A 72,089-nucleotide genomic window follows, 5' to 3' on the forward strand; every position below is an offset into this window, starting at 1 on the left:
TCATTTCCAAGCAATCCAAGCGATCAATTTGAAGAAATCAGAGAGGTGACTACAACACTAGTAGCAAGACAGGAAAACATCCAAGAGTCCACAGAAAATTCTTCATTCCCATGGTTAGAACAAAGTCTATTGAAGAAGAGGAGGGTAGAAAAGCTAGTGGTACCTGAATTTAGTAGCATATCTGATCTTTTTGAAAGAGCTGAAAAACCGAAGAAACTCAAAGTATCCTCAAGAATAAAGACTGATCCAAATTCAAGGAATATGTGCTTAGAGATTGCTCAACCCATATCTGAGAAGGATACAAATGAGGCCACCTCCGCGGACTTTGTTGTGACAAAGATTGTTATGGGACCTTCTTCTCATGAGTCTGATATTCAGAACTTCAATGTGATGGCAGCCCGAATGGTGGAGAGAAGTGAAAAGGATAAGCAATCCAAGGATCAATTGAAACAACAAGTGCACACTTTGTCTTCTTACTTGAGATCCGTAGTTGATACCTCCACTATGCCACTAAGTGTAGATCGCCAGCCAATTATATTTACACCAGAAGGAGTAATTGAAAAGAATGTTATGGATAATCTTCAAAAGTACCAAGCCTATGGAAAGGTAACTGAAGGATGGGTAGAAAAGGTCAAAACTCTCGCATGCGAATTCCTAGTCCAAGCAAAATCTATCCATGACGAGGCCTTAATAAAGAAAAATACTATTGAGAAAGACTTGAGGAATGTCAAGAAAGAGGAGGCAGCCTGGAAAGAAATTGTGAATGATTTTAAACAAATGATAGAAATTGGAATGGACACCCTTGCAACCGAGAAAATTTTGCCTAGTAATGAAAAAGATTATCCAGAGATATGGATAGAAAGCATTAACTGGAAACTAGTGATCATAGATCAAGTTTCATCAGAGTTAGAAAAGCTCATGCTTTCATGTGATCAAGTGTGTACCAAACTCCAAGGACAACTCACTACTCTTCTCCCAGATGTGACATTGATGGAAGATTTGCAGGTGTTACAGAATAGCTTCCAGAACATGGTAGATCAGCAGCTTTTTAACAAGACAAACTTCAGTGAAAATACCATCGAAAGGTTGATTGATATTTACTCTTCCTTGAGAATTTCTATGCCTCAGACACTTAGCATGGTGACAGAACTAAGTGGCATTTATAGAAACTTGAAGACATGGAAAATGAGGATAGCTAACATCCTAATTCCCAAAGGAAAATCCGTCACTTCAGCCATCAGACTTTTCAGAATCTTCAAAGACAAAGGACCTGGACAACATAATGTGCCTACAGAAGTGACAACCTCATCGGCAGCGCAAGGAGTTAGCTTAGAATAAGTGCAGAGTTGCATTTTGTATAGCCCTTATTTTTGTTGTGTTACTCGCATCATGTTTTCGTCTTTCTTGTAAATAACTCTCATGATCGAGTTTCCTTTTCTCTCATCTCTATTTCTGTATTGTAATAAAGGATAATCTTAGCTCTTTTCATATGAGGTAGTTATCCTAAGTTCTCATTTTGGGTAGTTATTCTAAGTAGTTATTTCTCCCAAAATTGAAGTAGTTATTTCAAGTAGTTGAGGAAGTTATAAAGTAGTTATAAAGGTGGTTAGGGTAGTTACCTCAGGTGGTTACCACTTCACCTATATATACCTCATTATTATTCAATGTAAAGGGGATTCCACTTTTTCACAAGCTTTGTATAAGAGACTTGGATAGTATTATTCAAGCAATTAAGCAATAGAGATCAATTTGGATGTGTGTTCAACTTATTCTCATGGGTTATTATCAATGTTCTTATGTTTGATTGATGATTACCTAATGCTTTCCCTTTAACATTGAATGTGAAGAAGTTTATTTCAAGTTGTGGTATCTCAAACTTGATTATATGGAATTTATTTTAATCTAGATTCATACCTTATATGGCATTCAATCTTTCTTTATTGTTCGTTCTTTAAATTTTTGAAAAATCCAAATACCCCCATTATACGAGGGAGCTGCCCCTCTCAAACGCAGAGAAGAATTACCATTCTTTTGTTTTTTTTGTGATTCTTCAACTGTTGTGAACGCTTTGTTGCTAATTACAGGGCAAAACAGAGTTTTTCAAGAAATTTTCTTAAAGCAACAAATCTGTTTACCAACAGATCTACGAATCTTTTAATTTTGTTGTAAGCATTGTTTGTATCGTGGACTATAATCCAACATGTGGCATATGTAATTCTTCAGATTGTAGTAAGAATTGTTCATATTGTTTACCGATTGTTCTTTCTACTATTTCTAGTATTCTTTTACCGGTTACCAGTATATTTTGCATGGTGTGTGTGTTAAGCTGCAAGTATGGGATGTCCTTCATTGGATCTCCCTACCTTGACTGCATCAAATGACATCAAAGTTGGTTTGTGAACCTGTTGTTGGAGGAATACCCGATTATGCATTGGTTGGTTGGAAAGGAAGTTGAGGCAACTTGTTAAATTGTTCAGATCATCGAACATGAGGCAGAGCAAGGTTTGCAAGTAGACCATCGATCCTAGAGCTTGAGTTTTAGACAGTTAGTGCGTGAAGACTTGAATAGATCGTTGATTGAGGCAGGCTGCAGGATGGACCAATAGATCGTCGAGGAAAGGCAACCAAAAGTTGTAGTCAAATCGCCAAACCCCCTGAGGCAGTTCCAAGTACCTACTCACAGATAGCCGAACCAGATCAAGTGATGGGACTCACTTTTCAATTAACCCCGAGAGTCTGATGTAGAAGTGGTGTAGTTCTTACCGGTTGAGGAAGTTTTTAGTGGAATTGCTTGAGATCATGGCATTTCTTCTTGTTTGAGTCTTTAGCATTGTGGTTTTGGGTTTATTCCCTTGTGTTTGTCGTGTTCAAGTTTCATGGCATTTTGATTTAATCCCGGTGAGTTATCGATTTCAGTATTGGTGCGGTTGATATGTTCTTACCGGTTAGTCTTACAGTGTGTTGAGCGAAGTTGGATCGGGTTGCAGTTGATTCCTGTGACTTGCGGATCATTGATTTATGTTTCTTGTGTCTTTTTCGATGTTCTTGGAGAATCACGTGATTTTTTGTGCACTGGAAGTTATTATTAATGGTTTGAGCTGACTTGTTATTGTTTGCACGTTTCATTATGAACCGGTTGGTCTTCGGGCCGACTTGATCAAGTTATTATTATTTGCGGATGGTATAAAGAGGAGTTTTGCGAATCATTTTGAGGGACAGAAGACATAAGATAGAGGACAAAAGTTCAAGATCAAGCAAAGATGTAGATCCGGTGAGATTCCGGTCTGGTAGGACTGGGACCGGAAGGGCTGAGGTTTGGATTAGGGTAGAATTGTCAGATTGTTTCCGGAGGCCAATTTGATATGTGGATGATCCATGGATCTTTTTATTGCATTGTAAGCATCATTTGTATCCTGGACTGCGATCCAACATATGGCATATGTAATTCTTTAGACTGTAATAAGAATTGTTCATATAGTTTACCGGTTATGTATTTTGTGTTGTTATCGGTTGTTCTTTCTGCTATTTCTGGCATTGTTTTACCGATTACTGGTATAGTTTGCATGGTATTTGTGTTAGGCTGCAAGGATGGGATTTCCTTCATTGGATCTCCCTACCTTGACTGCATCACAAGTCTATTCAAATACATACATGTCTCTAAAATATGAAAATCTACTCAGGTGTAGATATGAAAAAAAATCCATCTAGAAACATGATGTGAAATGCATTATGATTAAATTAGTATTCAATTTTACTAGACTAAGACTAAAATTGAGTTACAAATTTCATTGATGGAACCTGACTACAATGAGCAAAAATATTGAATATTGTAGTCCTTTAAGGTTCAAGGAAACAACTTTTCTTTAAGATGCCCTCATCATATGAAAATTCAATGTATACCATTATGAGATTGACTGTTAATGCTTAGATATCCTATTTTGTTATATATTTCAAAAAGGATATCCAAAAATCCTATATAGATTAAAAAAATATATATTTATCTCAAACGATAAATATTTGCAATCTAGATGATTATATGTAATAGTATCATTACTTTATCCTTGATTATTTTTTAGATTGCATAATTCTTGAACTAGTGTATCCAAGGTGCTAGTGGAAACAAGAGCATCATTAAGGAGAATGAGAAATGGTAGAGAGGGTAAATTTGTGTTTTCTCATCTCACAATAGCCACTAGAATGGATGAGATTTAGCCATATTTGAAAATTGAATGGTTGTATCTATTGATGCATGATGTAATAAATGGTCTTTTTATGGAGGTGTAGAAACCTATAAGTTGTAAATAAATATATGGGAATAAGTGAAGGTTAAGAGAATGGCCAACCTTTACAAAAAAAAAAAATGTGTCATTTTTTATATCTAAATATGTTAAGTCATTGGCTCAAAATAAACACCAAAGTAAATAAGAAACAACACATATTCAAAATTCAATATTACACTTATTTCAAAAATACATTATTGATTCCCTCTTTCTTATTCTTATATCCTCAATCTTTATAATTTAAAAATATTTTAAATTTCCGTCCTAATCATTTATCCTTTACTTCCAACCATCTATCATTATTTGTACCTATCCTAATGGACATCTTGATAATAAATGATTTAAAAAAGATACAAAATTTTGATAGAAACTAAATAATATAGTTTAAAAAAATAATCCAGTTCAATCACATTTGTAATTAAGAAATAATAAAAATTGTAGATTAATTAGTGAGAATGATTGTATTTTTCTTATCATTCCTTATGATGTCAGAGCCTTGCAATCCAAGACTTGATCCCTAGTGGGCTCATTTAGTACCACTCAACTTCACCAGTAGACCAAAGACCCATTGACATCCTAAATATATTTGACGAAACAAATATCTGTTAATCCTTGACTCAACATAAACTCGTGCTCTCATATTGAACTTCTCATAATATAATATCCTCCAAATTCAAATATAAATTCTTCAGTCTACCGTAGTTTGTTGACTGAGAAAACACTTTGATCCAATCCTTGTCCCCCTGGCCTGTTCAAATTCGGAGAGAACTTTCTTACTTGCGTGGACAAGAGTGTATTGCTGATAAATTGGTTACAGTAAGAATATATTCATATAGAAGATTCTATATATTGTACATGGGTTGGTGAAATTAGATTGGAGACAGCAAAGTTTTGAACAATGCAGAGAGTAGAATTATAAGAATCAGTTAGCTGTCGTCAATGAATGAGTGGTCAAATGTTTGAGCATGCTGTGAAAGAGGCCGCCATTAAATTATCAATGCAGTTCAATATACCCATTCCTTGCCATCATTCATGACATCAATAAGTATCGAAAACTCACGATTCATTTTTTATAATATATTAGAATGTACATAATGTATTGGTTTCATACATTTTGATATCAATAAGTATTTGATGCATATATTGTATTGATTTGTAAGATATGAGTGTATCTTGTAAATTTTCAACAACACATTCTAGATCATAATTAAATTATATTAAACGGTGTATCTTCTTTTAAAAAGATAGCTAGTGGTGCATGGTAGGAGGATGTATGGAAGATGTATCATTAGCCTTAGTAAATATCATAATAGTATGTTCATGTGAAAATTATTCATGTTGAAAATGTTCATCCTTAATTTTGTGTGTATCATGTACCTCAACATCATTTCGGTGATTTACACTAGATTTGTGTATATTTGTAATCAATCTATTGGACCTTTTAGTGTTATTAACTCCTTCATCTTTAACTATCTCGTTGTCAATGAGATCTTGTAACTTGTTTTTAATATCTATGCATGATTATGTATAATGACCCTCAACTTCATGAAAATTACAAGATTGGTGGTCATTGAATGTTCTAGGAAGTGGTTTATCAGGAGCTAATGAGCAAATGCAAGGGATAGTGACCAAGTTAGTTGACTCAACAAGACTTGAAGAACATTATCCATGTATTATTGAAGCATGGTAAACTTTTTAGAAGCATTTATATTGAATGAAGTAAATGAACAAGTAATATAAACTCGATTCATGTTTTCCTTGATTTCATCACTCTTCAAAAATTTATTTGGATTTTGAAACTTTGAGGTTTAGAAAGATCAAGCTGACGAATTTCATTATTTGATGTCAAAATATTATTTAAGATTATATTCAATAACATATATATGTGTCTAAAATGTAGTAAGCTACTTAGATGCACATTATTTTTTATGAACAAAAGTAATCCATAAAAAAAACATGATATGCAATTCATCATGATTAAATTAATATTGATTTTACTAGACTAAGACTAAAATTGAGTTACATAATCATTATAGAGCCTAACTATAATGATAAAATATTGAATATCATAGTTCTTTAAGGTTTGTGGAAGTAGTTGTGCTTTAAGATGTCCTCATATGAAAATTTAATGTATGCCAATGTGAGATTGATTGTTAATGTAATAGTCAATGTGATATTGAATATCAATTGACTATTACACTTATTTAAAAAATATATTATTGATTCTCTCTTTTTATTTTTATATCCACAATCAATATAATTTCAAAATATTTTAAATTTCCCTCCTAATCATTTTTCTTTAATTTCTTACCATGTATCATTATTGGTTCCCAATCCTCATAGACATCTTGATAATAAATGATAAAAAAAAATGCAAAATTTCAATAGAAATTAAATATATATAATTTTTTTTAAATAATCTAGGTTAATCATATTTGTAATTAAGAAATAATAAAAATTATAAATTAATTAACGAAGATGATAATATATTTCTTGAATGTTAAATATAACTAAATTAAATCATATTAAAAAATAAACAATTAATCTGAAAACTATTTACTTTACAAATTTATAATCTAATTCTATCAATTAATACAATTTATATTATTAAAATACATATAAAAAGTTGTCATGTAACTGATTAAATACAACTAGTAAAAGTGATGATATTTTTTTAATTGCATTATTTGCCAAAAATATAATAAATAAAAGATAAGACTGAAATGATACCCTTAAAAATAAGGAACAATTCATTGAAGATAGTAAACTGATTCTTAAATTGCGGTCTTTGCACCTTTAAACTTTTCTTTACTGTGACGAACTCAACTTCACCAACTCTGTCCAGTTTCCCTTAAAAAATCAGTTATAAAATTATATTATATTAATTCTTTAGATTCTCTTTCTAGAAGGGCATATTGGGACCTCAATCACTCTCTCCTTTCTCTAAACTTCAACTTATAAAACATAACCATGAATTTTAGAGATATAATTGACATTTCAAAACAGTCAATTATTCAATTGATTGAGCATAGTTGGTAAGAGTGATGGCACGTTCTTTGATTCAGATTAGAATCTTTGTAAATATGATATAAGAGACCAGGTCAACATCGTAGACCAGGTCAACATCATGTCTGAGATGATTTTGGTAGAATAGATACTTTCCACCATAACACTTTAATTAACTTTGACAAAATGAATTGATGGTACGATCTTTGATTTAGTCGTCCAATAAGATTTAAATCTTTGTAGATATGATATAAGAGACCAGATTAACCTAGTGTCTGTATCTCTGATAATTTTAGTAAAATAGATACCTTCCAGGATAACATCTTAAATAACTTTGACAAAATGATTGCTGCTCACATAAATTAATACTCTCCCAAACAATAACAAAATAAAATCATGAATAATATAAAATCCTCCCATCCGGAGAAAATTAAAATCCTAAATTACTCCAGTCTACTATTGTTTGTTGACTAAGCAAACGCTTTGATTAAATACTTCTTCTTCCGACCTGTTCAAACTCAGAGGAATTTATTTGCTGATAAATTGTTTACTCTTCTAGAAAAGATGGAGTCGTGATTTTTTTGCATTGAACATGTGTTGAAATTGGATTGGAGACAGCAAATCAGTTAGCTGTCGTCAATGAATGAGTAGTCAAATGATTTCAGTATTCTGTGAAAGAGCCGGCCATTAAATTATTAATACGGTAGCATTCTTTTAATTGGATCTTAAACTTTTCAATGTTAAGATTGTTCTATAAACAGATTTAATATTGTTAAGATTAGACTGTAAACATAGATTGTGTTATTTAATAAATATTTGTAAATTTTTAAATGATTGTGTATTATCTTTAAATTCAATTTGGTCAAAAAATATATCTAATAGAGATAAGATTTGATGGCTTATTTTCATTGATCTTAAAAAAAATGAGAGTGACTATCAAAGTTTGATCATGATTCTAATTCTCTTATAATTGGACATTAATCAGCTACCTAATTTGTTTTTCAAGGAGATTCATTATACATGATGTATTTAGTAGTATTGATGTTGGCTTATTTTCGTATAGAAGTTGAAAAATGACTTTCTCCCAGCCTTAAACAATGTCCATACATTTGAAGAGATTGGACTTTCCTACTATATACATCATTTTCCACCTTGTTTTAGATCTACAAACTTGCGAAATTGACTAGAGTCAATTCTACACACACATATATGAGTACTAAACTTTAAATTCAATTTTCTCAACTTTGACCCACATTTCCTTCATTTATTTGTTACAACTTGAATTAAAGTATAAATTATTTAAATTGCAAGTGTGGGTGACGTATTTAAAGATAAACCCTAATTCATTTGAATCATGTAATAAACATGCAAAATAATCGAACGCAAAAATATGTATTGTATTTTGGGATCATTTTGCATAGTTATTTCTTATTTTCAATCCGTGTGCACTATCTTTGAACAAACACACCTAAGGTATTGACCATGGGAGAATAAATCAAGTTATCTAAAAAATCCCCAAACAATGTTTATAGACACAAAGTTCTAATCCATGCATCAAGTTCACTTCTATGGGTGTATAATTCCTATAAGCATGATCCACGGGAGCTTCACTATCTAGGCAATATTATATCATCTACATTCATATTGGGGGGCTTAATATCCCAAAAATGAGGGTACAATATATTGCCTATATCAGTGAAAATAAGGGGCTTTTTAATTTGGGCTATGAAAAAAAACAATATCTGGTGAAAATAGGGGGCTTTTCACTCAGGCTGTGTATTAGGAGGGGATGACAAAAAAAGAGTTTAGGGCAATATTTTATGAAAATAGGGGGATTCTTTAGTATACCATGAATGCACGTGCTATAACTCAAGTTCACTAAGTGAAGCCCCCGTGACATGACCTTGAATCTAGGAATCAATAGAAAAATCTATCATTTTAGCTCATTATCTATGAGTACAATAACAAATTAGTTTGTGACATCTAGAATAGCTCATTATCATTTTATTAAGCTATACCATCAATTATAAAATTTATTGTATATGTTATTGTAGTTTGAGCTCTAGATCCAAGGATATTATTATTGTTTACTTAATTTTCCTAGGATATTTATGTGAGTTGTTATTTTTTTTAATTTTATGGTAAATTTTACATTCCTACATGACCCATAGTTTATCCTTCTTTCATTAAATTTTTATGCATAAGACAAATCCAAGGTAACTAATGATTTTATTAATAATTTTTAAAATACACAAGATAACATATCTCTCTTTTGGAGTTGGCATGCAAATCACCTTTATATAAGGATATCATGTGACTAGATTTAGAAAATATTTCATTTTTTTTTTCACTATTTTACAAGTAGTGACTTGTTTGATAAAATCTATTGGGACTTAATTTTATGATGATGCAAAAAAATGCTTGAGTCCCAACCCTCTTGTGTATTAGGCCTTATTTTTTAATCAATTATGATTATTTAAGAAATATTTGAAGGGGTGTTCCTTGGTCAAATTTTCCTTAACATTGTTCCTCAACATCTCCCATGTTTCTTTTAGATGTTGAAAATTGTAAAAATATAAGTTTGGGAAGGTTTTGGTTAAATTTTACTCATTTTTTGAGGAGTTGCAAAGTTTCAATGCACTAAAAAACTTCTTTCATTGGCCAACCTCCTATCTTGACCACTAATATTGCATGGAAATTTTGTTAGCCCTATTAGTTGTTGGATATTAGAGTTGTTGGAATGTGTTGTTGTCATTGATGTCAACATATTCCTGTGTTGAGAATTAGTTGTTTCATAGAGTTGATTTGAGTGATCTATTGTAGATGCAGTGATGCGGATTAATGGGTTTTGAGATACTTATCTTTAGTTGCTTCAGTATGAGTTTCGGTGTTTCAAAAAGTTATTTGATCGAGTTATGTGATCCGGTGTGATGGTTGGTTTTTCTGTTGGTTCTATATTGCAGAATTGTGATTCCTGGACTATATTGCTCCAGAATGATCATATCTTGAGTTGTAGATTTTAGAGTGTTTGGGGCATTCACGTGTATGCTCAGATCGGGTGGTTCATGACTTGGAACTTTGCAAGCATATCTTTCAGTTTGTCAGTTAGTGTTCTTGAGCTTCGGTTATGTAATAATGATGATTCTTGTTATCCGAGGTTTTGTGGTTATTGTGGTGGAATTCACATTGCTTGTCGATGTTCTATGATCGTGTTCTATGTGTTTTAGTGGTCCGCATTGATTGTGGTGTGTGTTATTGAATATTTTATTGGTTCGGTGGTATCCTTCATGTTATGCGACATATTCGGTTGTCTAGCATGTTGCAAATGATCTTGGTGAATTATTTGGTGTTGTTGCATGTTCGAGGATTTGATTTGGGTCCATGTTATGTCCTCCTCGACATTGTATTGGTTTGATTATGGATTTATGTATCGTATGATGTAATTTTATAATTAGGTCTTATGTGTTGAGTCGACCTTAAGGTTAAGGTTCATGAATTGTATAAATAAGTGTTGCAATCATGTAAGTTGTGTATCTCCGGTTGGATCTATGATTTGTGAGAATATTGTATGTGTGAATGAGAAAATTTATTTTTCGGTAGTGGAGAAGAGCAAAGAAGTGTCTTTGTGTAGACAGCGTGCTTAACCAGAATTGTGATCAGGCATTTGGAGATGTTATTCTTTCAATTCATGTAATCTAGATTGTTGTCTGATCTTTGTAAGACAATGATCCTTCTTAGGGTTGTTTCCCTTTGTTGTATTTAAGCAGTGAGCTCTAGGCAATGTGCCTAAATGCATGTGCATTCCCCATTGTAACATTTACACATACTACTACATAGTATCATCTTATTGTGGGTAGGTTCCCACCATGGTTTTTCCCTTGACCGGGTTTTCCACGTCAAAAATCAATGTGTTATGTGTGGTGTTGATGTGGTATTTATCTTTGTTATTGTTGTTCCTGATCAGATCTAAATTTGATCTTAATCTGTTTGAGTTTGGTGAAAACTGATTCACCCCCCCCTTAGTTTTCCTTCATTATTGTTGCCCTGCTACCAACAATTGGTATCAGAGCTAGATCCTCTGGAAGGAGCTTGACCAATTGGGGAGATCCAGGATGCCCGTTGTTGTTTTCAAGAAGAGTCTGAGATTTGATGGAACTAATTACTCTATATGGAAGAACCAGATGGAAGTTCACTTGAATTATCTTGGAGAAGATTATTGGAAGATTACAAATAATGCATACATTGTTCCTGCGAATTGTCCTGTTACTATAGCTGTGATCAAGGATGGATGTTGAACATAACTTAAGAGCTAAAGAAGAATTTTTGAGTGCCCTAATTGATGCAAATATGACTAACGTGATGGGATTGCATACTACTTATGATATTTGGGAGAAGCTAGAAACCCTGTATGAAGGAGATAAACATGTGAAAGTTGTTAAATTGCAGAGCTTGAAAGGAAAGTATGAGTTGCTGAGAATGGGAGAAGATGAGAATATTTCATCCTTTATTTCTAAAATGAATGATCTTGTGCTAAACATCAGGTGTGTCAGTGGATTCCTTGAAGAAGATGAGATTGTGGCTAAAGTGTTAAGATATTTGCCTCGTGCTTATAAACATAAAGTTGCTTCTATTGATGAGATCCAGACTGTGACAAGAGATATGCTGGTTGGTAAGCTTGCTTCTTCGAACTTGGTGAGTCACAGGGTAGGACTGAGACTACATTTAAAGCTACTGTATTCAGGAAGTAGAAGTATGATCCGAAAGAAATTTCAACTTAGGTTTCCAAATATGAAAGGGAAATGAGAGAGATGAAAGAATAGGAAAAAGAATTGGAAGAGCTTGAAGCACTTATTGTTAGAAGATTACCTAAGGGAGATGGTAAGTATGAAGGGAAGTGTTGGCATTATAACAGACAGGAAGAAGGTTGGCATTCCAATTACAATGAGAGATTGTTGGCATTTCAATAAGGATATTGAGAAGGTTGTTGATGACTATGGATATAACTGATTAAGGATGATTACTGTCTTAATATTATTATTTTGTCATTGATGTCAAGAAATTGATTTTATAATTCAGTATGATGTTGCCATATCTTAAGAAGTATGATTTGATGAGTATAAAGATATCGGTAAAAGACACAGAAGGAATATGATGAATGAGGGGATAAGTTATTCAATGGGCAACTATTACCGAGTCAGACAATGATGAGATCATGATGTTTAGATTGTTTTGATATCCTACATATGATATTGTTTGAAAGGTTAATACTATACTATGTTACCGAGTAAAGAACCTAGTCGGTAAACCCTAAGGTTATCGCTATCGGTTAATGAAGGCAAAATGTCTACCGAGTGAAGTTTAGTATTTACTGAGTTACAACCGAGCTATAACAGAATGCATTAAATGTTTACATGTGATATTTAATGAAGGAAGCTGATGAGCTAGACCGAATTAAATGATTGGTAAGTCGTGTATGAAGATTGTTAAAGAATCTAAGGTAAAAAAAGATCGGTAGGAAGATCTACAGCTCAGATTGAACCGCAATACCCTAACACAAGTTCCAAGGTGAATATGCAAGTTCCAAGGCGGGGTAAAATGTTTTCAGATCGAAGGATACATTGAACCTGGACAAGATTGAAGATCTGATGGCTATGATTGATCATGGAAAATGTGATCAAGGAGATTAAGCGGTTAGAAGATTGTTTATAAATAGGAAACTGTTGATAAACAATGCATGCAGGCAAGTGTATGCACAGGGATGCTACATAGTGATTGCCGAGCACAGAAGCTTGAAGACTTGTTAGAATAACAGAGTATAGATGCCCAGTAGATAGACAAGATTAGTTCTATGTCTAAATTGTATTGAACAAATAGGAATCTGCTTTAGCATTTTTAGATGTGAAGTTGCACACATATTTTTATTATTGTTATTTTGAGAAGTAGCAGAAAATCTCTTAACAGAGTGGACTTAACAGTCTTATATGTAAATCCTCTAGCAAGGTGACTTTCTTATTGAGTGTTTGAAATTCTTTGACAAGGTCACTTCTAACAAGGTGAAGATCCTAACAGATCTGAGGGAAATCCCTTAACCGGGTCACATCTAGCAATGTGTTTGTAATCTTTAACAAGATTTGCTTTTAACCGCGCATACTCTAGAAGAGTATATTTCTTAGTGGGTCCGAAATCCCACAGTGGTTTTTCCCTATTTGGGTTTCCACGTTAAATCTGGTGTTATGAGGTTTATATTGTTCATATTCTTTTAAGTTTGCATGTTTGACAGTTTTGGTTATATGACTGATATATGTTACCGAGGTTGAATCTGATGTTTTTATGGATGATTAAGTTTGTATGATTCACCCCCCCCCACTCTCATCTTGTTGGCTATTGGATCTGTACTTACATTAAGTATCAGAACTATCAATTGGTATCAGAGCTTTGGACTCCGAAAGGAAAGTTTAAAGGAACTTGAGTTAAAGATCCAAAGATGTATAAGAGGGATGCACCGAAGCTAAATAAGTCAAGTTTCTCTACATTGCAGAAAAGGATGAAGTTGCATCTATCTGGAATTGGAGAATATGTTGTCTATTATCTGGAGAATGATTTCATCACACCGAGCACCTATCCATTAACTATGGAAGAGATAAAGGCGAAGCAAGAACATATTCAAGCAATGATTGAAATAACATTTGCATTGACCGACTCAAAGTTTAATGATCTAGAAGGCTGCAATGATGCAAAGGTAATGTGGACTAAGCTCATATCTGTATATGGAGTAGATGAACATGTTCAAAGAGAAAAAGTGGATATTCTAAGAGGACAACTTGAATCTATGAGGATGAATGAAGGTGAGAACATAACCCAGTATAGTCCAAGACTAAAGGAGATTGTAAATCAAATCAAAGGAGCAGGAGGAACTATTGAAGAAAAGGATGTAACAAGTAAGTTGTTAAGAACCCTTCTACCTTCCTATGCAATCTGAGTCTCTGCAATCAATGAATTGAGGTTTGTACCCAATATGCCAGTTTCTTTGGATGCTACTATTGGTAAGCTAGATGCATTTGAGTTAAGTAACTTTGATAACAGTGGGTCATCGGTAAATAAAGTTGAATCTGCATTCAGTTCTTTTCATATTGATGAAACTAATGATTACAATGATAGAAAATATAAGCACTTTGAAGGGAATCACAGTAGAGCAAGTGAAAGATTTCGCAAAAACATGGAGGAGGTACACAAATTGTATGAGGAAATCAGAAAGCAAGAAGAGTTTGAAGCACTATTAGCCAGAAGGCTACCGAGAGGAAAAGGTAAGTATAAAGGAAAGCTACCTTTAAAATGTTTCAATTGTGATAAGATAGGACATATGGCTTCTAATTGTCCTAACAAAGAATCTAGTGAAAAGAGAGATTACCAAGATGACAGACAGAAAGATAATCATTACAGAGGACACCGAGACTTCAGGAGAAGAGATAAAAGGACATGCCTAATAGCTGATGAGGAATATAATGATGATAAATTAGATGAAACTGATATAGAGGACGTTGTTTATGTGGCTATTAAAGATGGATCAGATGAAGAAAGGTATGAAGAAAAAGATTTAATATCTCATATAAATACTAATGATTCTTGGATCATAGATAGTGGTTGCTCACATCACATGACAGGTGATAAACACAAGTTTATTAAATTAGATGATTATGATGGAGGCTATGTAAGATTTGGTAATGATGCACCATGTTCGGTAAGAGGTAAAGGATCCATAACACTTCTTGACAATGCTAAATGTAATGATGTGTATTGGGTTGAAGGTTTGAAATACAATTTGTTGAGTGTAGCATAGCTAAACAACACAGGTTACCGAATAAAATTTGAAAAAGGAATTGTCAAAGTTCATGACAAGCATGGAAAGTTAGCTGCTACTAGGACACAAACAAGAGGTAATGCATTTCATCTTGACTCAACTCAGAATAAATGTCTATATGCAAGGATAGATGATACCTGGTTATGGCATAAAAGGTTTTGTCATGTTAATTTTGATAATCTGATCAAAATAAGTAAGAAGCACCGAGTAAGAGGTCTACCGAGTCTTGAAAAACTTGAGAATGCTATGTGCCGAGGATGCTAGATGGGTAAGATGACAAGATCAAGCTTTACAAGTAAGTCCACTTCTAAGGGAATTTTAGATCTTGTGCATACTGATCTTTGTGGTCTTATGAAAGTCCAGATTTATCATGGTGATAAATATTTCATAATATTTGTGGATGATTACTCAAGGATGATGTCAATTATGTTTTTAAAAGAAAAATCAGAAGCTTTTCAAAGGTTTAAATGGTACAAGGCTAGAGTTGAAAATGAAACAGGAAGACAACTGAAATGTCTCAGATCAGATAGAGGAGGAGAGTTTACATCTGATGAGTTCAACTTATTTTGCAATGATCATGGTATAAAAAGATAAGTCTCTGCACCAAGAACTCCACAACAGAATTGGATAGCTGAGAGAAGGAACAGATCTATTGTGGATTGTGCCAGAACCTTGATGATTGAAAAGAAAGTTCCACAAACATTTTGGAGAGAAGCAATAAGCACAACTGTTTACACCTTGAACCGAGTTCAATTGAAGAAAGGTACTTTGAAGACACCTTATGAAATCTAGTATGACAAGAAACCTAATGTAAGTTATTTTAAAATCTTTGGGAGTAGATGCTATGTTCATAAAGATGATAGAAATGGCAAGTTTGATCAGAAAAGTGAAGAAGGAATGTTTCTAGGTTATTCTTCTAGAAGCAAAGCATTTAAATGTCTGATCAAATCATCTAACAAAATAATAGAAAGTGCAAATGTAAAAATTGATGAATTTGCAGAAAGAAATGATGAAGGAAACTCCAAAGAACCAGAAGATTATGAAGGATTTGTCTATGTGCAACCAAGAAGTCCTATTGAGATAACTGTTGAAGAAAATACCCAGTTACCGAGTGATGAAGAAGATCATACATAGCCTACCGAGCCTGTATTAGCCAAGTATGTCAGAAGACATCATGCACCAAGTCAGATTATAGGAGATAAGGATGATCCAGTGATGACAAGGAACAAACTGAGATAGAACACATGTTTGATATCTGAATTTGAACCAAGAATAGTGAAAGAGGCATTTAACAGTGAAGATTGGATAAATGCTATGACAGAAGAGATTGATCAAATCAAGAAGAATGACACATGGACAATGGTCCCAAGACCGAAGGACAAAAATGTAATTGGTACAAAGTGGATCTTCAGAAACAAGCTAAATGAAAAAGGTGAGGTCATCGGAATAAAGCAAGACTAGTTTGCAAAGGTTATGCCCAAGAAGAAGGAATTGATTATGGTGAGACTTTTGCACCTGTGGCAAGACTTGAAGGAGTAAGAACATTGTTGGCATATGCTTCTTACAAGAATTTCAAGGTATATCAAATGGATGTCAAATTTGCATTTCTGAATGGTATATTAGAAGAAAAAGTTTTCATTGAACAACCTGAAGGATTTGTTGAAGGAGAAAATAATGATCAGGTATGTAAATTGAACAAAGCTTTATATGGTCTGAAACAAGCACCTAGAGCATGGTATGAGAGATTGCACTCTTATTTGATTAAGATTGGTTTTATAAGAACAAGTGAAAACAACAATATGTACATGAAGAATGATAAAAATGGAATACTGATCTCAGCCATATTTGTTGATGATATTATCTTTAGCGGAAATGACTCTCTATGCAAGAAGTTTGGAAATGAAATGAGTAAAGAATTTGAGATGTCATTAATCGGTGAGATAAAATATTTCATAGGTCTGCAGATATTGCAAATGAAAGATGAGATTTTCATTACCCAATCCAAGTGCATAAAGGAAATCTTGAAGAAATTTGGAATGGAGGATTCAAAACCAGTAAGTACTCCTATGACTACCAACTGTAAACTATCAAAGAATGATGAATTTGCATATGTTGATGAGACACTTTACAAATCTATGATTAGAAAGTTGCAATATGTTGTTCACGGCAGGCTAGATATAGCACATGCAGTAGGTATTGTTGCAAGATTTTCTGCAGATCCTAAGGAAACACACATGACGGCTATCAAAAGAATTTTCAGATACTTAAAAGGCACTGAAGATTATGGCTTAGTATATCAGAAAGGAAATGAGTTTGATTTAAAAGTTTATACTGATGCTGATTGGGTAGGCAACATTGATGATAGGAAAAGCACAAGTGGAGGAGCTTTCGTTTTAGGAGAAAGACTAGTAAGTTGGCTTAGCAAGAAACAAGGATGTGTTTCTCAGTCAACAGTAGAAGCTGAATATGTTGTTGCGGCACTGAATTGCACCAATATAGCATGGATCAAACAACTATTGGAAGGTATAAATGAGCAAGTTACCGAGCCAGTAACTATATTCTATGATAACACTAGTGCCATTAACATTTCAAAGAATCCTGTTATGCACTCTAAGACAAAGCACATCTCTATCAAATATCATTATCTTAGAGAAGAAGTTCAAGAGAAGAAAGTGGTGTTGGAATATGTTAGTACAAAGGAGCAAATAGCAAATATCTTCACCAAGCCACTGCCAAAGGACACTTTTGAATATCTCAGAAGTTAGTTAGGGGTCCTACCCCTATCTTCCATTCACTGACCGAGTTTGGTGAAAGCATCAATTCGATGACTCTATAGAATATCTTTTAGGAGTTGATGCTGATTTACACACTTTAGGAGGTTTTCTAAAGGTGTGCAGGAAACAATAAATAGGGATCAAGAATTGAAGACAAATGCTCTGACCGAGACTCAGTTGATACACAACAGCAGGAAATAACTTCTTACAAGAACAAATTATGTTTTAGTTCTTTTCTTTTTGGCATTGTTGTCAAAGGGGGAGAATTCATAAGAAGAGCAGACTACAAATCGGAAAGAAAACTAAGAAAATAGGAAAAGTCTAATGTATGGGCGAGAGCATTTCAGCATTTCAGAATCATAGCAATCCAAATCTATTAAGGTCAAATCAATTGGTTTTGCCATCAATGCCAAAGGGGGAGATTGTTGGCATTATAACAGATAGGAAGAAGGTTGGCATTCCAATTACAATGAAAGATTGTTGCCATTTCAATAAGGATATTGAGAAGGTTGTTGATGACTATGGATATAACTGATTAAGGATGATTATTGTCTTAATATTATTATTTTGTCATTGATGTCAAGAAATTGATTTTATAATTCAGTATGATGTTGCCATATCTTAAGAAGTATGATTTGATGAGTATAAAGATGTCGGTAAAAGACACAGAAGGAATATAATGAATGAGGAGATAAGTTAATCAATGGGCAACTATTACCGAGTCAGACAATGATGAGATCATGATGTTTAGATTGTTTTGATATCCTACATATGCTATTGTTTGAAAGGTTAATACTATACTATGTTACCGAGTAAAGAACCTAGTCGGTAAACCCTAAGGTTATCGCTATCAGTTAATGAAGGCAGAATGTCTACCGAGTGAAGTTTAGTATTTACCGAGTTACAACCGAGCTATAACAGAATGCATTAAATGTTTAAATGTGATATTTAATGAAGGAAGCTAATGAGCTGGAGCAAATTAAATGACTGGTAAGCCGTGTATGAAGATTGTTAAAGAATCTATGGTAAAGAAAGATCAGCAAGAAGATCTACAGCTCAGATTGAACCGCAATACCCTAACACAAGTTCCAAGGTGAATATGCAAGTTCCAAGGTGGGGTAAAACATTTTTAGATCAAAGGATACATTGAACCTGGACAAGATTGAAGATCTGATGGCTATGATTGATCATGGGAAATGTGATCAAGGAGATTAAGCGGTTAGAAGATTGTTTATAAATAGGAAACTGTTAATAAACAATGCATGTGGGCAAGTGTATGCACAGGGATGCTACATAGTGATTATCGAGCACAGAAGCTTGAAGACTTGTTAGAATAACAGAGTATAGATGCCCAGCAGATAGACAAGATTAGTTCTATGTCTAAATTGTATTGAACAAATAGGAATCTGCTTTAGCATTTTTAGATGTGAAGTTGCACACATATTTTTATTATTGTTATTTTGAGAAGTAGCAGAAAATCTCTTAACCGAGTGGACTTAACAGTCTTATATGTAAATCCTCTAGCAAGGTGACATTCTTATTGAGTGTTTGAAATCCTTTGACAAGGTCACTTCTAACAAGGTGAAGATCCTAACAGATCTGAGGGAAATCCCTTAACCGGGTCACATCTAGCAATGTGTTTGTAATCTTTAACAGGATTTGCTTTTAACCGAGCATACTCTAGAAGAGTATATTTCTTAGTGGGTCTGAAATACCACAGTGGTTTTTCCCTATTTGGGTTTCCACGTTAAATCTGGTGTTATGAGGTTTATATTGTTCATATGCTTTTAAGTTTGCATGTTTGACAGTTTTGGTTATATGACTGATATATGTTACCGAGGTTGAATCTGATGTTTTTATGGATGATTAAGTTTGTAAGATTCACGCCCCCCCCCCCCCTCTCATCTTGTTGGCTATTGGATCTATACTTACATTAAGTATCAGAACTATCAGGAAGTTATCTTTGAAATGTTTTTTATGGAATAAGATTGGTCATTTTTCTTCTAGGTGTCTTGAAAGAGCTGAAAGAGTTTCAAAGTATGATAAGCCTTACAAGCCTAACTGGAAGTATAGATATCAGAAGAAGTGTTATTATGTTGTTGATGAAGGTGTGACAGATGATGAGTCTAAGAAAGGGAATTTGGAAGATGAATTTGTGTTTATTTCTATCAAGGAAGATGATCCAGTATCTGTTGATTCTACAAGCTGTATTGTTGAAGAGAAAGTTTTAGCTACTAAGATTGAAGGGAAAGATGAATGGGTGATTGGCAGTGGTTATTCACATCATATGATAGGTGATAAAGGTAAATTTGTGAATATGGAGAAGTGTGATGGAAATGTAGTGAGATTTGGAGACAACAAAACTTGTGTAGTCCGTAGTAGAGGTTCTATTTCTCTTAATGGTAAGCATAATACTGATGATGTTTTATATGTTGAATGTTTGAAGCATAATCATTTGAGTGTTGGACAAATGGTTGATAAGGGATATGATTTACAAGTCAAGAATGGGAAGTGTAAGATCATGAATAGCTCCAGTATAGAGATTGCATCAGGAATTAAAACTAAAGGTAATATCTTTATCTGAATGCTGGTGAGAAAAGTTGCTTGATTGCTCATATTGATGAGAGTTGGTTGTGCCATAGAAGGATGTTTCATGTTAATTTTGTCTACATGATTGAGATAATTTCTACTCAAGTTGTTAGAGATCTGCCTAAGATAGTGAAGCCTACTAATCCGATGTGTAAACAATGTCAATTGGGAAAGCACACAGGAATTTCATTCAAGAGAAAACAATATTCATCTAATGGGTTATTAGATCTTGTGCATACTGATTTATGTGGACCTTCTAGGGTGAGAAGCTTGCAGGGAGATATATACTTTATGTTGCTAATTGATGACTATTCTAGGATAATGTGGGTCACTTTTCTAAGGGAGAAATGTGAAGCACTGGAGAAACTCAAAATATTCAAAGCTAGAGTGGAGACAAAGACACGATTAAAGATGATGTGTCTGAGGTCTAACAGAGGTGGAAAATTCACCTTCGGTGAGTTTAATTCCTTTTCTGAAGAGCATGGAATTGGGAGACAATTATCTTCTCTGAGAACCCCTCAGTAGAATGGACTTGTTGAAAGGAAGAATAAAATTGTTATGGATGTTGCTAGAACTATAATTATTGAAGGAAATGTTTCACATATCTATTAGAGAGAAGTTGCTAGCACTGTTGTATACACATTCAACCAAGTGCGGGGTAAGTGCACCAAGATGGTGAACAAAAAGGGGGGTATAAGTGGCCACTTTTTTTCTTAAAATAAGTAAGCTTGAACTTCAAAGAGATATTTGAAGGTCATGCACTCAAAACTAGGACTTGATCAAAGAATAAGAATTGTAGTACTCTGAATCTAGTTTCTAAACTACTAAAGTTTTTTTTAAATTGGATAAGATTAAGAGGGTCAAACCTCTCGCGCACAAAAAATTGTTCCTTATTTTTTCATAAAAACATAACATAGTTGTTTTCATGCGCTGTACAAAATATATAGTTATATATAGTATTTTGCAAAACCCTTTGGTAGGATGATACGTAAGAGTGAGATCTAGAAGTTGTTTATATTTTTTTGTTTTTCATTCAGTATTTTTTTTTTTTTTTTTGAAGTGACCGCATCCTGAAAATTTGGTACTTGTTCGTACACTCAGCATAACTTGCATCAAAATAATCGAAAATGCAAACTTCTTATTTTAAAAGTGTATAGAATCTAGTGTAGAACAAAAATATGTAATCCAACCAATAGTTTGACTAGGGGGTATTTTCTTAATGTAATTCAATAGATTACCCAAAGGTGTTCCTAAAGACTACTAGTCCACTTGCATATTTTGTTGGTGTGAATAAGGTATTTTACCTAACTAATTCACTAGTAGGTCCTATTCACATGTTAAGTTTACTTAGGTCTTAGGAATGATTTTAGAAAATCTTAAATTGTCAATTATATCTTAAATCTTATCTTTTGGCATTTTTGTCTTGTCCTAGGTCTTTTAATATCTATCATGTTAGTTGTCCCATTGTGTAGGATAAGACACATATCACAATCTTGTCTAATCCTACCTATCAACCTTACCTATATAAGCAAGGCATCATCTAGTATCTAATATCAATCTAATCCATTGTGCTCATTGTAGACACCTAAAATTGTCTAGTCTGATTAAATAAATTTATTTATTTATTTAATTATTTTAGCTTAATTCTTCTATTAATTAAATAAATCTTTATTTATTTAATTAATTCATTTATCCTCTTCTAGCCTTATTTCTCATTTAAATAAATACATTTATTTATTTAAATTGTCCTTTTCCTAAATTACATAAATATTTTTATTTATTTAATTGATCCCACTTCTTCTATTAATTAATTAATTTTTTATTTATTTAATTAATTCATTAACCTTTTCTACCTATGACACGTGTCATCCATATCTTAATTCCTACACTACCTACCCTCTCATTATTTTCTTATTTTCTCTACCTACCCTCTAATCATAGCCAACCATTTATCTTTTACACCTCTCAATCTTATCCCTCCATTTCCTACAATGTCTTCTATATAAGAGGATACTTCTCTCATTATCAACCCTAATAAGCTAATAGATACTAATCAATCATTTTATTCAACTAATCATCTATTCAACCCCAACTACTCTAGCATTCAAACTTTCATATGTGATCAAAGTCTACTTGCAACCACATTTCCGTTCTTTGTTGAGCTCTTGTGCACAAATAAAATCTGAGAGCAAATATATCATGCAAGATCAATGGAGATAGGAAGAATGGAGATCCAAACCCTATTGGACCTATGATGGTATAATCTTTGTGATTTCATTTGATTTGCATTATCTTAGGTAATCTTCATATGTTATGGTGGGTCTTTGTTGTTGTTAGGCTAGGGTTTTGTGGTTGAATCTATTTAGTCTTTCAATATTGTTGTTTCCATTTTCACCATAAACATTTTCGCACGCCCCATGGAACATGGATTTTTGTTAGATTTGTGTTTTTTGCAAGTTTTTCTAACCCTATATTGTTGTTTTAGGACAGTATCAAGAGCTCGCAATCCAAAATTTAGATTTTTTGGAGCATATTTGAATTTTCATAAAAAAATAATTTTGAGAGCAAATGAGCAAATTTTTCGGATTTTCTTATATTTTTTGAAAGCTCTTTGATTTATACACAGGATCTGTGCTTTGTGATTTTAATTTTGGTGCAAATTATTTCCTCAAAAATTGGATCTTTAAAAATTAGGGTTTCTCATTATTTTGATCCGATCTCACAAACAGTTTTGAATTTTGGCATAAAAACAATTTTGCAGGTCAAGAATATTATCAGAGGTTCTCAGTCAAAAATTCATATTTTTTGGAGCATATTTGAATTTTTTATAAATTGTTTATGAATTTTCATAAAAAATTAATTTTGAGAGCAAATGAGCGAATTTTTTGGATTTTCTTATATTTTTGGAAAGCTCTTTGATTTATACATAGGCTCTGTTCTTTGTAATTTTAATTTTTATGCAAATTATTTCCTCAAAAATTGAATCTTTGAAAATGAGGGTTTTGCATTATTTTGTTCATATCTCACAAACTGCTTGGATGTTTTGCAGAAAGTTTTTTATGCAGGTTTGGAAGACCATCAGGAGTGTCCAGAAAAAAATTCATATTTTTTGGATCAATTTTGCATTTTATATGAATTGTTTATTATTTTTCATAAAAAATTAAATTTTGGAGCAAATTAGCAATTTTTTTGGATTTTCTTACTTTTCTGGAAATTTCTTGAAATGTTACAGGTGTTCTTTTTTTATGATGAATCGGATATTTCAATTGGTCAAAAAAAATGCGTTGTTGAAGGCCCTTATTTCACAAAGTCTTTTGGATCTAAAATTTACCTAACTTGTGTGCTTGCACGAGGGGTATAATTGTAAAACTACTAACAAATCTTTGTTGCAGAATTTTGGCAAGGGTTTTTTATCTTTATTGTGTGCCTTATTTTCATATATTATCAAACACTTCAATTGGTGCACTAAAATTGAACCAGTGTCTTTTGTGTCTTGGGCAATAGGCTCTTTTTGTTTCATCTCTAAAGGGCCTATCAACTCGTGTGGTCATTAGGACTACTAGTGAAGAGAGAACAACCCAAGTGGTAGCGAGGAAAAGCCATCCTCTTTCAAACCACTATAAACAATTGTATCCATGGTGAAAGCCATGGGTAACGTGTGCTGATTAGTTCATACCGACACTATGTCTCCTCATAAACCCGTTTGATCAAATTTATTTGATCAGTTGTAGGGAGTAACCCCTACCGGTTGGGAGCCTTCTGTATTTACAGAGCTGAAAGTGCCGCATGTATGGCCACATGAGCGGATTCCCTTACTAGCACCTTTTTGTTTTAGAAAGCCAAAATCCTTCTAGTTGTTGGGTCAGGAGGTCGGACCTCTAGAGCGACCCACACACATATAGTTCTTAGTAGAGATACAAAGTTTGCCATGGGGAGTTTTCATGGGGACTGATGCTTGGCTGCCTCAGAGAAGTGAGTGTCGAGGGTGGATCCAGTGGGGTCAAGCATCTAAGTATCTGCTCTGAATAGCATAGCCTCGAGGGAAACCCCATGTGGGATCAACAACTATTGTCTTGGCCAGCCATAAGAATTGTGCTTGTCTTATTTTGAACAATCAAACATTCAAGATCAAACATCAAAACATTGTGTCTTTTGTGTCTTCAAGTGTATGCAAAACATTTTTACATCAAACAACCCACTTTTCTTTGAGTCATTTTGAGTCTAAACACTTGCAAACATTGAGTCCTCGTCAACATTATGTTCTCTTGTCACCAAAAATAGTCAAAAATTCAGATTTGGTCACAACAAACAACTTCACAAATTGGAAAAATTTACAGTCCAACAAACAAGAGCAATCAATTTCAGAATTCTTGAGCTTCCTAGGTTATTTCTCTAGGTTTTCATCTAGCATTCAACCTATCTTTGGGTCTCACAAAGTCCATCATTGCTTTACATCTTGCATTACATTCACATTTGTCTAAACTTGAGTCAAAAGGTCACTTGCTTGTCCTCATCATACTTTGTCAACACACTACATACAACAACAATTTGCTAAGTGGTCCCTCATCAAGGTCTATCACCTTTGTGTCTCATTTGGTCTTACTTAGAGTCAAGGTCAACTTACCTCATCAAGAGAAACTATCATCTCTTTGGAAGCCACACCTACTCTACTACATACATACTTAAGGGTCTTACACTTTGGACATTACAAGTACACTTTAGATTCATTTACATTCCATCCAACTCTTGGTCTTTCATACTCTTTTAATCTTCATCTAGTCTCACACATCTTGGTCAAGACCTAGTTCATGCTTGAAACCCGTTCCCAAAAATCTAGGAGAGAAGCTAAAGAGGCTCAAGAGTCTGCAAACATGAGTGCCTATGAGTATGACAATGACATCTTCTTCAATTCTGATCATACTACATTACCTGACATGGACATCTATAGAAACACTCAAAATGTTGAGAACATGGACACTATAAACAACAATGATACACACAATGACAATATTGACAACTTTTTCATACATTCAGCAAAAGTGGAAGACTCCATTATGAATCCTCATTTCAATCAATTGGTTGAGGAAATAATTAGGATAGATAGACAATATTTCTTACAAGTGATGGCACAAAGTGGAGCCAAGATCCCTCGTGACTTTGACATGTCTCAAATAATGGAAAATCAACCTTTGCAACAACCTCACCTCAACATGGATCAAAGAAGGCCTAATAGTGGAGGCAATAGAGGACCACATCTTGTGCCTAAATCACCATCATCTTTGTTTCAAAAATCTGAGGTCCCACATACACATGGTCAAGAATATGATACTCACCTTCGCAGACCATTATGGAAGTCTTATGCAGAAAAATATGCTCAATCACATTCTAATGTTAAGGACCAACCACCAAAGCAATTGGATATCCAAAGGCATGTTCAAAATTTGGACACAAGGAAACCCCATGTCAAATTTGGGGGCAACACATTAGAACAAACTCATGACATGCTTGTAGAGTATGGTATACATGGACAAAACAGATATTTCATTCCTCGTCATGACTCTATACCGAGTGGTCCTTATACGCAGCATCATTATAGACCTCCTCCATATGAACATGTGTATGATCAATACCATCCATATATGCAACATGATCCTCCTCTACATGGTGGCTCAGGCATGGGATATGGTCTAAGAAGTCGATCTCCACCTAAGAACAATTTGGAATAGCAAATTAAGGACTTACAAAAGAAAATGGAGGACATAAATACACTGAAGCCAACTTACACAATGAGAGACCTATGTCGCTATCCATTTGACAAAAAAATTCCAATGCCTCCATTTCCTACACACTTTGTGACACCAAAGTTTGATGAGTATAGAGGCAAAGGATATTTAAGGCACATATAAGACAATTTTTTATAGCTTGCATTGAGGTAGCAGTAGAAGAGACATATTTGATGAGATTATTCCCACAAAGCTTAGGTGATCAAGCTATGGAATGGTTCTCCCAACTTCCACCTGGAATTAAGTCATGGGGTGACTTAGCAGAGGCATTTATCCAACATTTCTTATACAACATAGAGATAGACATATCAGTCACTACTTTGTGCAACACCAAGCAAAAGGATGGAGAATCTTTTTCATCATTTTTACAGAGATGGAGAAATATAGCTAGCAGCTGCTCTTGTGAAATTCCACAAAAACAAATGGTATAGATGTTCACCCAGAATGTTAACAAAGATATTGATTATGATCTAAGAAAATCTTGTTTGTCCACCTTCAAGGACGTCATTGAAAAAGTCTTAGCAACAAAGAAGGTCCTAATTGAGCAAGGCATCATCAAAATATTCAAAGAAAACAAATATGACTTTAAAGGAAAAGACAAGTCAAGATTTTGGAATAAAAACAAGAACACAGTCAATTATGGTGTTGTTGATGCCAATACAGTATGACCCAAAATCATTTTTTCAGGATCAAGCTCTACAAACAATCAAGTGAATACTCAAACAACTTCCAAATCATGAAGGAAATACACCCCATTGGGAGAACCACTTGAGTAAGCTTTCAAGAAGCTAGTAGCAAACAAGATAATCACAATTCCATATTTGCCTCCATATGAGCCAAAGGTCAAATCAAGTTGGTGGAACGACGATGAATACTGTGAATATCACAAGAGCAAGGGTCTTAAAATAGGAAATTGTCATCGGCTGAAGAACATTATACAAGATCTTATTGATAGAGGTGACATTGAGATTGAGGGACACTCATCTAACCAAGAACATGAGATATTTAAGGAACCATTCCATAAACATGACAAGGGAAATGCCAAAGCCACAGATGAGCAGGACAACTATACTACAACATCTTATAACTATGATTCAACTATTAATCACATTTCGATGGAAAATTATGTCTCTACCATTATCATCAAGGACAAAAAGCCAGAAAATTCTACCCAAAGACCCAAAGTTGTCCTAAAAAGCATTAGACCTTCTTCTGAATCTACCTCCGAATGTAATGTAACAACTCGTCGAGGTAAGGTCACTTTGCAAGGTGCTCCAGCTAAAACCACTACTTCCTTAGCAACCAAACCTGAATACAATCTGGTAGAGCAGTTAAGAAGGACGCCCACCCTTATCTCAATCCTTGAGCTTTTATGCATATTCCCTACACATAAAGCCATTCTTGACAAAACTTTGAGAGACACTTCCATCCCCACTGATCTGAATGTGGACCATTTTCAAGCCATGGTGGGATACCTTTCCATTCTACACTCCCTTACATTTACATAAGTTGACGATGCCTCTATGAGCCAACCACATAATGCACCTTTACACATTGAATCCTTCCTACACAAAATTTGAATAAAACAATCCCTGATAGATGGAGGAGCTGGTCTTAACATATGTACTTTGAACACAATAATAGAACTGGGATATTTAGATAAAGTTGTGAATGCTACAAACAAAATTACCATCAAGGCATATGATGATGAAGAGCGTTCATCCAAGGGAACAGTCATCTTGCCCCTCAAAGTTGGGCCAGTTACAAAGGATTTGGTTTGTCAAGTCCTAGACCTCAATCTCACGTACAACATATTGCTAGGACGTCCATGGATTCATGAGATGGGAGCAGTCCCATCAACATATCATCGATGTATCAATTTCCCACACAATGGAGTTGAAGTGACCATCAAAGCTGACCCCAACCCATTCATATATTACAACAATCTACGATATAGATTAGAAATAACAATCCCAGTCAATCGAGAAGTTGTTCCATCTTCAGCATATGTGGATCCAGAATCATTAAAAGCTTCTACATCCAAACAAATAGAGCTAAAAGAAAAAATCAAGATTAAAGACATGGGATGTGGTGAGTATATCTTTCATTTTGATCAACTCCCACTATCTCCTAAGACATTTAGTCGACAGGAACAACCTAAAAATAATTTTCAATGCCAAGGAATTGGGTGTGAACCACCTAGTGTTGTGGCTACTAAGTCTGAATGCAAATCTCCTCTAGTGGTGCAAGCATCTCTTGATATCAATAGTCCTAAGAGTGGTTCCAGCGAAGAATCTATTGAGGATATCGCCAGCCCTCTTGAGAACTCACATAGCCTTACCATTTCATCCACTCATTCCATCTTCACTCCTCTTCTAGACTTGGATCAACAAGAATCACAAAAGCCCTTACTAATTAGGGATCAAAAATCAATATTTGAAAAGAAAAATCTAAAAGTCAAAGCTAAAGAAAAGTCCTTTAGGCCAAATCAAAATCAAAAGCTATTGGACTCTACAAAAATCAAAGTCAAGGATAAAAATCCTATGAACAAAAAAGAACAAGAGTTGATCTCCCCTAATATCAAAATAACTGGGGGCAAAAGTTCTACAATTTTAAGTCAAAAAACATACTTGTTGATCCTAAGTCTCCATCATGCTATCCTACTTTCACTTCTTTTCGCAATGACAAGCCTTCATCACTCATCCACTTGTTCCACACATCCTTTCCCTTCTGGTGATACATCATGGACCTTTAATGGAGCTTACTCAAAGGACTTTGTTGTCAAGGATGCCCAAACTTCTTTAGGTGACACGCATATGGGACTATGTAGTCCACACACTAGTAATTCTATCTCAGTTCCTTTATCAAGGAAGACAGTCACTCGAGCTACACATCATTCAATCAAGGAACAATGCAGTTACAATCATAAAGTGAAGCCTCATACATTTGAGGTAGGTGACTTAGTTCTCAAAGAAAATCCTAAGAATCAGCAAGACAAAGAGAAGAAGGGAAAGTTCGAACCAAATTGGCTCGGTTCTTACATCATTATAGCAACCTATGGATCCGGTGCATATCAACTCTCAACCCTAGATTGCGAACCTTTGGAGGATCCTATCAACAGCATGCACCTTCATAGGTTTTACACATGATCTTTAGAGTATCCTAATTCAAAAATACAAAAAAATCAAAAAAATTCAAAACTACCAAAAAAATCATTACTTGGTGAAAACCTGGCAAACAGGCGCCTTGTGACACAAAAAAATTTGAAAAAAAAAAAAAAGTAAAGAAAAATATTTCGTCCAATGGTGAAAACCACTTCGGTGGTGCCCTAGGCAAGTACCATGGTGAAAACCGGGTCACCAGCGCCATGCGTAGAGACATTGCTCCTCCCTCCTTCAAGATTCACTTTCATCCTTTCACTTTTTGCACACACTCACAACTTATTCATCCATAATAAACTTACCCATTCCATCGTGGCTTGTTATTGATCTACCTAAGATTGGTTAGCCATTCATAATAAACATTCATTTTCACCCCTTTCCATCCATAATAAATCAGCTCCTATCTGTGGCTAAGGCAAATCCTACATCTAGTGATGGGTGTGGAACTAAGAGAATCACATGTTCTGAGGAGTACAGTTTCTTCCAGTTTTCTTCAGTCTATCCGCACACAATCTACAATAAAGAAACACTTGCATCGCCAGTCCACAATAAAGTTTTGTCTTCTCTGCAATAAAGTATCAATTTCATGGATTCAGTCAGTTTCAGATGAGACACAACAACAACAATGGGCTTCAACAAATCAAATCTTTCAACAGACTCAGACAACATTATGGTTCAATGCGATCTATCCTTTTGTGAAAGTAAACATTGTGACCACAATCAAATAGACTTATACAAGTGACAAGAGACACTAAAGTTGAGGACTACAGTGGGTGTTGGTGTGGAGTCTTGTTTTTCTTTTGATTTTGTCTTTTGTTGACATGTCTTTTAGCTTTTATGGGATGTCTTTGACTAGAGATTCTATCTCCAGGATGTCTTTGACTAGAAAGGCGAGGATGGGGTATCGTCGCCTATTTTTCTTTTGATGTCTGTGGATTGTCTTTTAGTAGTGCTATGACTTGTCCAAGGATATGAGGACACTATGGGTCTAGTATGAACTGGCGCATTCCTTGTTTGCAACTATCTTATCTCCATGCAAATAGGTACAATGACTTTCTGGGTCAAACATATGCCTCGATTGTCATAACCTATTTGCCATAACAAATGCTCAATGATGATAATGAACAAGAAGCTCTTTCACTTCCATATCTTTTATCTTCCATCCCCCTTTCTTGATTGACTTCCATCGTCCTTCCTGAGTCCGTGTAGCCTGCTATCACATGACTGAGTATAATGACAAACCAAAAAAAAAAATGTTTGCATTCCATGTAGTTGCACCTGCATTCCCACATATTAGCATTTCATACATATAGATATCATAATTGCATCACATCCTGCACACAACACATGTTAGCACATTCTACATTCTCATCATATCCATTTGCCTTTCATACATACACAATTGCATATGCATAACATATCAAACATAAAAAAACAAAAAATATTGCATTTCATCATGTACATATTTGCATCCATATCATAAGAATCACATAGAAACATAAGCATCACATAGGTACACATGCATATAGCTACCGCAAGGATGAATCTCATATATATATATATATATATATAATCATAAGTGTCATAATACAATGATGTCAAAAATCATATGGCTACAATCACCCAAAGGTGTCATCATACAAAATGGTACAAAAATGATACATAGGGAGCCCTTTAGGCTATGATGAACTCCCTCCCTCGGAGCCGGTTGGCCTCGACCAAGTCTAAGCCATGGAAGGACCCACCCTAGGATCATCTCTCATGTCCCCTCTATCTGGTGGTGGTGGAGTACCCATGACCCCATCGCTAGACGTCTGTCTCCTATCTCTCCCTCCAGTGGTCATCGCAGTCCGCAATGGTCTACGGAAGCTCCTAGCCCACTGCTCTGGTGACACCGCTCTATAGTATAGGTCTCTCCAGTAGCCTATCTCCTCCTCGGCCCATAGAACATAAGTGTATCCAACTCTTGTGTCCTCATCTTCTTGCCTCCTTTCCCTCAATGTTGTCTCAACCTTTGTATAGCGTTGGATAGCTCGATCCCTCTCTCGCTCAATATCCCTCAGTTGTCTCCTGAGCCTCGTTGTCTCTTGCTCTAGATCCTGGATCTCATCTGTTTGTCCCTCACAGATCTCCCTTAAAGCCAGTAACTTATCCTCCTCCTCTCCCCCCTCACCCTGTCCCTGTACCTATGGTTGCTCCTGTGGCTGCCCCTATTCCTATCCCTGTCCCTGTACCTGTTTGGGAACCTGTGTTACTGGCACCTGTAAAGGCAATCCACCTCTGCCCCTCACTATGTGAGCTTTCCGAGCCTACCTCTCCTCTCCACCCTCTCTCCTTGGAGCCACTCTCCTCTCTCCTACTGCACCTCACCTCCTCCATCGGCCTCTACCTCTGCCATCTCCATCATCATCTCCATCACCTTCGCCATCTCCATCTATCGGCTCCCCTAGATCCGTCAGCCATTGAAACAGATGCTCTGCCCAATATGCAGTATACTCTACATCCACCCCTGCATCCTCTATGTCTGGCCACATATCCTAAGGCAAGGGAATCATCTCTACCAGCTACGTCACTGCCTGATCATAAGACAATAATGGCCCGAAGTGCGCTTGATCTCTCATTGTCCACGCATACATCTCGGAACCCCATGGAATCTGATGTATCCTGCCAAACCACCTACCCATCCTATCCACCAACTACCTCTCAAGAACATATGGTGTCCATCCAATCAGATATCTACTCCTAAACACATATGACAGCTCCACAACGTAATCCTCGTGTTGCCCTATTCGGACAAAGGAACCCACTGATCACTCCTGCCAACACTATTGGTAGTGCTAATCCTATTTGTGTCATGGTATCCCAAGCCACGTGTCCAGCCCTCATCTCCAATTCCGGATCCTGGAACACTCATCTCAGTGAATCCTTGTCTCTATCTCAATTGTAAGCAACTAACTCGCCATCGATCGATATCCGTAGTATCCTGTATACATCCTCCAAGGTGACTATCATCTCACCCATAGCCAAATGAAAAGTACAAGTCTTTGAGTGCCATCTCTCAGCCAGCGCAGTCAGCAATCCCATGTTCGCCTGAAACTCAGGCACATACAAAATATGTCGCAGGCCCATAGCCTGAACTGTGGCTCTCTCCTCAACTGTCAGCTTTGCTCGCAAACTCTGAGTCAACGGGAATATCTCTCGTGACTCCAGCATAGGTAGGTCCTCCTGTAGTCAAGCAAATCAACTATGTCAGTTAAAGTGGCATTCCCTGTTCATCACAAAGTGCTGCTTCTTATCATAAGTGCTTATGGCACTCTATCCTAGCAATACTCCATGTTCATCACAAAGTGTTTCTTCCTATCCTAGTGGTACTCCCTGTTCATCACAAAGTACTACGTTTTTGCACTCCTTGTTCATCACAAAGTGTTGCTTTATTTTAGTACTCCATGTTCATGACAAAGTACTATGTCTTGGTACTCCCTGTTCATCACAAAGTGCCTCAATTTATCCTATCCTAGGGTCTCTACTCGAGTGTATCCTCTTGAGTAGTGTCCTGATTGACAACGTATGTTCTATCATAGAATTGTCAATCCTAGCCCTATCTGCTATTCTAGTCTTCCCTAGAGGACCTTCTTGAGTGTATTCTCTCAGCACCTTGTCCAATTGACAACGTATGTTCATCACAGAACTGTCGATTTGGCCTAGAAGACACAAACGCACTTTTATGACATAAACATGCTTGCAAACTACATAAATGCACTTATACAACACAGACGCACCTGCACAACACAGACACGCTCGTATCTAACATAGACGTTGCTACATTCATAGACGTGCCTGGCACAAACACAGACGTGCCTAGCCAATCCAAATGCGCCTGGCACCAACGTAGATGTGCCTTAGCATTTTTACCCCGCTTCACATTTTTTCTAGACATACCTAAAATGCATTTATTGCGCTACCTAACATGCATTTATGACAACATTTAATGCGACAAAGTACAAGGAGGTTTTGTGGTATTTACCGGCTCTCCTGCATCTGCTGGCCTCTGAAATCAATGAACGCGATCGAATCTATGAACCAATGCCATCGTTGTTGATTGTTTCTGCTCTATGCTCTCTCTGCACTCTGATCTCTTGGATGTTTGGATGACAATGAGGATGTTTTCCACTCGTGGTCTATCTTATAGACTACCCTAGCCCTAGCCCTAGTCTCCCGTGTTAGTCTTCGTTATCCTGTGACTCTGTCACTCTATCCTATCCGGTCAATCATTTCTAGCCTTTCTTTCTTATCGAGAGATTGTTTGCAATCTTTTTAGACATTTTCATCCAATCTCTTGAGGGGGCATATCATTCCCATCTTGGGGCAACTCTGTATCAGTTCATCTTATCTTCTTTGAAACAACGTGACAAGCTGCATTGTCTCAAAGAGGGACAAAAAGTAGACACCTAAAATTGTCCAGTCTAATTAAATAAATATCTTTATTTATTTAATTATTTTAGCCTAATTCTTCTATTAATTAAATAAATATTTATTTATTTAATTAATTCATTTATCCTCTTCTGGCCTTATTTCTCATTTAAATAAATACATTTATTTATTTAATTTATCCTTTTCCTAATTTAAATAAATACTTTTATTTATTTAATTGATCCCACTTCTTCTATTAATTAATTAAATTTTTGTTTATTTAATTAATTCATTAACATTTTCTACCTATGACACATGTCATTCATCTCTTAATTCCTACACTACCTACCCTCTCATTATTTTCTTATTTTCTCTACCTATCCTGTAATCATAGCCGACCATTTATCTTTTACACATCTCAATCTTATCCCTCCATTTCCTACAGTGTCTTCTATATAAGAGGATACTTCTCTCATTATCAACCCTAATAAGCTAATAGATCCTAATCAATCATTTTATTCAACTAATCAGCTATTCAATCCCGACTACTCTAGCATTTGAACTTTCATATGCGATCAAAGTCTACTTGCAACCACATTTCCGTTCTTTGTTGAGCTCCTGTGCACACATAAAATATGAGAGAAAATATATCAAGCAAGATCAATGGAGATAGGAAGAATGGAGATCCAAACCCTATTGGAAATGTGATGGTATAATCTTTGTGATTTCATTTGATTTGCATTGTCTTAGGTAATCTTCATATGTTATAGTGGATCTTTGTTGTTGTTAGGCTAGGGTTTTGTGGTTGAATCTATTTAGTCTTTCAATATTGTTGTTTCCATTTTCACCATAAACACTCATAATCAAGCATTATCCTTCTCTTTCTACTCTCTTGTGGAAGGCATCTTTTGTGTTTGAAGAGCACCTAAGGTCTAGTCAATTTGTCAATTTGGTGTTTTGAGTCTTAGAAGTTAGGGTTAGGTTTATTTTGATTCAATAAGGTCTTTTGAGACCATTTGTAATGTTATTTCATGTTTTTGGGTCTATTGGTCAAAATTGGAGTCATGGTATTCAAATTTGTAAAGTTGCTCAAAATGTTGTCATTTCTATCATCGAGATAAGCTATACCAATAAGATGTCACTAGGGTAAAAAAGTTGTCATTACTGTTATCAGGATAGGTTAAACCGATAAGGTATCATTGTTGTTATCGGGATAGGTTACACTATTGGATTTGCAAAATTCTATTCGGCCAACTTTGAATAGCTATTCCAATAAGGTATCAATATTGGCATCGGGATAGTTGACCCGATAAAGCATCATGGTGACAAAAAGTTATCATCAGAATAGTTAATCTGATAAGGTTGTCATCGGGATAGTTTACACTATCATGATTACAAAATATTGTTCAATCGACTTCAATGGGTTATACTGATAGAATTTTCAAATGTCTTGTTCGGCATAAGATATACCGAAATGAGCGACATCAGGGTAGTTTGTTCTATCGGAATTACATGAAATTGTTGCTCCGCCTTGAAGGGTTATTTTGATGGGTGATCAAGAAGACATGTTCGGAATTTCTATTCCAATACTGGTGTCTGACAGTGATTTACTAGTTCAACATTGCTATTACGACACCTATGTTCGACAATGAAATATCAAATGTGGAATTTGAACAGTCATGCAGTCCAATGATCAGTGCGGGAAAATTAAAATTGGGTATAAATTGTATGAGCAATGGGTAGAGAACGAGAGGGAAGAAAAGGGGAGAACTAGAAATTATGCAATGTAAACTCTGTGATTATTTTCTTTCAAATTTGAAATCATTGGCACCAAATTGGAAGCATATTCTTTGTAATTCACCATGTTTTTGCAATTTTCTCTAATTTTGTGTTTACATATTGTTGTTTGGATTCAAATTGTTTAAGTGAGCACATGTGGGTGTATAATTTTGTGTAATCCTCCATTCACTGATGATTTGAAATTTTGAGTTGTTAAAAATATTTTGTAGATTGTTCACGGGCTTTCCTGGTAGCTAGGCTAGCTAGGGTTCTAATAGAAAATTCACAATTTCTCCCTGACTCGATTGTCAGAACACCTTGAAACTTAGCGTGAGGGCCCAAGAGTTGTTAGAGGATAGAATTAGCATCAAGGAGAGGCATCAATCCAATTAGGGCTATATTTTTTATGAGCATATAAGCTTAAGTTTTGTTGCAATTTGACTGTTAATCTGGTAGCAGAGAGTCCCTGTAAGGGTATTCTATTTTTTGAATGTTGTAAGTTTAAAGGAAGGGGTTTCTGTATTGCATCAAGTGGTATCAAAGCAAGGGAGTAGATTCCTTGAAAGGAGATAGTTGGAAGTTGAGATAAGAGTGAGTAAGTGATTATAGACAAGATGCCTCCTAAGAACATTGGTACTCCCAAAGAATTGTAGGAGTTGAGAGAGAAGAACAAGGTTGTAGGAGTACTACAATGTTGTGTGGGTAAGGCTTGAAGCCTTAGAGTCTAATCAAAGAAGGAAAGTTGATTTGGGAGATGTGAGTGAAGAGGAAGAAGAAGAAGAGTTCCAGGAAGCAGAGGGAGAAGAGCAATCTGACCCTGAGGAACATAGGACAGTCAAACTTCCAAAATAAGTTCAAGGTGATAAACATAAGGTGAAAGTTGAATTGCCTATGTATGGAGGTAATTTGGATGAAGAAGAGATTCTAGATTGTATTGCAGCTATGGACAAACACTTTGAATGTGAAGATGTTCCTGATGAGCAACAGCTAAAGATAACAAAGACAAAGCTGAAAGGACATGCATTATTATGGTGGTACTATGAACAAGATGAAAGGAGGAAGAGAGGTAAGACAAAAATAGTTTCTTGGGATAGGATGGTTGCTAAACTTAAGGGTAAGTTTCTTCCTAAAGACTATGAAGTTCATTGTATAAGAAACTTCAAGGTTTGAAACAAAAAGAGTTAGATGTCAAAACTTATACTGATGAATTTTACAAATTGAGCATAAGATCAGGTAGGATGGAAGATGAGGTTGAAAAGGTTGCTAGATACCTTGGTGGACTTAGATTTAACATTCAGGATGAACTAGTTGTGGCAAATCCAAGGATGGTGGAGGAATGTTTTCAATTGGAAAGTAGAGTGGAAGAAAATCTCAAGAGGAGACAAGATAAGTCAAGTAGGGGCAGAGGCAGCACCCTTAGGGGTAGAGGAACATTTTCTACTTCAAGAAAATCAAATGAAATCCAAGAAGATGCAAACAAGAGTTAAGAGCAAGGTGCAGATTTCAGAGGTAGAGTCACAAGAGGTAGATTCGGTGGAGGTAGGAATTCCAATATATTTATAGGTAGGTGCTATGATTGTCAAGATTTTGTACACCCAACATTCAAGTTTCTTGAGAGACAAGGATCTACATCAAGTGGTGAAAGAAGGGGTGAAAAGAGAGTCCAAATTGTGCAGGAAGATGAAGGTGAAAGTGTCAGCCTTCCGAATTATGTTGGTGCTCCATAAGTAGGTGAATCATTGTTGCCAAGAAGAACACTTTTGAAGGAATCTAAGGATAAGGAGATGAATCAAAGAAGGAGCTTATTCAGGACCACATCCAAATGTAAAGGTACAGTATGCAAGGTAGCAATAGATTCAGGTTCCACTAACAATATGATGTCTAGAGAGATGGTAGCTAAACTGAAACTAGAAATAATTCCTCATGAAGCACCATATAGAGAATCTTGGGTAAATGATAATCAGTCACTTTTGGTAAATGAACAAGCCTATGTTGAGTTTCAGATTGGAGGATACAAAGATAGGGTACTTTGCGATATTTTACCCATGGATTGTTGCCATCTACTTCTTGGAAGGTCGTAGCAATTTGATAGGCAAACACTATATGATGGTAGGAAGAATACCTACACCATTGAGAAGGATGGAAAAACTTTTGTATTAACCCCGTTGCAGGAGATTGAAGAAGAAAGAGGTAAGGCAATAAAAATCATCTCGGTTGGCAAGGAGTCAGTGAAGGTAAGTGAAGATGAGTCAAGAAAAGTTGTAGTTACTCATATGTTTGAAGATACCAAATCAAAAGGTTTGCAGACTATTTCAATAAGGAATGACAAAGGTAAGGTGTTGATACCTAAAATGGACCAAACAAAGGCCAAAGATCATATGTATGTGTAGCCACAAGGCGGGTGGAAGGAGGATAAGGCAATCCTAGTTGGGACTCTAATTTGTCCTATAGTAGAAAAAGAAGTTGGTAAGCAACCATATTCTACAATGACAGAGCATTTTGGGTCTGATAAACATGATGGATCAGGGGTCCCAGTGATAAAGAATCTAAGGCATAAAGGACAAGTGATTGGACAAGGAGCTAGGAGAGTTTAGCAAGAGTCAAAGGACAGATATGGCAAGCATGAAACAGTTGTGATGAAGAAACTAGTTCAAGGAACTCATGCAGGGATGACACCTCGGAAGGTCAGAGATGGACAAGGACAATTCGGTTTCCAAGGGACTTGGAAAATTTTCCAACCCGGGTGTTTGGTGCAGGAGCACCTAAGGTCTAGTCAATTTGTCAATTTGGTTTTTTGAGTCTTAGAATTTAGGGTTAGGTCTATTTTGATTCAATAAGGTCTTTTGAGACCATTTGTAATGTTATTTCATATTTTTGGGTCTGTTGATCAAAATTGGAGTCATGATTTTCAAATTTGTAAAGTTGCTCAAAATGTTGTTATTTCTGTCATCGGGATAATCTATACTGATAAGATGTCATTGGGGTAAAAAATTTGTCATTACTGTTATCGGGATAGTTAAACCAATAAGGTATCATTGTTGTTATCAGGATAGGTTACACTATTGGATTTGCAAAATTCTATTCGGTCAACTTTGAATTGCTATTCTGATAAGGTATCAATATTGGCATCTGGATAGTTGACCTGATAAAGCATCATGGTGATGAAAAGTTATCATCGCAATAGTTAATCCGATAAGGTTGTCGTCAGGATAGTTTACACTATAGGGATTACAAAATATTATTTAGCTGACTTCGATGGGTTATACTGATAGACCTTCAAATGTCTTGTTTGTCATAAGCTATACCGAAATGAGTGACATCAGGGTAGTTTGTTCTATCGAAATTACATGAAATTGTTTCTCTGCCTTGAAGGGTTATTCTGATGGGTGATTAAGAATACATGTTCGGAATTTCTATTCTGATACCAGTGTCTGACAATGATTTACTAGCTCGACATTGCTATTCTGACACTTGTGTTCGGTAGCGATTTATCAAATGTGGAGTTTGAACAGTCATGCAGTCCAATGACCACCGTGGGAAAATTCAAATTGGGTATAAATTATATGAGCAATGGGTAGAGAATGAGAGGGAAGAGAAGGGGAGAACTAGAAATTCTGCAATGTAAACTTTGTGATTGTTTTCTTTCAAATTTAAAATCATTGGCACCAAATTGGAAGCTTATTCTCTATAATTCACCATGTTTCAGCAATTTGCTCTAATTTTGTGTTTACATATTGTTGTTTGGGTTCAAACTGTTTAAGTGAGAACATGTGGGTGTATAATTTTGTTTAATATTCCATTAGCTGATGATTTGATATTTTGAGTTGTTAAAATGATTTTGTAGATTGTTCACGGGGTTGCCTGGTAGATAGGCTAGCTAGAGTTCTAATAGAAAATTGACAATTTCTCCCTTACTCGATTGTCAAAACACCTTGAAACTTAGTGTGAGGGCCCAAGAGGGGTTAGAGGATAGAATTAGCATCAAGGAGAGGCATCAGTCCAATTAGGGCTATAGTTGTAATTATGTGTTGCTAATTTGATAAGCATACAGCTTAAGTTTTGTTGCAATTTTACTGTTAATCTGGTAGCAGAGAGTCCATGTAAGGGTATTTTGTGTTTTGAAAGTTGTAATTTTGAAGGAAGGGGTTTTTGTATTGCATCATTTTGGTTGTGTAGGTGATGCTAGAGGATTGAGTCCATTGGTGACTCTAACACATTCAAATATTATTAATTAGAAAAATCAAATTCAAACATTCCAATTTCTATTAGGTTATCCCCATGGCTACAAGTTCAATTTTGTGCACATGGTTTAGTTTTGCAAATATAGATCTAATCGGGTTCATTTTCCCACTTGTATATCTGATCTAGCCAGCATTTGAAAATGACCCTATTTACATTTCATTTTTCAATTTCCATCACACCAAACAAATAGTGATTCTTATTTACGATTCATAAATAATGACTAAAACCAATAAAATATTTCAATTTATATTTTTTGTTAATTTGTGATTTTTGTTACATACTCTATCACAACTATAAACTATATATAGATATCACCATCTTTCGACTAATTTTTTTTTTTTTTTAAGCAAAAGTGGCAAGCCACTAGACTAGATATCACCTTCTTTCGACTAAATTATTATATATGAAAAAATCTAGTTTATCAAAATCATCATTAAAATTTTTATTTTTTTTTAAATAAATGTATATTTTATTATTGATAGATACACACTCATGTGAGAGAGATATCTCATCCTACAACTCTAAGAGTGTGTCGACTTCACTACCTAAAAAATGGAAATTTAGGTGTCACTGCCATTATGTGTGATATTCTCTTTTCCATTATATATATTCTAGAATTGGTGGAGGCTTTCTAAGTTTGAAAGGAACCATCCCATATTTAAAAACTCGCCTCCTTCCCATTGGTAATGAGAAAACACTAAAATAACACTACTTTTGGGGGAATGAGAAAAAAATAAAACACCACTACTTTTTGGGGGATTTTGCAGTGACCTAAAGTCCACTAAAAAGAGTTTGTTTGTATTATATTTAATGAATGATGAGATTCCTCGCCCACCGAAAGACTAAAGAGTAAAGTGATATCTTCCCAAACGTCACGATGACCAAACATGTTTGAAATCAAGGGAAAGAAGGAAATTTGTGCCTAATTTCAAGTAGGGGACAAGATGTTTCTTTATTATCTAACTTTGTTTGAAACAAGAAACCTATAAATATTTGATTCCCATTGTTCAAAAAAAAAATATCCCACCCGTTTAAAAATAAAATATCTAAACGAGTTGTTTGGCCTTTTTAATTACTAAATATATTTATTTAGTAAAGATAATGTAACAAACTAAATATTTAATAAAAAATAGATTTTATTTAAATAAATAATTGTGAATTTGAGATTAAATCAGGGCAAGTATGAATTGTTTATATAAGAAAAAAAGAGAATAAGAAGCATGTGATCTTATCATTATAAGATTGTTAAAAGGGTTAATGAGGATTATTAGAAGAGTGGAAGTAGACTATATTATTAGACATGTTGGTGTTTAAAATGAGTAATTAGACATATATGACAGTCCAAATTAAGACAAGTATGAAATGTTTATATAAGAGTAAATGGAATAAAAAGCATGTGTAATCATATTGTTATAAGATTAGTAGAAGGGTTGAAGTAGACTATATTATTGGACATGTTGGTACTTAAAATGGTAGTCTAATGATGCTTTTAAATTAGAACAAATATCAAATGTTTATATAAGAAAAAAGGCAATAAAAACATGTGTGATAATATTGTTATAAGATTATTAGAAAGGTGGAAGTAAACTATATTATTCGACATGATGATGCTTAAAATGAGTAACTAGCCATATATGGCAGTCTAATGATGATTTTAAATTAAGACAAGTATGAAATGTGTATATAAGAGAAAAGGGAATAAAAAGCATGTGCGATCATATTATTATAAGATTATTAGATGGGTGGAAGTGGATTTTATTGTTGGGCATGTAAGCACTTGCTTAAAATGAGTAATTAGGCATACATGGTAGTCTAATGATGACTTGACAACCTAGCTCATGACACTATGCAAAATGCAAATTTAATCAAAATATCACCTTTTAATTATTTCTTTGTGCTAAAAATGTCTTATCAACTTCTTATATGTTCTTTTTTGTCATTTTCAGTCAACATAAGTCACTCGCAAAGCATTTGTAATCCTTTTTTATTTAACAATCTTTATTTTTAGCTCAAAGTTGTGAGATTGTCTTGACCTTATCCTCATGATAAAAAAAAAATCCAAAAAGGATGAACATGTGTTTTTGTAATTTGTACGTAAGCCTTCTACATGCACTTGATTTTCTTATATTCAACCTTTTTTACTCCAATTCATCCCTCTCTTCAAACAATTATCTTTAATAATTCTATGTTTTCCCTCCAAACTTAAACCTAATCCAATCTCTCCTATAGATAGTGAATATTTTAGTTAGATGTGAGGGTCAATTTTTTTACTAATTGTATAAACAACATCTAAACTCTTACCAATTATATTTGAATTTTGTATCCATGTATTAGTAACATTATCAAGCTCCAAAGTTGTTGCAATAGTTCAAATGACCTATATTTTGCACAAGAGTAGCACTAGCATTCTTGTGGATTTTTTTTGTGAATCTTGTAAGCTCTTACAACTAACATTTTACATAGTCATTGCAAACCTTTGTCTTTTAGCATTTAAATAAATTTAGTGTATTTTTCCATATTTTCACCATTGGAGAAGGTGCCAAGTGTCAAAGAAAGAGAAGATAAAAAACTTTTTGGGTCTTCAAATCTATTCCAAGCCTTGGATACATCTAATCCTTGATATAGATGTAGTGTAGATTTAATTGATTTGGTTAGATTTTATTTCATAAAATAGTTAGGTTTGTTGTGTGTTGATATCCTCAATCTACTACTACTATTTGAAGAGGGTACCCCACATCACTCACTATCACAAGATGAACACTTGCCATGTGATCAAGAGTAAATCTATCCACCTATCTAATCAATGTGAACCAATTTTGGAACATAAAGGGCTATAAAAAAAAAAATTGTATTTTATCAAGGATTGAACAATGTAGATTGATGTTTGTTTTCATGTATAGTTCTATTTTGTCTCTACATGTTGATGTCATCTCTAACATGTTAACATTTATTGCACTGGGGTTATATCTTATGCACTTTTTGACATAAAGTATATGCAACTTGTTAGTACCTTCTACTCCTACCTACAAGTGTCAAAAAAATTCCAAATTTGATCCCTAGGGCATATTTAGGGATCTTGTCTAGTTGAATCAATAAAAGAAGTATGGAATAGGTTTTTAGATGTGTGGTACCAAGTGCTTGTATAGGTGACTAGAAATGGAGATAAGTAGTATGTACCAGTGAATTCCTAAGTAGATATAAATGGATTCTAGATGTTATAGGAAGTGTTGCCAGTGGGCCAGCGTCCCTCGCAGGGATTCACGATATGGTTTAATAGCCTCCTGTGGATTTTATAAGTCTAGTGGTTGTATCGAGCATTGACAGGTTGATTTTTTGGTGCAACGACAACCCTATCTTATAATAAGTGGCATCAAAGCTTGGTCACAGGTTCAGATCACGCAGGCCATGGCGAGTGACTCTAACAGGGGGATTGTTGGCAGTGGGCCAGTGTCCCTCACGAGGATTCACGACATGGTTTAACAACCTCTTGTGGATTCTATAAGTCTAGTGGTTGTATCGGGCATTGACATGTTGATCTTTTGGTGCAACGACAACCCTAGCTTGTAACAGGAAGAGCACATATGTGTGTAGAAAGTGATAGATTCTATATAACTCTAACTATATTTTAAATAAACATTCATGAGCCCAATTTAATTGTTAAAAGGTGAAGGCTTATAGTTTGTAAAAACATAGTCATTAGATGGAAAATTATAAATTTCAATCTATAAGACATGAGCATGTGTGATCCTATTCATAGGATAGTAATGGATTGCACTAGTGTCAGAGGTGACAAAAAGATAAGAACAAAGGTGGAGTGATCTAGCTTTGATATGCAAGGGATTGTGTCCATGTGAAAGGTGTTATAGATAATTCAAGCTTGAAGAGAGTCAAAATAAACTTTTAAAAAAAAACAAGTAGCCATAGCAAATAGACCATAATCTAAGAATAAGTAGTTTTGTAGAAAAAATATATGATTCCTTTAAAAATATGACAAATATTAACAAGATAACTATTAAAAAAAAAAACTTTATTTAATGTTTTTATTGATTAAAATCTTAATAAAGATAGATAATAATTAGTGTACGACTTTATGTTAAGTTTTTTTAATTGAAATAAATAATAGTTTAAATATATTTGAGTTGAAATGGTTATAGGAAACTCTATAGTTGAATGTATTTGAGTTGGAGTAGTGTTAAGAAATTCCATGATTAATTATATTTGAGTTAGAATTGTGTTAAGAAATTTTATAATTACACGCATTGAGTAATCCTTGAAAGTCTCATCACTTCACCTTTTTAAAGATTAGACAGATATTAACTTAAACAATCAAAAAATTGAATGGCCGGTATTGAGTAGTGCTTGTAGATCTGAATCTCCATAAAAGAAAATCTGGATAGTTTAGTTAGACAATCAAAATTTAAGCTGTCTTTATATGTGATATAGTTGTCTTCTCCATATGAACAGTATTTATTACATCACTGAGACGCTTGTTCATGCAAGTTCCAGATCATTAAGACAGAGACGACTCTGACTTTCACAACAATACAACGTATCTCACCACAACACCAAAATGATCTGTCTCATTCCTGTCATCCAAATTGCCAATACAAACAACTCTCTTACCTCATACAACAACTGCTCTATGATAAACTTTCTTATCCTCCCAGCTGTAACAAAATCAAATTGTTAGGTTTTTTTTGTGTTTTAGATATGTATATTCTGTCAAAATCATCTCAGACACGATCAGAACATCATCCTTTTCTATAAGGACAAAATGTATATGTTTTCAGTAGTTAAGATGGATGGTACTGGTAATAATTTTCCGTATATTTAAGGAAAGAACAAAAAGTTTTCAATGGTTAAGATGGGTTGTAGTAATAATAAATGCTTGCTGATTTAATTACTGAAACTGGGCCCTCTGCTTTTTGAAAAGGTTTCTGGGTTGACACAGACAATCTGTATTCAAATAGTAGAGAGAGAAACTGATGGATTTTAAAGTTTTCAACACCTATCTTTTTCTCCATGCTTTTATCAGTGGGCGTGACTGTAGGTATGGGACACTGAGTCATACATAATAATGGAGGTTTCAATATCAGTTGCTATCCACTTTCATACTTGTTTGGTATATACTTTCTCAAGTGTGTGAATCTACTTTTAGAAAGCTGTTTGGTTTGAGATTTTTTTTAATCAATTGTGTGAGTATGTTCTCATTGGTTTTATCTGGGTCACAAAACTTTATCTTCAAAGAGGTTTTGGTTTTGTCGAATTTAATAATGAATTACAATCAAAATCTTATTGTATCTAGATGTTAATGATTGTTTTCATTATTTTTTGAAAGATTACACCTCTTTACAAGATCTTATTTGTTATAAGAATGAAAGATATGTAGCTTTGTCATGATGATTTATTTAATTATTCTTGACCCAAAAATCTATTGGTCACATCTTGGCATCTACAACAAGAAACTCTTAAACACGTTTATTATTCATTTAATACAAGTCAATAGGAGCATACCTTACACGTAATCAATGAAACAATAAAGGTAATAAATCATTCTTAAATTTCTCCTCTACTCGACAATATTCTTACAGTATAGTTTAAACAAAAAGAAAAATATTATCCATTATCTATTAAATTATTCTTGACCTAAAAATCTATTGGTCACACATAATTGATATCCACAAGGATAAACACCATCCTTATTCAATTAAAATTTTATCCAAAAATTTAATATGCTAAAAGATTTTATACGTACATCTAATAATTTAAAACACACTTAAAAATATTATTCTCCAATCCTTGAATACTCAACAAGATAATTTTATTTAAAAGATGTACGGGATGGATAAAAGAACAACTCTTATTTCCATCAAATTTTATCATTTATCTAGCATTTTCTATTTCTTACATATTTCCTACTTATATTATAGGCTGAGTTGTTGTGAATAGTGAATCCAGGACTTATATTCCTCTAAATGCAAGCATTTTCTATTTCTTACATATTTTCTAGTTATAGGCTAAGTTGTTGCGAATAGTAAATCTAGGACTTAAATTCCTCCAAATGCATATTGCCATGAAGGAATGGAAATAATCCATAGAGTGATCAATAAAAGCTGCAAAATATTATCATAGAAATTTTTTTAGAAAATAAATCCTTTTGAGTGTTGAGCATATTATTCCAGCTAAATTGAGATGATTAGATGTATCTAGAAAATATTTATATTTTTAAAGGTTTTTGTGGGACAAATTAGAAGTAAAAATAATGGTCAATAAATAAACCAACCTTTGATAGTTGATTGTTTTTGAAGAATAAAAAGACTATTTATTATCTATAGTATCAAATTATTAGAATAAAGCTATCCCACTTAAGAGCCTTTTAAATTTTCTTATACCAAAATATTAATAAATTCCAATTCATGAATACGAATTAGATCAAATATTTCCTTATTCATAATTGTGATTCTTAGTTATTATGATCTTATCTCTTTATTTTCATATATATCTATTCCTTCTAAGAACCTTTTCAAGATACCATATTAAAATATTAATAAATTCTAATTCATGAATACTTAATAGACTAAATAATTTCTCATTCATGGACCTTGAAAACTGGGATCTTATCTATTCATTTACATATTAAATATTATCATGTTTCATCCGTGAGTAAAAGTAGTCAATAGTTCCTCAAGATTAATATCTCTTAGATATTATGTATCTAGTTTGGTGATATGACCTCCATAAAAGATACTATGTACTTAGTTCGGTGATATGACCTCCATAAAAGATACTATGCATCTAGTTTCTTGATATTAGTCTAAAAAAGAAGATTATCCAAGTTACAATTACATCATGCTCAACCTCCTCAAACCTCATGGTGCACTAATTTTGAAAAAAATCAAACATATTTTTCATGTTTCTTAATTTTTTCAATGGAGTGCTCCACTTATCATTAGTTTGCATTATAGAAATTTTGGAATATTTATCATTAGATAATGAGACTAATTCTTAAAAACTTATTTATTTTGACATATTTTTAAGAAGTACATGAAATCTTTTCTTTGGTTTCTTCTTTGATTATATATATCAAATCAACCATCATGATGGCCCTCCTCAAACCTCATGTGATACATTAATTTTGAAAATTTTCAAACATATTTTTATATTTCTTAATTTCCTTCACGGAATGTTTCATTTATCGTTAGTTCCAAGAATTTTAATGATTGTAAAAAAATTTAAATATTTATCATTGGCTTATGAAACTGATTCTTCAAGACTTGTTTATTTTGATACATTTTCAAAAACTACATAAGACCTTTTCTTTTATTTCCTCTTATTGTATATAAGTTGAGAACCAAGTGAATATAATTTCAAAGTCAATCAAATAATATTGAATTTCATTACATGGTACTCTATACCTACTGAATTCAAGTCAAATAGTTGTTGTCAATAGAAATATGCTATAAGATTTTGAATCTGAAGGGATTGGTAAGATTAATTATCTAACATATAGAATATAGTTTGATAGAAAAATATCACATGTTAGATAGTTATAATAGATTTTTAAATGTTTATGACATTTAATTCTGGACATAAATTGAATTGATAATCTAAATTATCATGGATTTCAATTTTATAAGAGTAGAACTTGAGATTTTACTATTCATTTATATTTTTATCATTGTTTTCCATTTACCAATTTTTGTATAAAAAGATACAAATATTGTGATAGATTTGTATCTATAAATATTTAAGGATATTGACCATTCATAACTACACACACACACACATCAAGTTGGAGAAATCTCATATGGAAAGGACTGCGGTGCACATGGACAAGGATATGGTTGTTGGTGTGGAAGATTTAGGTCCTCTAGGTAAGCGTACTCAGGCTAGCCTGAAGAAGAAAGTCACTAAAGTGCCCCAGGACATCCTAGAATTGAAGAATGTTGCCAAGAAGATGCATCAGCTTAGTGCTGATGATGCAGAGAATCTTAAAAATTTGGGATGATTTCTTGTTTCTCGTTGGGTCTGTGTTGGTAGTTTGCTGGTTTTTTGTTGTCTTAGCGGGTTGGGCGGTCTTTTTTGTTTTCTTTTGCTATCTCTCAACCCTGTGGGGTTTTGTCTGTTGGTTTTGTTCTTAAAGGACTTTAATGGATCTATCTTATGTAATCTTCATGTAAAGGGTTTCGGGTCCCCTCAATATCTTCTTTTTCCGTAATAAAAAACTACACACACATGTGTGTGTGTGCATACTTACATATATAAAAAATGAGAGAATATATGTCAAGTTTATGTTTAATATTTTTATTTCTATATTTATTTAGAGAGATTTCCATACAGGTGTAGCTTTAGATTTGGGGTATCTCTACATGTAATATATTAATGTTACCTAAATAATCTCTTTCCAAAGGACCCTTTCAAAATTTGAATTTGCTACATAGTTTCATACTTAATAGGGTTGCTTGAAATTTGGCCTCAATATTGATCCGGTCTTCCAACTTCTTTGCTAACATAACCAAGAATTTTCCTTTGTTGTCTCTAATTACACAACCAACACTAGATTTCCCAGGGTTCCTATACGAAGCCCCATGAAATCTTATTTTCATCCATCCCTCATAAGAAGGGGTCCACTATGTATCAACCCTCAAGTTAAGAGATACATGAACCTACCAAATCCCATAAATAGGGAGGCCACCAGACCAAGCCAACATTTCCACATGTCACAATCCCAAGAAATGAAAGTGTGCTTCAACTTATGATATCTCACAGTTCATTGTAAACTACTTATATGATGTCATTCTCAATTTTAGTAGCTAATAACTCTAATGATATTTATTTACTTTAGAATATGTTTGTTCTTCTCGTTCCATAATTCCTAAATAATTAGCGATGGAATTACAAATTAAAACCTGAATTCTTGAGGATGCTACATTCCTATTTACAACTGAAATCCAAGGGGAGTGTACACTACCAATTCATTTTCCTCATCACTTCCTCCCAACAAAAAAATAAGATTGCATAATGCAACAATATGTGTTATAACATCTCCTCCATTTTACACATAACATGCTTATGTAGTCCCATAAAGAGAATACTTTGTAATCTATCACCTATGAGAGTTCTCCTTTGGAACTTAGCCTCCAAGTAAAAACAATATCTTTTGGGAGGCACTAGTTATTTCAAAATAAATCGGTCGTCCAATCTTGTTTCTCAATAGTGTCTTCCTTCAATGTGTATCAATTTATGACATTGTAATTACGAAATTCAGCCCCATAACATTTAATAACATCATTTTCCTTAAAAAATATAACCTTGCAACTCAAAATAATTTTGGATAATTTATTCTCCAATTTTTAGGGAAGTTTATATCTTGAAAATATTTTTATTTCTAGGATGGTCATTCCATCCACATCAATTTTCTCCATATAATCAATGATTTTATCACCCCGAGATTTGGATAAGGCCATCTCTACATCTTCTAGCTCATGATTATTGCCTAAATCTCAGGGCACCTTCCAAGAATCCCCCCAAATGGAGGTATTCGTCCATTTATTACCTCCCAACTAAGATAATATGTGTTCACATCCCTAGAAGAAACCAAAAAATACCAAAATTTTGAGCTCAGAGAAGGATTATGTATTGTGAAAATCCTTGAAAGGTCTAGGGAATCCACATATTTTCTTTGAAGAAATATTCCCCATTTCTAATAAGAATTTTTATACATGTTCTGTACCAACTTCATACTAAGGGTCATATTCATCATTTTCCATTGCATAATTCCCACACCACCAACCTCTTTGGGGTAGCAAATCTTATCCCATGATATGAGTAAATTTTTATTTTGATCAAAGTTGTCATTCCAAAAGAAACTTCTCATTTTTTGTTCCATTATCTCACATATAATCCTTGGTAGCTTCATACATAGAATTTAGTAAATGGGGATCATTGGAATGACACATCTTAGCATAACTATCCTTCTAATTGAAGTAATTAATTTTCCCTCTCATGCCTCCATCTTAGAATTGTAGCTAGATAAATCAAATTACCCCATAGTTTTTCTTTGATTTCCCCTACAAAAAGTCACATATCAAGGAATTTACCAAGTAGATGACTAGTCTTGTGGCCTAAAATCAAATATATCTCCCTTTGTTTTCTTACATCAATATTAATGAAAAAGATACATTTTTTTCTAATCAATTTTCTATCCAGACACCCCACAATATTTATCTATCGAGTAACCTTAATTTTTTTCCTCTCGTCAACTTGCCACCCTAAACAACATAGCATCATCAATAAATTATCGGTGGGTTAAAGAATCAATACCAAGAGCAACCTTTATACCTTTTCACATACCTTTCTCCCATGAGACTATTATGCATATATCGCTAATTCCTTAGCCATAATGATGAAAAGGAAAGGGGAGAGTATATCTCCTTGGCCAATACCCCCATATGACGAGAAGAATCCATGTGCACTTCTATTAATCAAAAATAAAAATTGTGGGTTTGAAATGTTGTTGTGAACCCAATGTATCCATTCTTCACAAAACCCAAACCTTCCTAACACAGCCAATAAGAATTATCTATGAACTTCAGCATAAGCCTTTTTTATGTACAACTTGATAATCATTATTTCCACCATTTCCAAGTCCTAATTGTATATATGGCCTCATGAGCTAGAATAATTCCTTTAGCAATAGACTTGACCCCAAACTAAATATAGTCTACTCCTTAGAAATAACAAAAGGAGGCACATCCTTGACTCTATTGGCCATAATTTTTGTGACAATTTTGTAAATAGTATTGCAGAGAGAGATTTCCCTAAAACCATTCATCACTTCCACCGCCTTTATTTTCTTTGTGATGAGCATAAGAAATATACTATTGAATTCCTTCACAATCTTGGATTTTTTCCTAGATTCTTCAACTACTGAAACTAGGTTCTTACTAATAGCATTCCAAAAGGCCTGAAAATAACTCATAAAGAAGCCATCAAGTCTTGGAGCTTTCTTAGAGACCTATAAAAAGATTAATTTCTTAACTTTGTCTTCCAAAATGGGGCCAAATATTCTTTCATTCTATTATCTATTAACACACCTTAAAATATTGCTAATAATCTCTTGTCTTGCCTCCAAATTAATGGGATCGTTTTAATTTAACATATCTTTAAAAATCCTAACAAAGTCAACAAAAAATCCCTTAAGAGATTCTAGAAGGATGTCATCTTTGTTCTTTATTTCTAAGAGCCTATTTTTTCTTCTCTTGATCTTAGTGGATTTATGAAAATATTTAGTGTTTTTATCCCTATCTTCAAGCCAACACTCTCTTGACTTCTACCTCTATAAAAACTCTTCTATTGCCAAAACATCTACATAATTCTCATTTAGCCCCCTTATTTTCATACTTTGCACCATCCATACCAAACCAAATTACTTTCTTGTTCACTTTTGTATTTTATTATTTAATTTTATTCTTTTCCTCAAAAATATTCTTAAAATGGTCTATGTTCCATTATTTCAATTGAAGTTTGGTGTAGCACAATTTTTAGAGCTAAAACTATTTAGTCCCTTTAAAAATAGGGACATCATTTCAAACCAACTAGCAACCTTCTGAGCCAAATTCAGATCTCTTAGCTATATTCTTTCAAATTTAAAACAGCACCTTTCAATAGTTTTATCCAGATAAAATTGAATAGCAAGCAAAAAATGGTCTAACCTCGTGAAAGGAAAAATAGTAGCATCAGAAGCGATAGGAAAGGACTCCCAATCACTTGTAAGAAATAATATATCTAGTATCTCCACAATTCTCGTGAAGCCTTTCCATTTTTTATTCAAGGTAAGTACCATTTCTTTTTAATATGTCTTGAAGATTATTGCTAGTAATTAAATTCTAAAAAATTGACCTACATTTGAATTAGTTGCAATATTCCACCCCTTTTTCTAAGCCATTAACTATAGCATTGTAGCTACCTCCCACAATTGTATCCTTATCATCATGGGTCTCCAAATTCCTCAAAATATAGCTCCAAACTTCACATTTACTCAAGGATCCCACAAGACCATATGTATTACTCAAAACAAATTCATTGGTCGAGTTAGATTTGATTTTAACAACCTACCAAAAATGATTTGACATCACACTCTCCACAATCAACCTATGCGGGTTTGAAATAATCCCCAAGCCACCTAGCCTCAAACAAACCATCCAATTTCCTTTATATACACATAAGACTCTTTACATCTTCTAGGTCTAGTTTTATTTCTTGTAAGATTATTAAATATATTTTAGCTTGGTCATTTTGGTGCTTGATCGTGCATCTTTTGTTAGGAGCATTAATTCTAGGTCATGAACCTCATGGTGACTTGGGAAGGGTGATTCCCTCCCCTAATCTCAACTTCAATTTTCCTTTAGCATTACCAACAATCTCCAATTTGACTTTACTTTATATTCTTCCTCTTTGACCTTTTTCCACTAGATTAGGTTTCTTTATCTTTGATTTGGTTTTTCTTATAGATATTTCTTTCAAGATATCCATTTCCTCCTCTTCAAATTCACTATCTTCATTTGAATTTGAATTATGCAACTTTATCTCTGTAATCAACAATGAAGGGGAGTTAACAATGTTGGTTGGATGGTTATTACAACTGAAAAGATGGAGGCTCATTTGAAGACACAATCTCTTCTAAAGATATTCATCTAATTCCTTACATTTATAAGAGTCCTCTTCTTTGATTCTTTAAATATTTCTTTCCCTTTTCTCAAAGCTTGAACCTCTTTCAAATGACCCTATTATATTAAGGGAACCTTCCCTTAAACATAGAATCGTCGTCTCTATCCTTTATATTAAGGGAACCTTCCCTTCTAGAAATGACAAGTTGCTCCTTCTCATTCTACATATATTCTTCTCTGAAGTGGCCATTGGAATGATGGATTTTTATTTTTTTTTAATTTTTTTTTTAATAAAAAACCGAAGCCTGAAATATATATTTAATATTAATAAAGTTGTACATTGATAGAGATACAATGGAAAGAAAAACAAAAGAGAGGAAAAAAGACATCCTCGAAAATTGCCAACTCTAAACACTACCTGTGCTATCAGATAATTACAACCAGAACAATACTGGCATGAAGACAGCCAATATGAGGCATCATGGTTTACAACATATACAACCAGAGCCCCACCCAATAGAGATCTGAGCAAAGGGATAGACTCAATAAAACAACAAAAAGTTAGGCCCACCAAGCTCCAGCTCCATTTATAGACATGAGTCCATAGTAATGTGATCACAAAGCACTAAAGAAAGATAATTATAGCAAAACAGTGTAGAAAGATACGCCAATTTGAAGATATTGCCATGAAATACTCGAACAACTGGAGACAACAACATTAAAGTATTTGTCGCCATATATATATGAAATCTGGTCCAGGACAATGACTGCTAGAAATCTCCAGAAAGCCATTTGAGGACTGCAACATTGGAGGGCATAGGGAAAGAAGATGGCAATCCATGGGGATCCACAAGAGCATGCATAACCAGCTCCCAAATACCGTCAAACTTAAGCAAAGTAGAATAACACAAATGATCACCAATAATACTCCTGCTCTGGAGAATCCAATCATGAAAAGGCTTAGATGAATATTTTTTATATTTTTGAATTCCCCTCTATTTTAATATTTTTCCTCTAGATTTCCTAGTCTAATCTTATTTCAATTTCCTCTAGTAGTGGGCAAAAAGGTTTGGTGTTCACATAGATTCGGGCATATATGCCAAGTTCCCTATATTCCAAGTTCACATCTGACACAATGAAAGAACCAAGATGGTCTCTAATATATTTTACAATTTTCTGATCTCCAAACTTCGAGGGAAAATTGTAAAGCCTAACACACATTGAAACCTCTATGCTTCTTGTTTTATAGAATTAAAGTTTGGCTTCCAATTTCTAATGTAAAATCCATATCCCCCATTGTGTAAGGGCCCCCATTTAGGATCTTTATCTTAAAACTCCACCCATCTGTATAGAATAAACAATTTGGATGTATAGAATAAACAATTTGGAAGATATTTCAGTAACATATCTTTCCCCTAGTGAGTACCCCACTATCTCAATGATATAGGGTTTTAGATTTAAGAGATATTTTGTTCACACATTTTTCTATTGCATTCTCTTTGAAATCCAATTTTTTAATATGCATCATCACTTTTCAAGGATGATATCTTGATGGATTGATTATCCAATTTATTTTACCTTTGAAGACTTGGTACTACACTTAAACTACTACCTTCTATCTTCACTCTAAGATAGACTCTAGTTGTGACTTTTCAAGAGGGATTTCCAACACCTCACAATCCAATCTTCAAACCTTTCATCCTTGCACTCTTGCCAAGGATCCTCCTTTTTTTTCTTTTAGAAAAACCTTCCTGTCATCTAAAAATATCCCTCCATTATGCCAAAACCCCTCAATGCCAAAATTGTGGACCTCGATTGAGTAGCTCCATAGCTATAATTTTATTTATCTTCATATATGATATTATTGTAATACTAGTGTTAGATTTTGTTTCAACATTGTAAGATATTAGAAATTGAGAAATGATAAAAATTTAGGCAAAAGACATACCCCTACTCCTCATCTCATGGTTAAATCAACATACAAGATCTTAGGGGCCGTTCGATTATTGACATAGTAGAGAGAAAATGTTAGCATTACAAGAAAGAAGCCTTGGATTATTTGACCAAAGGGTTGGGCCCCTTTTTCTATATTTATTTTTTATAACCATAATAAACAAGGTATTAATTTAAAAGCATAAAAATATCACAAAACCACATAAAATTTTAACTTATATCAAAATTAATCTCTTATTGCATCTTAACATTCTATAATTGACTCCTTTAATGCCTCTACAAATACTTTTTATTTTTAAAACCTCATTTGCAACCATTGAAAAGATTTGATAGGTTTTTTACATGGGGAAGCTACCCATGATTTTAAAATTTGAATATTTTTAGCACTTGAAGGGACATTCAAGCAATCATATGTTTCATTGATCATAATTTCAAGTTGAATTCAATGTTGAGCACATTGCTTCAATCTAACATATATTTAGATGAAACAAATGTATAAAGAGTGTTTGGTCATATATATATTATGTTTATTATATGTTTTATATAACATATATTTTGTCCAACATATGTTAGGCTAAACAAATGTTTATAAAACATATACTTTGCAATTTATAAATCTTATTGTTAATACTAATTAATGTTGAATATGTAAATTTATTTTTAGTTGAAAATCACTTTGTATTTTAAACTACTACATAAGAGAAAAATAGATATCGAGATTCAATACTAAATTTCTTCTACACAAGATATGCTTTATTAAAAGAACTATAATAAATTTTAAAATAAAATGATACTCTATTCAAACCATACTTTTAATTCATTTTATAAAATTAATTATTTCGCATCACTATCCTTCTACCTCATGGTTTAGAAGATATAGCGAAATATGGTGCATTTGAGAAAAAAAAGTTTCTTGTTAAAAATAAATATTATTTTAATCATTCTAATTCCAAATAAATAGTAATGTATTTTCTAATAAAGTACCTTCACCAAATGCTACATGTTGATCCTTAAAAATCTCTCCTATGCTTATAACACTTAACCCTTTCATGTTTGTTTTATATAGAGTAGTATTGTGATAAAAAATATATATATATATTATTTAATAATTAGGATTTGTAAATTTTGGATGTGATTTAAGATATTTATATATTTATTATTAGAAAATTGTATTAAGATAATAAACTAGACTATATGATTATTTTTTAATAATCTATTCAATATTTATTTTTTTAATTTTGAAAGTTAAAAAAAAAAGTTTTATTTTCTTTATTATTTTTTTTTGGTAAAAGGTCAAAGTTTAAAATCTTATATATAGTATATAGAAATATTGTTACATATAAGATATAAGAAAGCCAAAATAAGGAGAATTATGTCAACCCTCAATATACAATGAGAAGAAAACCACTCCTATAGATCACATATAGATACTGACATAAGAAGGCCAAAAAGAGGGGAAATCTATCAACCCTCAACATATAGAGAGAAGAAAACTACAACCATATACCCCATATTGATACTAGCATACAACCCACAACATACTATGAGAAGAAGATCTTTACAGAAAACCAAAAAGATGTTGCAATACTTTAAAATTGTTTCCCATTGGAAGATTCATCAGAAGAAGCGAAGTCTAAAGGAAGAGGAAGAGAAGATGGGTACCCATGAGAAATGATTTCAGCGTGATCAAGAAGTTCACGAATACCATCAAACTTCAATAGTGTAGTGGAGAACAAAGGCTTGCCAATGATGTTTCTATATGTATGTGTCCATGAATGAAATGGACCCGTTGAATCTGCTTTCAGACCATTGATAATTGAAATGAGAATTGACCTTGAGATTGATTCTTCCTGCAATAAGTCATGCTTGTTAAGAAAACTTCCAATCAAAGGAGAACTTGTGAAAATATTATAATCTTCCAAACTAGCTGTTACACCCTCTCATGTGAACAACGAAGGGTGGACAAAGGTGCTAGTGAGGAGCTTTGAAATACCCATAGACCAAGAGAAGTCCATAACCACAGACACAAATTTTGAAGCTGCCTCCAAAGGCAATAAGAACTGATTACCTTGTAATTGTAGATGTATAAATCCAACCACCTAATTAAATATATATTCAATATTTATTTAATCCACTAAAACAATTCTTCTATTAATTAAGTCATATTTAATTAATTTCACCCCCTTTCCTCTATTAATTAAATAAATTATTCAATTCATTTGGTCACATTCTAACCTTTTAATTAAATAAATCATATTTATTTAATCAAATCCCCCCTTTCCCATTTAATTAAATTTACAGTTATTAAAATCTCTCTCTCATTTAAATAAATCAATTTTTATTTAAACATCCTTCCAATGCAAGTTGTAACTCACCTTTTTGAAATAAATTATTTCATTTCAATTAAATTCAAAAATCCTCCCACTTGCATTCTCCTAAAAAAACCACTTGCATGCTTAAACCTCTTCTAGAATATTCTAATCCCTTCTAATTAAGCATAATTACCTCTTAGACATTTGCACAATCCTTAAGAAAAGGGTCACTTCTCAAAAACCCTTAAAGTCTTCAATAACCATTAAAGGCTTCGTGTCTTCAAATGGTTAACCTCTAAAGTCTTCCAAACCATTAAAAGATCTTACATAACCATTTATAGTTAACTCAAACTCAGTCTTGGGTTAGAGACTTTCTCTCTAACTTAACTATTCATTTAACTCATGGGTCTCTTCAAGCATTCATTGCTTTGACCATGGTTATTCCTTTAGCTCTTGCACAAGAGTTTATCTTTTGGATAAAAAGATTATTCAATAACTCAACCCTAACCTTACCCCCTAGGGTAACCACCATGTCTTCTCAGGCATTTAATGCCTCTTCTCTCCTCTCAAGCAATCTCGTGTTGACAATTGTCGCCATTTCATTGGTAAAAATTGTAAACATGGATTGAAGATCATTCAATCCTAACCCTTGAACTAAGATTACTCAATCTTAACAATCCAATTGCCCATTTCTTCTATAAATAGGCCTCATTTATCTTATTATTCATTATCCAAGTTTTCATGCATCCAGATTATAGTCTACTTCATCAAGCATTGCCTCTCTTTGTTAATAATCATCTTAATCATTTAGAAGCATATTACTATAGAATTTTTATCATGTTTATCATATATCATGTTAGCATAGCTTGTTAGTTTCTTTATCATAGCATAATTTTCATCATAGCTAACTTTGTTATAATCTTATAGATCTTAGGTGCATCTTGCATATAGATCATTTTCATCCATTATCACTCATTCTTGGATTTGTCATTCCAAAGTCAGTTTCTCAATGATTTGAGAGAAACCATTGACTTGAGGAATCCTATGAGATAGAGAACAATGAGACACACTTTGAAAGATTAGCTTGTCGAACTAGTTTAACTTAGTCTTTATATTTAAAATTTTCATTGGTATGTTAGTTTCTTGATCTTTTGATTAATCAACTGACACCACTATTCTGGCATACATTTTTGGCGCCCATCGTGGGGCTCATCCCCAAATTTATAATCATTTTGCACGTAGGTTGAAGACAAAATTCACGGAAGAAACTCAGAATAGCGTATCTACAGGACACTTTAGCACATCCAAGTCATCGTCTAGCGCATTTATGTTACATTATAGCGCATATGAAGGATAAGTTAGCGCATAGAAATCTCAACCCAACGCGTATTTTTCTCTTTCTCTTTAGCGCATACAAGTATCAAAACAACGCATTTAAGCCTAAGTGTAGTGTGTAGGATTTGAAAAATAGCATGCTTCTATTTCATTATTTAGCGCATGATAGACATATAGGTTTTGTTTGTAAAACAAAGAGAATGAACAATTAGGCTTGTGAGCCCACAATCTCAACTAACAATTTGCAGGTTTTGCAGTAACTAACCTTTGTTGTGGGTGCTAAAGGAGTTAGAATAAAAAAATTACTCTGCTTTTTAAAGGTTGGTAAAAAGAATTCATGCTTCCTTTCTCACAAAAGCTAAAAAGAGCTCCACATTTAGTTTAGTGCAATTAAAAAGAATCACATTCTCTTTTTAGGTTCTAAAAAGGACCTCATTTTACTTTCTTGCAAAACTAAAAAGAACAAAAAAATAAAAAATTTACTTCTTGCAAGTTAGTTCACATTTGTCTTTTGGTGCTAGTAAAAAGAACAAGACAAATTTTCTTTGTTTCCAAAGGATAAAAAGAACAAACCATCTTGTGATCTTGCAAAGGTAACAAAGAAAAATCCATATCAAGTTGGGAGTTTTCTCAAAAGTTCATCATATTAATTTATCATTGGTGATTTCTTTTGTTGACCAGGTTTTATTTCCACAAAAAAATAAAAAATTGTGATCTTCTCATCATTGCTATCTTGGGTAAAATAAATGCAATGGTTTTTTGGAACAAAATTTCCAAATATCATTTAGATCATTTTGCAATATTGAGGTAAAAATAACAAGTGTTCATTGTGACTCGGAAGTGATAGGCATATGCTGTCCCATTGACTAGGTGATCAAAAAGCCACACTAACTATTTACTTTCTTTAATTCATTTCTTGCAATAGGATAAAACCTTTAGCGGGCTTGCCCTCCTAAGAAGCCCATAAGGTCGGTGAGAGGGGAACGACCTAAGTGGGGAATGGCTAATGCCAAGTATTCCAACCCACTATAATCAAATGTGGATATGATGAAAATTATGTTCAATGGTTTTGCTCAACAATTAGCCTTCCCCCAGTATCCTTGAGATATGTAAATCCTTTGTTCTGAAGGTTGGGAAGCCTCCCAAGAGAGTTTATCACTGAAGATCAAATGGAAGCCTTATTAAGAGCTTTAAGAGTAGAAGCCTCACTGAGTCAGTTATCCAAACATTTATAATATCATAGTGCAAGTGTGTGGAAGAATACGCCCCCAAGACACTCACCATACATCTCCCAAGAAAACGATCCAATTGAGAAGCAATTCTCTTTGGTTCAACTTCTAGAAAAGGGCAAAAAAATGGGCACACCTTAGGGTGTGACAAGGTTGTTTGAGTTGAAGGAGTATCAAGTGTGAGCTATGGTATTATTGATGACCCTTGAGATTAGAGAGTTTGCTTGATGTGTTTTTCTTGTTCAAACTAGTGAAAAATAACAGGGATTTGAAAAGATCCTATTGAACATACACTCATTGTTTAGAGTATAGACAAATAAAAATTGTCTTATTACTTGTTGTTGTGTTTTCAAATCATTTTTTAGAAGATCATTCATCAAACAAACAAAAAATTTCACAAAAACACAAGTCAAGTGTCAAAAAATTTCAAACTCAATGCAGATTAGCACATCAATAGTTCAGATTAGTGCTTTGAAACAACAGTGTGGCAAATATTATTCATTAAATAGAGCTTAAGAAGTAAACATTAGAGCATTCAGTGCATCCAATAGTGTGTAGCCCTCAAACAAATTTTGAAAACATCAACAATCAGAAAATACCAGTTAGCATATAAGCAAAAAAAATTAGCGCATTTGTCGGACAGCTTAGCACATGAGAAGATCTGAGTGGTGCATTTGACACATATTTTAGTGCATACTTTGTCTATTTTAGCACATCCTTAAAAAATTTGTCTCAGATAGAGAGCAAGTTATCAATTTTTTCAAAAAATTAAAACCATCTTTGGATACCCTTTTAGGTCTTCTCTCAGATTCAATTGTCACAGACAGTTCTTCAAACAAAATCAGAGGATACCAACTAGTGATCTAAGTTTCACAATTTCAACCAATATCAACATCAAATACTTAGCTAGTTATCCAAGTTAGTCAAATCAATCTAGTTTCCAATATCAAGATAAATCATCCTTCATCGGGGAACTTCATTACATCATTTGACAGCACTTAGTCATATCAATATGCGAATATCGAACCCTCTATTCGACTTCATAAGCTTGGGTGTCAAAACAAGGTATATTGCTCTCAAATCAACCTATTCAAAACTGAAACTTTGATCACTCATATGACCACCCCTTGACACTTAAAGCAGAAGAATCTTCATCAAAAGACTGATTTAAAGAGGAAAGAGCCTATTCAAAAGAGGATATTGAAGAAAAGGAAGTTTCTCTACATAAACCACAAACTTTTGCTAAAACATCACACATTCCTACATCGATTCTAGAATTATTCACATGATCGTGGAACTGAATTTGACAAAGAGTTTCTAAAAACTCATGCTTTTGTACAAAGATTTGCATTATCACAACGTCTCAATAAAGGAGGAAAGATCAACTTGACTTATTTGCCTCAACAAATAACCACTTATTAAGCCACAAACTAATCCTTCATATGCCAGTTGTAACTCGAGCTCAAAAGCATAGAGAACAAGAAAGACAATCACAACTAATCATGGGACATAGAAGAACAAACCCCTTCTACACATATTTTGATCCTAGTGAAGATGAACTAATCAAGGACCTAATTCAAGAGGCCCAATAAAATTCTGGTTTCCAAAATCTTGTGCAAAAACTCATAGAATCTGACAAAGAAAAATGCTTTCTCATACTAACAAGCAAAGGCATTAAGATTCATGCGGATTTTGATATGGACTAGCTAACACAACAAAATCATGAAACAAGAGAAGAGCCAAAACATTATAATACAACAAAACATTTATTTATTTATAACTTTATACAACAAAAAAAGTGAGTGTTGTTTTCCCTATGTATTTATAGATTTAAATACATAGAGAAAACAAAAAAGTAGGATTTAAAAATATTAGATACATGTTAAGATATTTTTAATTATCTTTAAATACATAGAGAAAACAAAAAAGAAGGATTTAAAAATATTAGATGTGTTTTTTTTTTCCTAATTAAAAAAGTGAGTGTTGTTTTCTCTATGTAATTATAGATTAAATCCCAAGCTAAGAATTTTTTTCTTAAATTTCAAAATTTGTAAGACTTGATTAAATTTTCATAGAATGCCTCCATCTATTATATGCCAGGTTCTTGCGTAAATTGATATATTATTTATAGAATTATTTTTTCAATTAAAAATCGTTTAATGTCCATTGTTCTTAATTTTGATCAAATGATGAAGAAGATCTTGAAGATAGATTTATATTCACAAATCGAATACAATTTAATTGGTTTATATCTTTTTTGACTTTCTATCTAAAATCTAATAAAATATTATAATTTATAGAAAGATTTTTAAGAAATGTTTTAACCTTTCATAAATCAACTATTCTATTATTTTCCTCTTGATGTCAATATTTAGACCATTCATTTTTTCTTACATAAATAAAATTGCTTTCATATTCAAACCTATTTATCTAGGTTGCATCTTCTTACATAAAACTTTTGAATTTTGATAAAGCAGTATTATGGCCATGAATAAGATAAAATGGATGGAATCCTCTACCAAATGAACTCTCAAAAAAAAAAAAAAAATCACCTCATGATAATCCTCATCCACCACTTTTTTAAACTATTAGATATACTTAAAATTATATTTTTTTATATTTAATATTTAAATAATAACACAACTATATGGGTTATTAACATTGAGTGTCATGCATTCATCCAAGTCATTAGGATAAGATTGGTCTCCCACCAACGTCCCCATCACATCACACCATCCATGAATTTGAGTGGAAGCCAAACCAATTTGTTTTCATTCTTCTTTTATCATCATTCGTCTAATTTGCGCTAAAGATCAAGGAAATATGCTTTTCTTTTTAAAGATATTTTAGGATTTTAGTTTTCTAAAGTAGCCTAATAAAAAAAATTTATAAATCTTTTACAATATTTATGAAAGTGGGTTTAGAATGCTTCTTTTTCTTGTTCTAAATTAATTTTTGAAACTTGAAAGATATTATAGGTCTGAATTAAGTATATATTTTTTATTTTAAATATAAAAAAATTAGTATTATATATAGCTATAAAAAAATTGTGGATGGAAAAAGAGGTGGCTTAAAGTTTATATGAAATAAATTTAATTAAAAAATTGAAGGGATAAGAGATAAGAAACAATCTAGTTAGAAAACAAGAGCTAAGTCATTAGAGAAGTAGATATTGAATCTTTCAAGATTTTTTTTAAATGTTAATATAGATTTTTTGGATTATCTAAAATAAACTCTCAACTAGTAATCACATTCTTTTAATTTCTTTTTCATTAAGAAATTAAATATCATGAACAAGAAAAAAGTTTAAACAAGACAAAAAATCAATTAAAAAATATAATTTCAAAAATAAGATATGCAAGTAATTTAACCATGTTTTGGCTTTTTAAAATATTTATATAAGTGAATTAGTTTGAATATAAAGCTTAATATTTGAAAATAAATGGATGAAAATAAAGTGTTTCACATTTTTTTAAATTATAAGCATTAAAGAAATTGTAAAGTATGTAGTTATAAGGAAATAACACATATCATTAAAAAATAATTAATTACTAAAATTCATAAATATCTATATAAATATGAGGATAAGAATAGTTTAGTTATATTTGTCAATTTTATGTGATTAATAATATATGAATTTTATGTGATTAATGATATGAGTTTTTTTTAGAATGTATTTGATGATGTAGATTTATAATTTGTTATTTAGATCAACTATGTTAGACTATATAAACCTTGTTCTAAAATACTTTGTTATAGTATATATCCATTCTATGTTATCATATTTTTTTTTGTAAATGTACATGTTAATATGCATGTATCTAAAATGATTGGTATTATAAAACACCTAGGATAATTGTTGTGTCCCAAAGAAAGATCAAGAACTTCCTCATTAATGGATCAATACCTTTGCATAAGGTGATGGACTTGGAATTAGTGTGGCCACCATAATTTGTGTAACATGACATCATGTAAATAATAAAATTATTATGCATGAGATTTTTATGATGTTGGGAATTGGTGTGGCAACCACAATCTATGCACCTTAAACATTTAAACATAAAAAAATGTAACATGTGTAATATGCTCCCTCAAATTGAGTGCATATATTGTGATCATTCTCAATTTTAAGGAGAGGGAAATATTTGAAGACCATAAGTGGCAATGTATGTGAATATAATGATGTAAGCATGAATGATCGTGTGAAAACATGGGATAAAATATTGCCTCCAATTTTACCCTTAATGTGAGACAAAAATATAAATATAGGAAGTCACGTGCCAAGTGCCATTGTGTAAAATTAATGTCATAAATGATGTAAAGATATGTTCATGAATAAATTATATGTGAAGGGTGGTGTGAGATGTTATCATGAGTTAACCATATTTAAGGTATCACGTAAAATATGCTCATGTGAAAATAGTTATATTTCCATTTTATGGATATCTTAATAGAATAGTGATTTTTCTTGGGTGATGTGACAAGCCTAATGAATGGCTATTACAAAGGGGCCATGTATGTGCTCCAATTCCTTAGGTTTCTAGATCAAAAATTTCATATTCATTTTTAGCAAATGTACATTTAATTTTGCACACACAATGACATGGAAAGAAATCTAAAGGAAACAATTGCATATTCTATTGTTTCACCTTTGTGTTTTATGACACTCGATGAACCAATATCATTAATACAATATTTTAACACCTACTTTAACTTGTATAACACATTCATTGACCTTGATCATAAATTCAATATTCTAATATAGAAAATCCTCGGCTTAAAATATTTATAACTCAATTTATAAGGTATCTTCCATCTAGGCTAGATTGTACCTATGATCTTATCCCCTATGCTAAATTAGACCTATGATATAATTTCCCTAGTTTTAAATTTAAAAAGTATCCTTATCACAGGTTCGCAATTTTGGGATATGACTATTAACAAGTAGACGGTTTTTCATAGTGTGTCAAATAAAATAATTTTGCATATTAACATTTGATTATGTGATTTTTTTAGTTAGTCTCATTGACTCATATTCCATGAGTGGTTGTTCACAAGAACCCATCTTGCATGATCATGAATGGTCCACTTAGCACTTATTGCATCTAGATAATACCCACAAGGTTGAAACATTGAAACTTCTCATAAGATATGATAATTACTTGGTGAGGATGCGATAAAATATAAATTGAGTATGTGGTTGTGTATTTAAAAGCATCATCCTAGGATACTATTATTATCAATTAATAGCATATCACATTATTGAAATAAATTTGTATTAGTCTCAATTTGGTATCATACTGAACTTGCATTTGTCCCAACTTGCATTGGATTTTAGCTATTATTATCAATTAATAGCATATCACATTATTGAAATAAATTTGTATTAGTCTCAATTTGGTATCATACTGAACTTGCATTTGTCCCAACTTGCATTGGATTTTAGCTAATCAATGGTTATTACACTCTTTTATCTTTTTTCAATATTGTCAAATTAACTAAGGATGATTGTTATCAAGGAGGTCTTGTAGTTCCCCTCTATACATACCAAGCTCCAAATAATGCTCTATAATACCACACTTTCTCATACATAGAAAATACACCTAAAAGAAACTTTTTTGTAGACACCAAGAAAGAAATTGTATTGAATAATCATGAGACAAAATTATTTGAGAAGTTAGATCACAAATGTGATCCAATCCTCATATCCAAAAAAAAATCAAAAATCATTCGACACATACCCCCAAAACCCCTAAACACTACTCTATTTCTAGATTTCACTATTGAAATTATTTCTCAATAATCATCTACATCAGCTCAATTTCAAAATGAACTATAATCCCTCTTATCTCAACTCATATTTTATTAAATTATAATTAATTTCATTAATATATCATCCCTATTTAAAATACGGAATCAATTCATGGCCATTTCATTTCCTTGGAGTAACAAAAAGTTAGCTTTCCTTCCACCTTACATGTCATCCAAATTTTTTGCCTTTTGGCAAGGTGAAAACAAAAATGATATATAAATAAAATGATATTTATTATTACCTAAACTCCATTATAAAATTCTCACAAAATTTTCAAAGCTTCTAGCTATACATGTATACACTTAGGAATAGAATCAAAATTTGTTTGTGCTTTACAAGACAAAAAGTGAAATCCGTTAAAGCAAATCTATTGGGGGAAAAAATCGATGCACAAGTTTAATGTTTATGCCTATTTATGACATGATCATGGGTTTCTTGGGACGATCAATTTACCCAATGACACAAATTCATGTCAATGCTTTGAATTCACCAACACAATGTGAGAAATGTTAATGGCAAGGACACCCACTAATCTTTGATGGCATTAGAATGAATGGCTCCAAGGGCAATGGCCCCACTTAAACAACCCCATACAAATTTTGCCCAAAAAGATGGCTACAAACATCTATGTAGCATTACTTTTGTGTGGTGAAAATATGTGATTAAAGTGAATCTAATAAAAATAGAGAAAATTTTCATGTGGCACCTTCTATTTAAAGCTTGGAGAATTAACAAGGATTTTATAGTTTATAAAGATTTATGGGTATTTGCTTTATTATTAAAATTGATTCATTTTAAATGAGATTTTTAGACATCAAATTTTGTTGAGATGATTTTTAGTTGATTTTGACAAAATGGGTACTCCTTAAACTTTGGTATGTAGCTAAAGAGATGTCAATTTAGACTCATTTCCTATATCAACAAGTTACAAAAATGATTTAGGTTTAATATAACTCTCAATCCAAAAATAAAGTTCTACAAATAAATTAACTAATTTATTTATCTAATGGTAAAATATGCATATCCATGATAATTTCAATTTAATTTTGAATTTATTTTGAAAGGGTGTCTAAATACAATCATATACTAACACGTGACATATTTTTTGTACTAAGTATGGCTTCTTCTCTAATACTTATGTATCTTTACTTATAAATATTTGCATATATCTACCTTTATTGTTATCTGCGTACTCACACGTATTCACACATTTATCAACCTTGATTCTCATGTATTCATTATTTATCCCTATATTTCATGTACTTGATCACAATTCATTTCTATGGTGCACAGAATCGATCGCACATGACATTCATAGGGACTCCAACCCTTTTCTTATGTCTATTAAGATTTGACTTTGTACACATTTGTGCAATGTTTCATTATGTCTTGATAATATTATAGTATATAAGGAACATTTTAATTTGGATTTTTAAAAGGAATAACATTAGAATCAACATCTAGATTATTTGCATGCTTCTCTATTATTTGTCAATCTTTATTATGAATTTAAAGTATGTCCAAACAAGGAGGTTAGTCTAGGAGTACTTGACCTTAATAAATCAACAATCTCCCCCAAAATGCTACTAGTCCCTAAGATTTAAAAAGGAGAAAATGATGCAATGAATCAAATTACAAAAAAGCATGATACACCTTGTATCAAGGATCAAATCTACTTAGTGTGGAATCAATCCAATCACATAATTAGCTCATAATCAGTTATAACTTTATGAGAAATTCACGACAACAAATACAGCAAAACATCTATTTCTTTATACCCAAGTGAATAGAATCTATATTGTATCAAGTTCCATATTCGTTATTGTTTTACAGGCTAAATACCTAAATCTCTTTCATTTAGTTTCTAAATTTAACAATGATTATACATTGTATCATTCTCAATCATTATTTCAATTAATATGAATTGATTCACATTGAGGTGTAAGCACTTGATCTAATTACCCTAGACTAACATTAGGAAAAGGTTGTTTTCCTCTATAATCTCTAATGTTAGAAAAAGGCTCTTTTAAATCTACAAACAAAATATAATTAAGAAAGGGGTGCTCTTTATATGAAAAAGTATTTAAATATAAACTAAATAATATGACAAGATGTGGTTGTTTATAAAAAGTAAAAGTGGGAAAGAATAAGTTATAAAGGCTTAGTTTTGTTGTGATAGTTGGTGTGGTTATTCTTTGTTCTAGACTAGGTTGGATTAAGAGGAGGAATTAGAGAGCTACATTAATTCTATGTCTATCCTTGGGCTCAATATTATACAGAAGCCATAATGCATGGTCTTGTTCTCTCTAGAACAATCATGTCTATATAGTCCCAATATTTTTCTTCAACTATGAAGGTGTTTGGTATAGCCATGGTCCTATCTCCTAAAAATTTACAACACATTTTGACTATATAAATCAAGTGATGTCATGGAGATCTTTGGAGAACTGAGATGCTAGAGTGTGGAAGTATCTAATTTCTCCCTTATATATTGATCAAGTGCCACAAATTGATTTAAATTTTTGAAGGTTATTGTGGTGTTGTAAACTGTATCCCTTTACAATTTTACACTCTTGTTGGCACCTAATTTAGTGTGCTCTCCTCTAAGTCATTTTAAGCCTATTCAAGCCCTATTCTACCTAAAACTTCATCATTAGCCATGCAACTTAATTGTTGTCAAATGCTAAAATTAGGACCATGTTCGATGTATCACAAATCTCAACACTCACATTTCCCTTTTGGAGAGGTTATTTTGGAAGGATTGGGGTGCTCAACTCCTTAGTCCTACCCAAAATCTCTCAAAAAGCTCATGTTGCAAGTGCTAGCTTTCAAATTTTAATATTTGGTCTCGATCTTAGCACTTGGCCATTTTTTGTCGAGCTAAACTTGAAAATAACCTTGTGATTCCTATAGAAAGTACATCTATTATTCAAAAGGTCTAATGGATTCTAAGAGGATTCAAGCATTCTAATTCTAAGTTATCAACATATTGAACAACAAACTTCAACATTTTACATTCAAGTATGATTACATGTGTGTTGTGTTTGTTATCATTTTATTGCATTAACACTTGTAGGACTTGTCTAAAGAGCATTGCATCACCAAATTTATGTGAAACACCGTGAGAGGGTTCCATACCTAGGGTATAATCATTTCATTTCAGCATTTCCATTATTAATTTGCCTCTATCTTCCCTAGGATATGCACTCTTTTCATCATAATTGGTTGTTGTGGTGGTGGAAACACCAACATGTGGTTTGACTTAGGCAAGCCCCTATACAGTATAACCATTCTTCCTTATTTTACATGTGTAGATTCAGATGCAACTAAGAGGAAGTTATAGGTTTGTAGAGCAGACAGTGACGAATATTCCCATATTTTGAACAAATAAAAACCCCTAGACTAGGGCACCCAACACTTGTGTCTAGCACTTTTCGACTAGATTTTTGGGAGGCAAAACTACATGACTTCTTAACAGCATTTCTACTCCTTTCTATCAGATCAAACACTCTCAAACTAGGGTGCCCAACACACTAGTCTAACACTTTCAACCTCAATTTGCAAAGCTAGGTTTCTTTTTGTCTTCTTTTTAGATCAATATTACTATGTTTGTTTAATGTTGTATGATTTACTATTATAGATGAAATCATTCATTTTCATATCATTTAATCCATCTCATTAACATGCAAACAACAACGAGAGGGTGAATCTAGGACAACTTGGCTCTTTCTTGCACAATAGTAGTCAAGCCCATTCATCCCTCTCTAATATTGTACGAAAAAGGAATTGATCCTAGGTTAATGGATGTGTTTGTCTAGGATCACTTTTCTTACACATTATTTAGATTCTGGTATAAATACATAATTCTTAGGTGATTAGATGTATTTATAAAACATATCTCAAGATTCTAGTTTCTATATGGAACCTCAACTATTCTTAGTAGTATGGTTGGGTCAACAGATTATATGTTACTAAGATGGATCCCTAAGCTTACATGGATGTTTGTGTTGCTGTGATTTTCCTACAAGTGACACCATTTCCTCTTTCTTTTGTCTTGTGCATTCACTCCTCTTAATTCCTTACTTATTAGGCACAAGATATTTTTTACGATCATTTGGGTGGTAAGGGGATCACATTGATATGCATATAGTAGTGAAAAATTTGTGGTCAAATAGAAATGGACTATAAAAAAGAAAAAAAATGGAAGAGAAACCCAATTTTGAGTTACTTGATAATGTGATAAAAGGCCTACATATTTACTGATATGAAATGATCATATTTAGTTCAAATTCAAGAAGACTATTTAGCTTCTAATGTATCTAGGTAATCATATTATAAAACTTAATTATTACTTTTATTTACATCTAGGATAAATGTACAATAGGGGTACAATGTTTGGTAATGGTTGTGTTTGTCATTGATCAAATGGATTAATTAAAAATATTGTAACATAGAATGCATGCCAACATCAATGTCCATGAATCACATTTATTCTATATGCATTCAATGATTAACATCATGAACTTATAATCAATGTTTACAAAATCAACCAATTTTGTTAGCATTTTAATCATCTAAATATTTTTTTTAAACCACTTTACTATCTATATAATCATAGAATGATCTTGGTTAAAAATATTTTGTTTCCATACCTCATGTCCTTACATGCTCATAATGACTTGGTTGTCTCACAACACTAGTTTATTTGGGACTTGTTTTGATCTTTTGTTCTCAAGGTAACAATTTATTATAGATAAATGTTATAAACCTTTATAATGTTTATAATTCATCTTGAATATAATGTGAAACTAACTCTCATTCCCTGGTGAATTTAGATCCAATTCATAATCTTCACACTCTTAGTCTTGGTTCAAAGCTACAAGTGTAGATTTGATCCTAGTATAGGATGTGTGTAATCTTGAACCCTTTTTTTTTCTAAATTTAATGTAATCATATGGGTTTAAATTGAATTGACCTCACCTAGTTGTTAGCCTCACACTTGAGTGCATAAAATTTAAATTTGAGATTCAGGGTATTTTATAAAAGGAAAAATATCTAGCTCATTTAATTATTAAGGAATCAAGTGATCATCTCATAGCATAATTAATCAATCAATAAATTACTTATAAATAATAGTGTATTGTTATTTTTCTTTAATTCCTTAATGCACTTAAGATAAAGAACATGCATTTTTCTTTATTATCATAAAAAATCTAAATTGTTTGTGTAGGTTGGAAAGCTAACCTAGGGGCTTGATCTAAAGGCAAGCTACATATAGCCACAAAAATATTTTCCTTTGTCTACGTTAGCTATATCTTTTCATTGAGAAGAATATATTCAACCTTGTTACATTTTTCAATAACTTTCTCTCTATTTCTTTATCTTTGCCATTTCATTGCAATAAATTAGTTTAATCTATATCGTATTGTTTATTCTTCCACTAGTGATCTACTTATTATTTACCATTTTTATCCTTGTGTAAAACCAAGGAAGACACAAACTCTAGTAACTTTTTTCGTAGGACTATAGCACATCATGAAGACATTTGGACTTAATGCTAACATTCAGTCCAGTGAACTATAAATTGCAATGTCGTGTTCCTCTCCATTATTAGTTTCTATTTCTATTTTTATCTTGTTAATTTTATGATTTATTTTTAAATAAACAACAACAATGTATTTCCTTTCTATTGTTTTAGCTTGCTTAGATAATGTTGATCACTGGAATTGCTTCTAGGAATACAGCCTTATGGGAAACTTAGTGATGGGGAACCTGCCCATTTTCATTGAGCGATCTCTGGGATTTTAGAAGTCGGTTCTTCGTTAATTTGGGGGAGAAAAGGGGAAGAAAGAAACATTAAAAGCAAAAACTATTCTAAAGTGATACACATAATTGATTTTAGTGCACTAAGAAGCACAAAGAACTTCACATACATGTCATTCTAAGGCCAATTCAACAATCTACATGCCAAGAACAGTGATCAAGATATAATCAAAGATCCTTTTAACATAAAACAATATACACCACGCATACACCAGATAACAAGTGCAAAAACATAGTTTAATCAACAGAGTCTTAAGCATATATTTTTAAAGTTATGTCAAAATTTCAAAGATGCACAAACAACTATCAATGCACACTGAACAACAGTAATCATAGAGGCTGCAGACACCATTTAATTATTCTGTCTTCTGAAATACAATCACATATTAGAGTTTAAATTCATATCTAGATCACTTATCTATATCTTTTCAAACTAAAAGTTTTGAACCCTTCACAAGGCAAAAATTGAGCTTCTTATAGAGCATGGCCTAATGGCCCAACACTGGAAAACAAAGAAGGCATCACCAAGATGCGTCGTTGGTAGCACCACCACTATTCATGAAACAACAAGGAGTGTGAAGGAGAAAACCATTTTTGATATCTAGTGCAATCACCTCTAAATCTTTTATTGATCAAACCAAAAGAAATCTTTGTGGTCGTTTCTTGAACTGCTTACTATTGGAACACAAATGCCCCATGAACTGGAAAACACATGTAGAGACCTCTCAGTCATCGTTGCAAGAGACACGTGGTAGCAAGAGGGAGAGACTCAGAAACCGGCAAAACTACAAATTAGGAAACTAGCAGGGAGCTCCCATGTATCACAAAAAATTCTAACTTGATAACCACAGGCTTAGCGATGCGAAAGCAAAGAAGAGCCCTGTCATGTGGTAGTTTATAGTGACCTCTAAGAAAAAGGAAAAGAAAGGCTTTAAAGATGCGAGTCATGTCAACACGTGGCAAACACGAAAGCGCCAAAAACAAAACTCAAGCAGGGACTTAACAAAAAATAGCAAGCTAACTTCTTGATGGGCACCGTGGATAGAAAGTCCACAAATTCTTGGCTACTTCTAGG

The sequence above is a fragment of the Cryptomeria japonica genome, chromosome 9 (genome assembly GCF_030272615.1).
Source record: "Cryptomeria japonica chromosome 9, Sugi_1.0, whole genome shotgun sequence".
NCBI classification, from domain to species: Eukaryota; Viridiplantae; Streptophyta; class Pinopsida; order Cupressales; family Cupressaceae; genus Cryptomeria; species Cryptomeria japonica.